Raw genomic sequence first — 70,129 nt, forward strand, 5'->3', positions numbered from 1 at the left:
GTGTCTTGATTTTTATTTATTTATTTATTTTTTTTCGCAGTTTCCATTAATTTATATGCGCTGAAATTGGTTTGAAAAAAGTAAAATAACATAATAATGTAAAAATAACGTGCAACTACTAATATTCACTCAGATGGATTTGAACTTTATCACTGGTCTGCATTCCTGTTTAACCGGAATACCGCTGATTCCCTATAGACACGGAATCACTGGATGTTACCAATGCAAAACTATAAATATACATGTATTTGATCAGAGAAATCTATCAAAATGTCAGAACTGGGAAAATATTAAAGCACACAAAGTAAACCACAGTGTTCGGTGAGCTTTGTGTTCAGTCGTGTGCATCTAAAGGATTAAAATGTGGGAATCAAAGCGCTTGATTGTCCTCATTGTCGGATCCTCGCCGGGGCTGAATTATGTCCCCCTGCCAATTGTTTAACTTTGTGTTGTTTTTTCCCCTCTGGAGAGAACAAAGCCATCGCAGCTGTCCACCGGGAGACCTTGAACTCCCCCAGTACAACAGCTCTAACAGCAGCAGACACCCGTGTCTCGGTATGAAAGTGGGGCGGAGGGGGACAGGGGTTGCGGTTCAGGGCAGTCCCTTGTCCGCCGCACTGCTGACTGGTGTGTTTCTCAAAGGCCGCTTAGCAGCAGCTTCCAGGAGCTTGCGAGTTACACGCTTGGCCGGCAAGTTCACACTTTTCTCCGCGCTCCACACCCAGACCGCAGAGGAAATGACCCTATTGTTTTCAGGGTCTTACTTCTTTCCTTTCGGTGTCAGGCCAGGCCTGTTTACTCACATTAGGTTGTTCATTTAAAGCAAACAGAGACAGTTTTCATCTGTCATTTTTTTCAAATCAGCAACAGATCATGTGCAGAATAGTTTGTTTTTCTGAACCCTAACACAGGATAAATATAAGAAAAACTTATTACAGAAGTATTATTGGCAAAAAAATATCCTTGACATGCAACGCACACAGTCTGAACTGCTTGTCCCATATGGGGTCGCAGGTAGCCGAAGCCTAACTCGGCAACACGGGGTGTAGGGCTGGAGGGGGAGGGGACACACCCAGGACGGGACGCCAGTCCATCGCAAGGCACCCCCAGTGGGACTCGAACCCCACACCCACCGGAGAGCAGGACCCGATCCAACCCACTGCACCACCACATGCATTTCATTATGACTAAAATTATATACATGTCTGCTATGTATATAATATAATAAAAAATAATGTCCTTGTTCACTCTAAACCTCTGTAACTTACAGGTCATCCAATGTTAATGAGTGCGACTATAAAGAAAAGAATAATGTCATTCTTATTTACTATTCATGTGTACATATTTTCTAGTCCTCTAAACATGTACCACTTAAAAAACAGCAAGCAATAATATTAACTCTAGTAACATTAGAGCTTCTCATAAAGACACAACTGTTTTTGTTTGTTGCCTATTAGTGGGGTGCTAGAAAAGGTTTGACTTGCCCATCACAAGAAAAACAACTGAATTATATGGTCCAAGAAAAACACATTTTTTCATTTGGCAGTAACATAATACATACTCTACTTCCATGCAGGGTTACTGGGAGGCGATTTGCATATTTACACGTTTTATTTTTAACTTTTATCTTGTACATCTAAAGGATCCAGAATCATGTGTACAGCATTTTGATAACACATCTATAAATACAGAGTTTTCATCAAACGTTTTAGAATTGATGATTCCTTTTTTAAACTGAACTGGAGAAAAAGCAGGGGCCAGCTAGACTGGTTTATCAGGTTATGAAGTAACTCATTAACCTGCTATTGCAGAGGGAGTTTAGAACCACCTACAACCTTTGTACACCCGCACCTTCACATGATGTAAAAGTCTGAAATACGCTACTTCAATGGAAACACAAACAGAAAACTGACCAATTTTTGGTTTTCATGATCGACAAAACTGGATTCAGGTATGAAACTTTTTTTGGCTTTTATTGTACTTATCAGCTTGGATTTAATTTCTGTTCATCTTCTCACGATTGGTTGCATAAACACGTTTTAGCTTGATCGCTTTAGCATGTTTTTTCGCATAATTTGAGTGTATTTATTTTTATTGTTGGAGGAGAAGTGTGGTGGTGCAGTGGTGCAGTGGGTTGGACCGGGTCCTGCTCTCTGGTGGGTCTGGGGTTCGAGTCCCCCTTGGGGTGCCTTGCGACGGACTAGCGTCCCGTCCTGGGGGTGTCCCCTCCCCCCCCCGGCCTTATGCCCTGTGTTGCCGGGTAGGCTCCGTGACCCCGTATAGGACAAGTGGTTCTGAAAATGTGTGTGTTGGAGGAGAAAGGCTATTTGTAGCTTCTACAGTGATTTTGGAATGGTTTGAACTCACTTGATGTGTAATACTTTTTAAATCAGTGAGCATTTTTTTAGTAAGCTATAAACATATTCAATACTGCAAAAAATTTAAATAGTATTATTTTCCTAAAGGAACAAAAGCTGTTCTTAGGCCCTCTGTCATTCATGATACTCCTTGCTTACCTTTAACAAGGTACTTTATTAGCACAGACATTGAAAAATACAAAACTATGTAGTTGTGCTTTAACACGGTAACAAAATGCACAGTATGTGGAATTTGAGCACCCCAGGATTCCGATGACTTCCTTTTTTAATCCACTGTAAGAAATTATACCACTTAATTATTACTGGTACACCATCCAGTAGTGTAATTCACTCCAATAACCTGTATATCATTAGTCATCGGGTGAAATATTTGCTTGTGTATAAAAGGGCATGATTAGGTGCAGAAGGCAAAATGAATCATTCATAACTCATTACATTTATTCATTTGGCAGACGCTTTTCTCCAAAGCGACATACATCTCATAGAAACATTTCATAAAATCTATTACAAACTCGTAAAATACTGTATGCACTTCCTTTCTGAGCATGTACAAAATTTTTTGCAACCGTTATTATTTTTGACCTAACCCTAGACAACTTTAGAGACAGCATCAGATGACTAGCACATTAGTCATAGAAAGATATTCAAACCTTTCACTTTGAAAGTTCTTTGGTGAGTTTTCATAGCTTTGGTATGTTTTCTCATACCACTGACTATTAAAAAGGAAACTGCATTTCCAAAAAAAATATTGATCTTTCCAAGTGCGACTTGCTTAATACCTGCTTTAGAAATATGCTTAAATTTTACAGTGTTTAATGGTTAATGGGGCTGATAATGGTCAATAAGGTGAGCATGTTATGGCAATAAAATCTTCCCTCTTGTCTAAGAAACTGGAAACAGTAAACAAACAACTGCAGGAGATGATGTCGGCAGTTTAGTCTAGTGCTGAAGGTCACTGGAGAGATCAGTGTGGAGTGTTTTACACGAGACTTCCACACCAACTCATTAACAGAGCGAAAGAGAGCATATCCCAGCTTTCTGGTACTTTGGCGTTAGCACCAGGGCCAAAAGCAAATCACGGAGCCTGCATTTTCTGCACAACGGCCAACTCCCCACTCACTCCCCACTCTGTTTTTGTACCCGGGCAGGAAGAGATAAAAAAGAGCTCCTCAAGCGTGTTCACAGCCAACAATGGACAATTCAGTAGCAGGCAAAGGAGAGAGGAAGAGGTCTAAGGGCAGAATGACCCTCTCTAAAAAATACTGCTGCATTGCCGAGATGGTGGCAAAAGTAAAGAAGTATCTAAGCGTAAACACTGCACTTTAAATATCTGATCATTAAATGGGCACTTGATTCTTTAAAATAACTAAGTGTTGTCTTTTTTCAGTTTACAGTTTGCAAAACACTTGCAACTTATACGCAGTATTGACGTAATATCACCGAAAGTATAACCTTCCTTGGATATACTTCACAGTGCTATTTAAATTTTTCAGTGCTGTAGGTGATGTCGTAGTGATGTAGAAACAATTTTGCATTCCATTGCAATATAAATAGTATTGCTATGACAGGGTGCTGCACCAATATGGAAATTAATAAGAGCGGATTTTTTAGGTAGAAACTAAGAACATCAATAAATAATGTGTGGGGGGTGGGGTGCGGTGGTGCAGCGGGCTTGGCTGGGGCCTGCTCTCTGGTGGGTCTGGGGTTCAAGTCCTGCTTGGGGTGCCCTGGTGTCCTGTCCTAAGTGTGTCCCCTCGCCCTGTGTTGCCAGGTTAGGCTCTGGTTTGCAGCAACCTCTCTTGGGACAAGCAGGTTCACTCAGTGTGTGTGAATAAGTAACGTTACCACTGTTTCTCTTCTTAGACAGCAAGGCTGATTCCAAAATATATTGCAGTGCAAGTTCCCAGGTTGGCCAAAGGCTCTATATTAAAACAAGATCTGCTGATAAGGTCGTAAATCAAGACATTTTCTACTCAGTTTATTGAAATTTTGTGTATTGACCATAGAGTAAATTCACACTTTTCATAACATGTTTGGAGAGAGGGAGGAAAGCCCCTCAACTCTCTTTGTCTCTTGAGACTGAAAAGTGTACTTCTTCTGTTCTGTGCTGCGCAGCAAACACTCCTGCTATGTATTGATTTTTGTACATCTGTTGCTTGAAGGGCCGGGTTAGACTCTGGCTCCCCGCGACCACGTATGAGATGAGCGGTTCAGACAATGTGTGTGTGTGTTACTTGATGAAACTTCATAGGTGGAATGATCAAATAGCCAAGGAATATTCGTTCTGAAAACTGTGCTGCTATCACTGCTAATAATTACAGAAATGTAAAACAATATTATGAAACATAAAAATGAATGTGGTCAACACATTTGCTCCTAACTTTTTTCTATGCTTTTCATGTATGAGTACAGTGCAAATGCATGAATTTACGGCAGAAAGAATACCTCGTTCTGACTTAAATTTTGATTGACTCTTATTGCATCGCATACAACATTTATGGGCTTTAACTACATTTACATTTATTCACTTAGCAGACACTTCTGTCCAAAGCAACTTACAATGGATACTATGTAGTGTTACTAGCCCACAGACCTTATTCACCAAGGTGATTTACACTGCTAGATACACTACTTACAATGGGTCATTCATCCATACATCAGTGAAACACACTCTTTATGTGTCATTCACACACTGTGGGGGAACTTGAACAGCATGTCTTTAGACTGTGGGAGGAAACCAGAGCACCCAGAGGAAACCCACACGGACACAGGGAGAACATGCAAACTCCACACAGACTGAGTGGGGAATCAAACCCACCTTCTCTCACACCACCCAGGCGCTGTAAAACAGCAGCACTACTCGCTGTCCCACCATGGGTTCAACTACAGAACTTGACTTAACTGAATTTCCAAAACTTTTACAGTATATTCTGTTAACTGTTTTACTCAGTTCAATAAACTGTATTTTATAATTTTATATTTCTTTTTAACATAAATTGTGAATGTGTTTTAGGGATTTTCAGCAAAAGTTTTTAATCCAGTTTGTCAGCCCATGGACCATATCTATTTGCATACTGAATTACACAGTACTCTCCCAGAGTGACACTTCAGTGCATTCCATAAAATTGTACTATTATTGTGGTTGATGATTTAGAGCCTATCTGACCTTTTTATTCAACATGACTTATATGCATTCACACAGCACAGCATTTATTGTAAGGGTCTTGCTCAACTGGACTATGGTAGTAGCAGGGACTGCAGCTTGACTCAGTTAACTCACTCACATACCCCTTCTCCCAACTGGGGTTGCGGCAAACCGGAGCCCGGTCCGGCAACACAGAGCATAAGGCTGGAGGGGGAGGGGACACTCCCAGAATGGGCTGCCAGTCTATCACAAGGCACCCCAAGCAGGACTTGAACCCCAGACCCAGCAGAGAGCGAGACCCGGTCAAACTCGCTGCACCACCACACCCCCCTACTCACTAAACTTCAAGTTCCAAATCCATAACTTTAATTTCTACACTACCTGGTGTCTCACGGTTCTGCAATTCATTGCTCGTTTGAATTTTATTTTGAAAACAAAATTATTACTTTTCCTTTACACGCTTGGACACCGTTAATATGTTTTGCGCCTGGTGTCTTAACAAATATATATTAGACCTATCTACCCTGACAGCAATACAATATATTAAATGTGTTTCATCATCACTGGCATCCTATTATTATTATCATTGGCATCATCATTACACTGCTGATGCCCAAATGCTAATGAAGCTGTAGGAATAAGTAAAGAATACATGTAGAGTGTATAGAGAGCTACACGTTAGAAAGTAAAACCACTGCATCCATAGAGTAAACAGACTATTGGATGTCTACTACAAGTGAGCAAACAATGGCCATGTTTTGACTAGCCTTTCTCTCGGGAATTGCTTGTTTCTGCAGAGCTCGGGGAACAATATGAAGTCCTGGGGCCACAGCCTCTGTATGGTTTGGTGTTTGTGGGAGGTGGTCATTGGCAGCACACTTCAAAATGTAGGACCGTGTGTGGTCAGCACCAAGGAGGTAGGTGAGCCACAGATGTTTAGAGTCGCCGGTGAATCTGAAATCTGAACAATTAATGACTACAACAGGCACATCCTGTTTGCTGGCATACTCTTCCTGTTTTTATTCCTGATACTTTAACAGTGTGAGTCAAGTTTACTCAGCAGTGGAAATAAACACTTCAACCGCATTTAAACTTTTTAAAACTACATTCAAATGACATTTTACTTTGCGTTTTTTCCTACTCGGTTTCATTTTAGTTATGTTTCAGTTTCCTACTGCAGAAATCATTTCAAAGCACAACTAATGAAATGTGTTTATATCAATTATTTATAGGCTTATACAGGAGGCAGTGAACATATAGCTGGAAAATGTCACTCAAGAAATGCTGAGAAAATGGTTAATACATGCATTTTCAAATAAGCACATAATAAGCGCATCATGTATTTGCTTTTAGATTTTTTTCAGTATTCCTAGGTTTCACTGACGGTAATCAAGTTTTCTGTATGAACTTTGAAGGTGTTGTTCAACTGCAGCCAGCAGATGCTGGCTGCCATTCCAGATCAGGTCTGGGACAATGTGACTGTGCTGGACATCTCTCAGAACCAGCTGAACCTTATTCACCCCAAAACCTTATGGGAGCTGCGGAGGTTCCGCCAGCTGGTTAAGCTGAATCTGTCAGGCAACTACCTCCCTCTTCTGGAGAAGGACACCCTGGGCATCCACCCACTCCTGCAGGTTTTGGACCTCAGCAGGTGCCAGCTGGCTGGAATAGAGGTGGGAGCACTGCAGGCCTTCCCCAAATTACAAGCGCTGTTTTTGGGAAACAACCAACTGCAAGACCCCCTGCCTGTTGCTCTTAAAGAGCCAAACACCTTAGCCTTTTTGGATCTTTTTGGAAACAGTCGTCTCAAAACCAATCCACCATACTGGCTTAAGATAAAGAGTGTCCTCTGGCCTGCAGAATCTGACGGCAGAGAATCAAGAGACATATCTCAAGGTATATGTTGAGTTCTCATCTGCCCTTTTTGGGTCTAGAAACTTATGTGAAAGTTCGCCTGGAGTGACACAAGGTAATGTGATGACTTACAGAAGCAGCAGAGCAAAACATCAGCAAGTTCATGCCGCTCAAAAGAAAATTACTGGCACGTGTGGAAGAAGAGTCAACCAGAGCAGGAAATAATGGTAAGATGTGTGTTTTAATTTTAGTTTCATCGAACAAAGTGTAACTTATTTGAAAGGTGTCAGTCCGGATAACTGATGTATAAATCATTATACGTATTGATAAATCTTTATCAGTCTCCAGAAAGGTCAAGTCATGCTCGACATTTCCATGTTTCACAGTTAATAATAGAGAACAAGGAAATACTACATTACAGATTACCAGGAAGTGATTTAAGATATGATTTTTTTTAAAAAAATTACCTTGCTCTGTCTACAGAGACAGATGTGAACAGAAACCAGTCCTCTAAGACGTGGCCGTACCTGGTGGCCGTCCTGGTGACAGCCATATTCACCTCCATCTCCATCGCTCTGGCAGCCAAGTGCAAGCTCCTCCATCGCTACCTGGCCAGCTACCGGCACACTCTACTCCGCGAGGGTGACACATGTAGCCAGGGAGTCCCTGCAGGCCACGAGATGAATCCCCCCAGCCTGGATGCAGCAAGGCAAGGGACCGATGCGACGGTCTGCGAGGAGCCTGATGATGACGGTTTTATTGAGGACAACTACATCCAGGCCAGTGAGAAGGAGAGGGCAGAGAGGGCCGCAGAAGAGCTGGATGATGAAGGAGAGGTCATTGATGTTCATTTTTCCATCGGTTAACAAGACAAGGACAAGAAGATGATGCAGTTATCAGACAGAGTATGGTTGGGTTTGTCTGGACATTTGGATGATTTCTGCTGAGATATTTATTTGTGTTTCATTTTTAATACAGTAATGAAAGATTTTCATTTCTGTGAACACAAAGCGACTGGACTTGTGCTGTAAAAATTTAAACTTGCCAAAATACAAATTGGAGCTATTATGATCGTGTTACTCACAAAAATAAAACAAAGTATGCATCGCTAAAAGGTGAATACTCAAGGATCATAAATATAATGAGTTTATCTCTTGATGGTTAAAGGTGTTCAGGGGACAGTGAAACTGTAAGCCTGCCATATTTTGACAATTATGTTTCAAATTCAGTGTAAAATATTTCAGCCCTACATATGTTTCACAAGCTCTTTTACTACGTGATGTTTTATTTCAGTTGATTTGTGTTATTAATGATGACCAGTAACACTTAATGTTTTATTGTGCTAGCTTCACCCCTGAATGGATGAAATGCAAACCTGGAATTTGTCATTGTGTGTATTTCTTCAGTTGGTAAGGATTAAATGAAAATGTAATGTGTGGGGGGGAAAAAAAAATTAATTTTGAGCTTGCTTTAAAACACTTCAATGCAGGCCAGAGGAGGGGCAGCTAGTAGCATGGTGGTTAGCGCTGCTGCCTTTGCAAAGGTTGCAGTTTGAATCCCACCTTTAGCCGTAGTACCTTCGAGCAACGCGTTCACCTTCATTTATGCACGTACATAACTGGAAGTAGCTTAACATTCTAATTTGGTTTGGAGAAAAGTTCAAGAAAGAGTGTAACTGTCTCAGAGACAGACAGGTTTCATATTGAGAGTTTTGGTTCATTTTTTTGTTAGAAATCTATTTTCATTCGAGTTTGCTCAGTTTTTCAAATTATTAAAATGTAATAAATACCGTGTGATATTAAGAATGTAACTCTTTTTAAAAAAAAAATGGGTTGTTAAATGCAGAGTTTAATGGGTCACGTGATCTGAGTTTAATTGAGAGATGGAAGGTTGAATTGTGGGTAAGAGGAAGGACAGGCAGTAGCCAAACATAACTTCTGAAACATTTTCTGCATAACGATAAGGTTCAAAGGGCGCACACGGTAACTGTCACTTTAATTCAGTCTATATTGTGTTATAATGTCTGTTGATTTGCTTATGTGAACAAGTGTGATTGTTTCTTGCGTATTTTATCGTGTTAATTGTATTAGTAACGTTGTTGTTGTAACGACGTATGCTGGTGGTGGTGTGTAACGGACGCTAATATCATGAGAGAATTTAAAGTATGTGAAAGGTGTACGCTTAAATTTTATGTCTTTTTTTTTTTTTTTGTAGTTTTCACGGTGTCTGAATAAATGGTAGAAGACATCAGTATGAGGCGTGGCTATCCTTCCATTGAACCAGCGCGGCTATAATATGTATAATAAAGAGGGGTAACTATCAAAATGTAAACGACGAGACGAAGCCCATTGTTCAGCGCACACCTCAACATGGCGGCAGGGTGTCGCTGCTGAGCCATTTTCTCCCGAACCCACTGCTGCGCCATGTTCCGCCTGTACCCCCCACGGCCACTGTGGGTCGCTGTTGCACCATTTCCGAAGCGCTGCCGGCACCCGCCCGCGCCCGGACCTTTACAACCATAGACGCAGTAATAGACGTAAACGTATAACCCACATTAAGACGCCACGGCTGCACACTAACGTGAAAGTACATGGAGCTGTGCTCGTCGCCACGTCGGGCGCCCGCACAGGAGAGCGGAGCACTATTATGTGAAACTGCGGGCGTGTGAAGGTGTTTTGCTGGGCCTTTTTCGGCACCTTTTGCGCTCGTGCGATGGAGGAGGACGCCGACGCGCAGCCACGCGCCGGGCTTCACGTGGAAGCTGGTGGTGAAAGTCGCTCGGCAGCTCTGTGACGCCCAGGGACCCGGAAGAGAGCGCGGGGGGTGATGCGAACGGGAGATCCGCACCGCGCCTCATTCATTAATTTATTATTTCCTTGAAGAAGACGAGGAGGAGGAAGAAACGACGTGGTATGCGACGATGTCGGCTTCTGCGCTATTTATTCTGGACGTGAAGGGCAAGGTGAGCGCAAACAAACTTAGTTTACTTGGGGGAAAAGAAAGGAGGCGCGTCCACCCCGCGTCAACAGGTAGTAGCGCTCGCTAAACACAGTAATTGGCGACAGTGACAGAATAGAGGCAAATTGGAGCGAGTCGAGTGTCGCTGTTGGGTTTTGACCGAAGTCGCCTTCGTCCGATCGCGCTGATGCAGCGTCGATATTTTGACGGAAATGTGATAACGCAGCTCGAAATTCTGCGATTGGGGGCGCCTTTTGAGAGGCTGTAAAAAAATGTAAATGTTGAAACTGGAAACGGGTATATAAAAGAGCCAAGCCAGCTGCTTTAAAATAAATAAATAAATAAATAAAACTGGTTCTGCGAGTTCATACGTACCTGTTCCACGAGCGTCAGGTGTCCGCGCTGCGCGGGGCGCAGTAACAGCGAACTGGTGACGCTGGAGCTCATCCGCGCGCCACGGATTAACAGTAACAATGTAAAACAATGTGAGACTAAAGCGGTGTGACACCTGACTGTTCGGCGGGGGACAGCGGGTAGTGTAGTGGTTACAGCTGCTGCTGCCTTTGGACCCAAAGTTTGCAGGTTCAATTCCCACCTCTGGTTGTAGTACCCTGTCCTGAGCAAGGTGCTTACCCTAAAATTACTCCAGTTAAAAAAAAAAATAACTGTATAAATGGGTCAATAATTTTAAGTACCCTAACATTGGAAGTTGCTTTGGAGAAAATCAGTGTAAAAGCTAAATAAGAAAATATAATAGAAAGTAATGGAGTGTGATGATGAATTAATCTGATGACTTACCTTGGTGTCACCTGAACACTGGTAAACGTCCTTGTCGGCGAACACGAAGGGGACCAACCGACAGCCACAGATGTGCAGCTCACACTTTGAGGAATTTAAGCAGCAGTCTGGCTTGTCAGCAACCTTCTTAATAAGGGAAAGGTGCTGTTTGGAGCAGTGCGGGAGGAGGAGGGAGAAGCTCTCTCTTCATATAATAATGCTCTTCATCCTTAGTACAAAGAGGTGTATTTTAGACTATCAGAACTACTGCTTCTTCTTCTGGAGAGATCATAGAGGAAAGGCCTGAAAAGGGTGAGCAGCTAATGGGTGTCAATCAGAAGCAGGGTTACACACATGGATGGAGTGTGTGTTCAGAGTGTGTCCAGCGTTTCCCCAGTGCGAATCGATTGGTCATCCTGGATACCAGACCATGGGTCATCCACAGTTTAAGGAAAAGGAAGAAGAAAAAAAAAAACACTGTCACTGGATGCCACCCCCCCCAAATTCTAAGAAGGTTGGGTGAAATTCTCACTGCTCATGTAAATATTGTCCTCTAAAAGTGCATGCTCTGGGAGTAATGCATCCTTAATTTCTTCTTTTTCCAGTCTTGCGCAGTGGCAAACAATGTCACTATTTCCTGTTACAACCTGGCTGTTGAATTCACGTTTGATGTGTTTTCACAAAAGTGGCTCTAGTTGAAAATTAATTCAGGGCTCCTGGTTCAGTGGCATCGCGTTTCAAGGTGTTTAATTATTAAATCCCTTTGTGGAAACTCAACTAAGTACTGTATATACTGATGTGTCTATGTTCAGACACTAACAAAACTATTGTATGTTTTATTTGCAAAATATTTCTTGGTGAGTGTTCTATAAAAGTATGTTTTTAAGAATTAAAGGTGTAGCTTTTGTGGCTTGATAGCACAAAAAGCCTGCCTTCACTTTCCTTACATTTTAGACCAGTCTTTGGATTGTCTTGCATAAAATACCTTCTTGATCTTTAGGAATTAAGTGAGAAAGTGGTGCTCATTGTGTCCTCATAATTATCTGTACTTATTTGGTAGCAGTTCTTTATTGTTGAAATGTGCACATTGCTTAAATCTTAGTAAAACCTACATAATTTTTTCGGTTAATTTCCAACCTATGTGAAGATCAAGTGTCTTGTGACAGTAGTGCTCTTGTGTAAATTTGTAGGAATCAGTGCCAAGTTCTCGTTCCGTAATTTTTGTTGCAATAGAAACACGTTGTTCCTCTCTGTATACAGTACATTTGATTTGATTCCGTTGTTCCCTTCACCTTGTTGGATTTACGTTATGGAAATGTCTAATACGGTGGCTTATACGTAAAACCAAGTTATTTAACATTTAAATGTTTTGATGGCTTGTGCAGCCTGTAGTGGCATAAAGCTAGTTGTTTGAATGGCAGCTTCAGTTCAGTTTCTTGCACAGTGATGTCAAAGCTTGAGTTGGTGCTGTTGGTCTGTGAAGTTTCTCACTGTCTGCTCTCTGTGTTCTCATGGGGATTCCCTACTATCAGGGATTTAACAGATTGCTGTAGTTTGCTGGTGTTGCACTCTTTAAAGCGTGCAGTCTTCCCTTGCCTCGTTCCAGGTACTCATATGCAGGAACTACATGGGAAATACTGACATGGGTGAAATTGACCACTTCATGCCCATTTTGAACAAGAGGGAGGAAGAGGCAGCTGTCTCCCCCTTGGTCACCCATGGAACGTCACATTTTCTGTGGATCAAGCACAGCAACCTCTACCGTATCCTTTGTCGCATTTTTCACATATTTCCCAGCAAGCAGTTTCATTCCTGTTTGATAAGTGTAACATCATCCACCGGAACTCTTAAAGCAGTTGGGTACTGGCCATCCCATTGTAGGGGATCATGTAACACTCCCCAGCCTGTTATAACTGCTTTTTTTAATGATGTGTGGAATAAGTGTCTGTGCACAGCAAGAGGCTTTTGTGGCTCTTTAACACCTTCTCTCCAGTGGTGGCCATGACCAAGAAGAATGCCAATGCTGCCCTTGTGTATGCTTTTCTCTACAAAATAGTGGAGGTGAACAAAGACCTGACTAGATGCGCTACTTTCTACTTTTCTAATCTGCATACTGACTTATGTTCAGAGTGCTGCCTACAGTTTCCCTCATTACCCCTTTGTGGTTTTGTTACCAGTACATTCACGATGTATCATACCATGACTGAGACACCCTGACTGTTCTTCCTTCCCCCCACATGGTTGTACAGGTGTTCAAAGAGTACTTCAAGGAGCTGGAGGAGGAGAGCATTCGGGACAATTTTGTGACCGTGTATGAACTGATGGACGAAGTTATGGACTTCGGCTTCCCGCAGACCACAGATAGCAAGATCCTTCAGGAGTGAGTGTCAGTATTTGGAGCTCAGACACGATTTTCTTTGCGGTATATGGTGTGTAATCTCACTATTAGATAAGCCTGTGAACTAGGATGTTGGTATTGTAAAGAAGTATTGATATGCATTCATTTTAAACATGGTTTAGCAGTCCACTGGCTTGATGGCAGTAATAATTTCTGGGTAATTTATTTTTAGTTTCGTATTCAGCTACCTCTGACAGTGCAGCAGTTCCACAGTATATGAACAGAATTGAGACCAGAGGACTGCCATTCCAAAGTCGCGCTTCCCTCTGAGTGAAAATGAGTAAAACCTTAATGATAGACCTCCGACAATTTTAATTTAGTTGCTGGTTTGGGTCTGTAAAATGTTGTAAAATGCAGTAATGGTAAACAAATATTTTGTACGACTTTAACATTTCATTAACTGTGGTCTTTGTTAAAATGACTGAAAATGGAAAGTACTCGTTGTTGGTTGTTCACTGCTCATCTCACAATCATGGGCAAGATTTTTCATCTTGTTACTGATCAGCAACATCAGATGTGAGCTATAGATAGTGTGGAATACAGCGATAGTGGGTGTGCTTTGCTTCCACCTGTCAGCTAAGCATTTTAAATGTCACATTCGTTCTTAGTTGGAAGTTCAATATTAGAGAAATACTTGCCTTTTTTTTTTTTTTTTTTTTTTTTGTGGAAAACAAAGTTAAAATGCTTCGAAGTTATAGCATGATAACCCATTGTGTTCGTATTTACATGGCCAGAATTTCAGAGTCCTTCACTAAGCGTTAATGCTGCTCATATGTTTCAGAGAGCAGGAATATCCTCATTTGCAGGTGCTTTGTACTGTCTCTCTGCATCACAAAGACACCAACAGCTGTTGGCACTTGAGATGCGCGTGAGACACTCCTCATCTGTGTCTCTTTTCTGCTCTCATGTCCACCTCTACTCCCATGATGGGTCCAGCAAATGGGTCCTCCTGGATTTATATTCTAATGCTATTCTGTTAGTCTTCCTCATTTGATTTTGCGTGTTTGTTCTCCGAGGCACAAGAGGAGCATGAATGTTGAAAGCATATATGTATTCACCTTGTGCAGTGCACAAGGTCATATAGAGGAGAAAAACAGTTGAGCCCTAAATAGAATATATCAGTACAGATTTATACTGCTCATCTGAGTCCAGCTCTGAAGAATAAGGCAGCACGCGCGCGCGCACACACAGTCTGAAACCCCTCATCCCAAGCGGGGTCGCGATGAGCCGGAGCCTAACCCGGCAACACAGGGCGCAAGGCTGGAGGGGGAGGGGCATACCCAGGACGGGACGCCGGTCTATCACAAGGCATCCCAAGCAAGACTCGAACCCAGGAGCGTAGCTTCGTGGTGGCCGTGGGTGGTCAGTGCCACCCCTGACTGAAGCTTGGCCAACCCTCTGGCCACCCCTGTTGTGCAAAGCACTCTGACCGCACTGACAGGTGACTTTTTTCCACCGCTCAAACTTGTATGACACACATAGTGCCGCACGGAACACTGTCAGGCTGAAGAGCTGCGAACCGCCCGCACGGCACAAACCTCTGTGTGTAGGAGGGAGTAGAGCGGTAAAATTCAATTTCGGTACCGTTACTCCAGCCAAGTCCAGCCCAAGTGAGCAACACAAGAGGATACGGCGATCAGGAGAGTAAAATCAGTGTTGTTTACCTACATTTCACTACCATTTTGTGAAAGTTTGTTAAAATTGAGGTACTGCAATGTTTCATCGTGAGAAACAAACGTTAGCTTGTCGTCATATCGCATAACTTAGCTAATGTTAGCTAAAGTTACTGCAACTGCTAGCTAGCTAATTTTTAAAAATACTGTTACCACATCGTACACTTACATGAGTCTGTCACTCTTTTTTGTAAGTGGCTATTCAGTTTAATAATAATAATAAAAGTGTTTCTTGATGGGTGCGTTTCTCTAAACTGTAGAGAGCAAAAGGAAAGCAGGGGAAGACAGGAAGATACTTTCCTTTCTTACAAACTGAGGACTAGTAGCAGTAAAACTGAAAATGGCAAAGAAGCAGGGAAATGAATGCTACAGAGAGGGAAGAAGAAGCAGGGGAAATGTGTGCTGCTAAGAGAGACAAGGAGGAAGCAGAGGTATCATACGGTCCGAGAGGGAGATTGTGGAGAAGCTCTACAGAGACAACACACATCAGACCAGAATCGGAGAGCAGTAGCCATTCATGTAGTCAGTCATTGCCCACCAGGTATGAAGGTTACATCAATTGTGTCTAAAAACATAAAAAATAATTTCCAATACCCAGTTGGCATCATTAGCATCTAAATATTCAAATAATGTATAAAGTAATGTTTTTACAGACCTTTCTAAGTACTGTGACTATAATTTCTTGTGTACATTTGTAATAAATTCTGTAGAATTTATAGAATTTCTGGCTGTAGATTTTGCTTTTGGTACAGCATATATCACAGTTGTGCTTTTTTTTTTTTTTTTTTTGGCCACCTCAATGAAATCACTGGGTCTTACCTAGCCATCCCTGAAAAAAAGTTCTGGCTATGCCCCTGCTCGAACCCCAGACCTGCCAGAGAGCAGGACCCGGTCAAACCTGCTGCGCCACCGCACCCCCACTCAGGCATCAGACAGTGTAAGAAATATGATCTCAACCCCACAGGTCAGAATATGAAGTTTTCATTTCCATTTCAGAAACACAGGTGTTAGAACAACGTATTTCCCCCTAGAGACCTCATACAACGTTATTTAACTACAGCTGATGAGTGGAAACAGGTGTGAGCTCCCTCCCAGTTGATATCCCCACACAACATGCACTGCAATTAAACTACGATGTGCAATTGATTTCACAGCACTGCTACTATAAAATGGTTTTCTAATTAATAGTTTTTTTTTGGGCCCTTACAAAACGATCAAAGTAAAACAGCTCTCAAATGACAAATTAGTGTAATTAAGACCAACACTCAGCAGCGTCTCATCACACGGTGAATGTGGCCCAGAGTGAACGAATGGGAATCGGCAGTTGCAGGTTGGCTGGATGTGATGGCAAGCATGGATCAGCCTTGTGATTATGTGCGAGACGCCTGCCGGGGGAATTGATTGACTCTCGCGGCTTGTCAGGAGTGATCTCACGTCTGAAAGCTGAGCGGGGGAGGAGAAGAGGAATACTGAATTTGTGGCAGTTACATGGTGGCTGGGATGAGGTGTGGAGCAGGTGGTGCCTCTATTTGATGTCAGCGACAAACAAACAAATGGAGCGCTTGTTCCTCAACTCTGCCACGGAGGGTAGACGTGCAGGGATATGAGATCAGGTGTTTATGCGCGCAGCTGCAGCGTTGCTGGTTAGTGTGTGCCGGTTGGGGCTCGCAAACGACACCCTGGGGAGATGGGCAGCCCTCCCTAATGTAGCAACAGGGAACTGTTTATCTCCAAAGTGCACCTTGGTTCACAGCAAAGATGTTGTGTGGAAAGTACAAATGCAATATAAATTACTGCAGTAGTATGAACAGCTTTATAAACGAGGGAAATGGTGTTCTGTAAATGGCTTTTTGGGGGGAGTCTTTCATTAAGTATAAAAGTGTAAGGAAATTAGTCAAGGTATTGTTACCTTTTGCTATCCATATCCTGAAAGTGACTTGTAACCTTCATAATGTTCCCCCCTCAGATACATCACGCAGAAAGGGCACAAGCTTGAGGTTGGTGCTCCCCGGCCGCCGGCCACAGTTACCAATGCTGTTTCCTGGAGGTCTGAGGGTATCAAGTACAGGAAGAATGAAGTCTTCATGGATGTCATTGAGTCAGTGAACCTGCTGGTAGGAGAACTTGTTCAAAGTCATCTTGACCAAAGTACAGCTGTGCTGCCTGTTCAGTATCTGGAGTAGGCCATGGTTTGATCAAGTCTCAGTGGTAACAAAGTGACTACATTTAAAACTGGTTATGAACATGAACATCAGTGTTATATATGTATATGGTGCATTTGTGAAGCTTTGGAACATCCTGTATTTGGTCATCGCAAAGATAAACTGTGGTAAAGGTACTTGTAGGATCGGTAGGACATGACTTGATTATCATGCCAGATGTATTTGCTTTTAGTTTATACCCAGTATAGACATGGGGAAAAAATGTATTTGTGTATTAAACATATATTTTGAACTCTACTATAAAATAGTACTTCCAGGACAGCTGGAGGTGTAGTGGTTAGAGCTGCTACGTTTGGACCTGAAGGTCATATGTTCCAGTCCCACCTCTGGCTTTTGTACCCTCGAGCATGGTACATACCATAAGTTGCTCCAGTAAAATTACCCAACCTGTATAAATTGGTAAATAATTGTAGGTGGCTTAACATTGTTAGTCACTTTGGAGAAAAGTGTCATTAGTTTGATTGATTGAACCCATGAAAATATCTTTTTCAAGCTGTGTTAATGTTTTACTCTTCTTGTTGTGGAAATTGTATAAGCTTGGGATGGGTTTGAAGTCTTTGTGCATTTTGTTTCAAAGGAACAGAGGCCTGCAAAACCTCTTATCCCACTTCCTTCAATTCACAATGTTTGGAAAATGTTTCCGATTTCCTCTCTTAGAGCAGTCCTCACCTTGTGTTTAAAAGGTCTCACCCACACCTAGTTAACATGTCCATGACTGAGGGGTTGAGATGATTGAAAATCCATTTCTTTTCTCATGCTGCTTTTTTTTTTTTTCCCCCCGGTTATATTGTTATGCTGTCCTTTCAGGATAAAATTGATCACATACTGTTGTCTTTCTGGCAAGACATAATTTGTCAAAATGTAGAGATATGATGGAAAGCTATCTGTGTATCACATATTTTATTCTCATTTAAGCAGTCCTAATACCCTTTGTATGTTTTAGGTGAGTGCCAGTGGCAATGTCCTGCGCAGTGAGATCGTGGGCAGCATCAAGCTCAAGGTGGTCCTCTCTGGGATGCCGGAGCTGAGACTGGGACTCAATGACAAAGTGCTTTTCGAGATCACAGGCAGTAAGTGGGTAATCTAACTAGGGTTCACTGCTGGTCTTAGCCCATCTGTTTCTCAGTTGTTTGAAAAAATTAAACTCTGAGCTGTGCTTGAACAATTAGAGCCTTTGAGCGTACATCTATACCTAACCCCAGACTGTACTTCCCAAGTTGAAGCTGTCCTCCTGACGACCAACACACGTACACACCTCCTGCGAGAATTACTCTAAGGTGCTGGAAGGATAGCCAAAAGGAAATTCATGGATAGATCTGCAAAGACCTGTGACATTTTGCCTTTTAAAGCAATAGAAGCATTGCCTTACATAATCCCATTACATTTAATTAGTTTCTATGTGTATTATTATGTATGATATAAAACTGTTCAGGGTGGTTTGTGGTATTTAGGGTCATTTGGAGCAGTCGTAGAACTGTAAAAACATCAAATAACATTTTACTGTTAAATTATACACTTATTTCATGTAGCTGACAGCGTAGTCTCATTACCAAATCATACTTTTTGTAGTTAAAATTTGGATGAAATGTTGTCACGGCTTACAGCCACAACTAAGAACACAAACAACGGACTCCCAGTCAGTTTCCTATATTGCTCTTGAGAGCAAGTCCATTTCACCTTCACTTCTGTAGGTTCGCTTCTTGCTGTTCCAGAAGTTTGAGGTTTCTTCTGACCTGGAAGAAAACTGATAAATATTTATTGAGGTTACATTAAAAATACTCACTCACAGTCAAGTCCCTCTCAGAACTGTCAATTTGCGTTTCTGTTCAGTGCCCTTGGGCTAGCAGTCTGCTACCCATCAGGCTTTACGTCAACTGTGAAATTTATACTCTACAGGGTTGGAATAGTCAGTAACTCAAACAAACCTGATAGCTGACCAAACGTAGCACCGTTTGCTCTGATTGAACTGCTCGTTGGCCATTCATGGTTTGAATTACATTCTGTTGACAGCTCAGTCCCAAGGCCAGGTGTCATTTGACTGTCTCATTAAAACAGGTAAGGTTATTAGAACCAGTATGGCAGTGGAGCTTGTGTGTGTGTCTGTTAAATCTTTGGCATACATATTGTTTTAGCTTCTGTTGACAAAGGGAATTGGTACTTTTTTCTGACACTGAAGACTTGTTTTAAGTGTGTTACATGGCTGAAGCAAAGGGTTGGGTAGGCCATACATTTTTGTATAAACGCCAACCTCCAGTCACCATGGTGGGGAAATATGTTAGATTCTTTTCACGCTGGAAAACTGCTCATGATAATGTACAACTAATTTGTGGCTTCAGCTCTATAATGTCATGCCCGATAAACACTTAGTTCCTAGTGCTGCTTTCTGAAGGAAACAGATAGGCAGTCCTGCGATGGCCACAATAGACACTGGCCTAGACCTGATATACTGTCCCCTAGAGGAAAAGACTTGAAGCAGCTAGACATGCTGCCATTTGAATTGGTTTCTGCCTACTGAAATCATTATAGTAAAACAGATGACTACTTTGGATCAGATTTTTTGCATATCTTTCATATTATTTTGGATATGTTGTACTTTTTCTGACAGATGTCATTAGAATCCTGTAGAGAGAGAATGTTGTTAAAGATTAATGTCTCAGATGAGGTCAAAACCTTTCTGTTGCATAAAACATTTTACAACATAGTTTGCATCTTTTATGCTAGGGATATATGTATTAAAAGTGGTGTGTTCTGCAGATGATCCGAGAAGATTGTTTGTTTCTGGGGTGGAGGGCAAGGATAAAAACTGCATTTTTAGAGACAAGAGAATGAAAGAATGGCATCTACGAGGAGGAAAATCATAAAATTGCAGCTTGATACCTTCTGTGCTTGGGGGAAGCTGTCAGGGTTATGACTCCTTTCGGCAGGGGTATAAACATTCATGGAGACCCCAGGACCTGGTAATGGGGTTGGGATGGTGCTGATGTCTCCACCCTAACCTTTCCAGACTGCATCTGATGTCATTATTTGGCCTTTTATTCTGGCAACGAAAAGGCATTTGGAAGAGCATACCTGCTGGGATTATAGCTGTTTGGCTGGTGTCTGATCTCCAAAGACCTGGCTCTGCGATTTGACCCTCCCTGACTTAACTTCAAGAGCGCTGTGCTCCTGTAATTTTCATTAAAATGCCACTGACACCTGGTCATGCATCGAAGCGCCCAGGGAGCAGTTCTGACCCGGAGCGGAATAGGCTTCCCTGCAACTGTAGGAGATCTCCAGGTAGAGGAGATGCACCATCGTAATCGTTATGCAGCTCCTCACAGCGGTCATCAGATGTCCAGCAGTTTTTTCCTGACAGAAAACTGATCTGTATAAATGTGTTTTTCTGCCAGGGGAAAAGAGCAAGGCGGTGGAGTTAGAAGACGTGAAATTTCACCAGTGTGTGCGCCTGTCTCGCTTCGAGAATGACCGCACCATCTCCTTCATACCCCCCGATGGGGAGTGTGAACTCATGTCTTATCGTCTGAACACAACGGTCAGTAGCATGCCCATTCAACCTTCCTGCTAAATGTGGCAGTGTGTGGATGAATGTATGGAATGTGTAAAATCATTCCAAGCTATATTTTGTAGTGCAAACGGAAGCTGATTTTTATTCTTTGTATTATATAATAATGTACTCTAATACATGTGGGGGTTTTCTACTTGCCTGGCATTGAGATTCACTCTTGACTAAATTTAGCTCTGTTGTGTATTGTCAAAGTCCATATTTCTGAATGTCCTCCTTTTTCCTGCTGCTCAGCACTCTATGCTCTCAGTACAGACAAACTGGCAGTACACAGTTCAGGCAACAAACCAGGGATCCTGACAAAGCGAAGCACCATCAGCTGGACTCCGTGCCCTAAATGTCCTTGAGCTGAGAGTGTGGGGAGCAGCTGGTCAGCCATTGCTTCTCAGCTCTGCTACAGAATGCTTTACGTTCTCTCCCACTCTCCTTCAGGTGAAGCCCCTCATTTGGATCGAGTCTGTGATAGAGAAGTACTCCCACAGTCGAGTAGAAATTAAGGTCAAGGTGAGGCACCTGCCATACCCCTTTTCCCGTCTCTTCTCGTGTGTGGATCCAAGTCTGGTGTGTGCGCGTTCTTTGCAGCTAATACTACAGCTCATCCTTCGCTCATCCCTGGAAAAAAATGTCTTATGCATGTATTTGCTGTAGCCTGTAAAAAGGTTTAGCAATTTGAACCTAAGATTGACAAAACACACTTTGCTCACTTTCCATTCTTTAGGGCACTGGCTAATACTGAGTCACACTGCAAATGATGAGCAGTGTATTTCCCTTTGCGTGCACCATATTGATTGGCCTTTTCTCGTGCTTCTGACCGGTAGGCCCGGAGCCAGTTCAAAAACAGGTCCACTGCTAACAACGTGTCCATCATGGTGCCGGTGCCCAGCGATGCTGACTCTCCGAAATTCAAGACCACCATGGGCAGCGCTAAGTGGGTTCCAGAGAAGAATGCAGTTCAGTGGAACATCAAGTCCTTCCCAGTGAGAACACTTTCCGTTCTGGCTGTACTTTCATACTAGTCCTCGAATATAGCGGAGCAAATCTAGTACTTCCTTACGGGATTAGTGTTTTTACTAAAATGAAAACCTCAGTATTGTACGCTGCTACTCCAAGGGCACTATAAATAGTTCACTAAGGAAATGCTGCTCTAGCTGTTGACGGCACAGTCACAATCCTCACGTAGACAAAATTGGAGGAAGAATATTGCTACTCCACTCATTGTGTAAAGCCAGTGATATGCTGACTTTAATATGGTCTTGCCAATGAAGCATAATTCTGAGGGAGACATTTGCGCTGCAAATGACGTGATTAAATGATCATTTTCATTTTTGCCATGTTGTGAAATTAGTGTGAAACAAAACACCACTCGCGTACGGGGCAGGTGGTCTAGGTGAATATTAGTCCAGGCTGTGGCTGCTGTTATAGTGTCCGTCTTGCTGACCACATGCTCACAAGGAGTGTTGTGTGCAGGGGGGGAAGGAATACATGCTGAGGGCTCACTTCGGGCTCCCCAGTGTGGAAGCAGATGAAACAGAGGGCAAGCCTCCCATCACTGTCAACTTTGAGATCCCCTACTTCACTGTGTCAGGGATCCAGGTGAGGCTTCACCCTGTTATTGCAGCACCATGTGGTCATTCACTTGCACATTCTGACGTGTTCTTGCTAAAGGCCCTCATCATTTCTCCCATTCTGATATGTAATATTTACTGAGACTTTTGTAGGATATCTGGAATACAACAGTTATGTTTTGATTTCACAATTCATGAAATTTCCTATTAAGCAATGTTTATGCATTCTGTATTCAGTGGCATTTGATACACCTGATTGGGTATGACTGTCATTAGAAAATTGCCTCTGAATGCCATTAACTATTTTGGGTAACTTTTTTTTTATCCAGCATCCCATGTAAATATCCATAAAGTGTTTTTCTTTTTAAAGAAATTCTTGTATTTGTGTATATATATCAATAGGTCCGCTACCTGAAGATCATCGAGAAAAGCGGCTACCAAGCATTGCCTTGGGTGCGATACATCACACAGAGTGGAGGTGAGTTTCTTTCTCCATCTTGCACATACCTGGTCTTTAGAAAATGCATTTTTAGATGAGTTAAAGCCCATATTTATTTTTGCTGTCACACCAAATTGTATTTGCCTTTCACTTGATATTTACTCATATCTCATTTACATGCTATGACATCATTTCCATTTATATTTGATTTCAGATAGAACTGTGTGGTCAGAACACTTTATTAAATGTAAATATCAGTATCAAATCAGAGCAACGTTTAAATTTCATTAAAACAAACTGGTGTCTGATTTTAGTTTTACTTTTTGAAAAAATGCATTTTTTAATTACATGCAGTCTGCAATATAAAATGGCAAAATATCCACGTGATGTTCAGCGTTTAAACATCTCCCTGTTATGAAGTCATTTTAGTCCCTTTCTTATTCCCAGGATCAAATTAAGTCAGATGTACAGTTCTGATCATTAACCTTGAGCTGTAGCTTTCAACCGTGCATCTTTTGCTTTAATTTCTTAAAAAGGGACTGTTGATACAATGCCCTAATGGTTTTCTGTATCATTATGTCTGGCAGATTATCAACTACGGACAAGTTAAGTGCAAAGGTCCAAGACAGATGAGTCTGTGCACTGCCACATTGCTGTCTTCACATGGAGAAGAGGAGAGGGCAAGGACTACAAACAATTATCACTACACATGCCTGTGGGACTCTGATACCCTTGTCACAATATCTGGCTTACGGCATTTTTTTTTTTTTTATATAAACAGCTATAAAGAACTTTGTCTTTCAGTATACATCTGTCATGTAGTGTTTTCTCATTTGAGACGTAAACATCTTTTTCATGGGCCAGTCAAACGGCAAAGCTCAAGTTTGGATAAGAGAGACAAGATGCAATCTTAAGAAACTGCTGTTTCACTGCAGGTCAAACACTGAAAGCCTTAGCCTGTGCTGTACTGATACAACTTGGATATTTGTACTGGGTGTGTCAGCTGATCTCCAAAGCCATTACTTCAGGACCTTTCCCCGTAACCTCATAAATTCCCTATTACGGAATCTGTTAACGGCACAAGAGTTTGACAAATGTAAATATCTTTTTGCTATGACTTCAGTTTTCACTGGGAATTATAACTAGTGATTTCAAGAAAAGGTTATATATTAATCCCACATAAGGAATATGATGCAAACGGTAGCTAGTTCCTGAAAAACACTGTATGGCTATACTTTTATATACTTTGTTTCACAATTTCAAAGACTTTCTATTAAATGGACACTTCTATGTCTAAATGTTCTTTTGCAAGTCACCTCTATAAAGTGCATTTACTACTTCATCCTTTTACAAGTAGAGACATTCCACATGGTTGCAAAAGGTCTGTTACTTCATTTCAAAAATGACAATTTTGATGTCAGCATTTGCATGTGATATCTTGACAGACAAGTTAGCTGTAGAACAGTCATTTTAAGAGAATAAATTACTTTGACAGTGTACATTTAAAAGTATTCCTTTACAATCAAACTTTAGATGAGGCAGAATCCTAAAATTTATTTTGCATAAAACAGTTCAGTCCAACTTCTGACAGTAAAACAACTATTCTATCCTAAATTCCAGCTAAGCCCAGTGCTATCTTTGCTCCGCACTACCCTTCTAAGCTCTTCATCAATGAGATTCTTCTCTTTGGTGTAGATCCGGTTGTTTCATAATCGGCAAGCCCAAATCTCGCACTTAGGAGAAGGTAGCCGGTCCAATAAGATGGATTCAGACAGACGGACTCTCCCCGATCTCTGGTCCTTATCAGGTCTGGAACGTAAGTGGGCTGCTCTCCAGTGACAACTAAGTGACAAAGTTGCCAGTGTCAGCAGGTGATGAACACTTAAATGCACACATTGGGCCAACAGCGGCCGGTGCGAGACTGCAGTACCCCAGCACTGTCAGTTTAGGCGACTGGAAGAGCCTCCTCGTGAATCGGCAGGATTACGGATCTTATGGAAGAAGTCATTTCGTGAGGGAGCACGTCCAAGGGTGCACACACTGAATGTGGAGGTTGATTCTTCTGGCAAGCTTTGTGTGGTTCTTTGTCCAGCCACATGATGTTGATGATATGTTAGATTTTCACATTAGTTCCTTCAGACAAATTCTGAGTAAACAGATGAAAGCAGTTTTATAAAAAATGCTGATTTTTTTTCCCCTACCACAAAAGACCAATTACTTGTGAATGATGTAAGCTCACTATAGTTTTTTTTTTGTTTAGTAACAGCTCTCCAGACAACTTATTCATTGCAACTTATTTAATGACTGCTGTATTTAAACTTGAGAAAAACAAGAAATCGCACATGGGCAATCCAGAGCTTCACACAGATGTACCACACAAAGAGCTTTTGATAGCTCTTATCATTGATTTCTTTACATGTATAGCGTTAAGTGTTTTACATAATTGTCAGCTAAAACCATACTAATGGAAGAAAATAAGGCTGTGATAAAGAACACTGGGTCTAATTGTTTTTTTTTCTCCCTGGGATTTTCATCTATTAACATTTGTTAGTGGAAAAAAAATATGTGGAAAATGTGTCATTTTAATAAACCCCAGGCTGTTTAAGGCCTCGTCAATGCAGGGATAGTTCAAACCTGCTGCGCGAATGAATAGAGAAGCTGCTTCTAGTCTTTGAAAAGCCACATACCTGAGAATAGCAGGCTCCACCTTCAGTCCTTTCCTTAGATGAGGTTAGCCATGCTGGAGGTAGTCTCTCTGCGGTTCTGATTCATATGGCTGGAGACCGTGAAGACCCTCACTACCTGGTTTCTCAGCCTTTGTCCAGGGCCAGTTCTGTCCCGTAGAAAGACCACAAGGGAGAACACTAAAACAGCTAGCACAGTGGTCCCGCCAGCTGCCAGCAGTGCCACGCCAGAGATAAACATGTCGTTGAGCGCAAGTCCAGGTCGGGGCAGCCCACTGGCCAATGCCAGGTCCAGCAGCACGGCGCCACACGCCAGCAGGGACAGTCCGGCAAGCATGAGGACCAGAACATCCGATAGGCCGCCGCTCTTCAGCACCTCGACACGCTGCCGGCTCCGCACGCAGTTCATATCCTGCACGGCGGAGCTCAGCAGCTGCTTGAGTAGCACAGCCAGTGCCAGCAGGCAGAGGGCCGTCCCTGCGCCCAGCCGCCACTCGCTGGACTGGCTGGTGGTTGTGGAGAGCAGGAGCACCCCACCTAGGCCACAGCCCAGTACCAGTCCCACTGAGGCGCAGTAGCACAGGAGTGATTTGCGAGGCTCCCGGAACCACCATAGCTCCACCTGCTCCTCCAGCACATCCCTCTGGATCCGTGCCGGGTCAGCCTGGCCTCTGGGCGGAGGGGGGAAGTCCTCCATCTCAGACATGTTGTAGAGCTGGCCCCTTAACGCTGGCTCAGTTCACCTGGATGCACTCACACAACTGGGGATGACAAACTGGATAGCCAGCTTCTCATGTCCAGCAACTAGCTATCCTGCAGCGTCCTTCGTCTTCGAGCTCGTTTGCAAAACGTCGCTTCGCAGCTCCTCTCTATCTAAGCAAAAAAGAATTCGGTTAGCGAACAATTAAGCCACTGTTACCATCACCAAAAATTTAACACGGATCACGGTTCTCAAATTGTCCCTTGTTTCCGCCGGTTAAAATAAATACGCAAATGTTAAAATTAAACCATCATAAGATCACTTGACATTCCACATTTAACCAACAAGTGTGATACTACACCTTTTATAATAAAAAAAAAAAAGCAACATCTGAAAGATTTAATTTTTCCTGTATTATCTTGCCTCTGTGTCTTTAAAGGTGGTGTTAATAATACAGTACCAAGATGGAAAATGTTCCTGTAGCCACAGGCTCATGTATTAATCCTTTTATCAATGGATTGTCCCTGAAGTCTGAGTGACCCTCAAGGTTGCTGCACAGACAGCTTGTCTTTACAATCCTGTCAGCACCTTCATCATCAAAGTCACCATGGTGCTCTATGACAGGAATTACAACTGTCCAAGCTGGCCATTTGCATACAGCAAGCCAGCAATTCCTGTATCTTTGGAGGAAACAAAACACACCATTATCAAGAAAATAGAGGCAATTCATGGCTTTATGAAAGAACCACATGCCAGCGAGTTTTTGATCTCAGTATTCTTATTTTTTAAGTTTAAAAAGACAGGTCTGAGATTTTCACCAAGTCACCATACTATAATTAAGCACTTTTGAACATATCCCTTAGGCACAAATGCCTGATCAATTCTGATTTTTTTTTTTCTTCCCTATGTAGATGCTAAGTTTAACTTTCCTATTCCTTTGAGAACAAGTTTTAATAAAAAATAAAAAAAAAAAAAGCTGATGCTAATGGTTCTGAATAAACTTAAGAATCTGCTGTTACTCCACATTCACATAATTAAATTACTGAAAAGTCGCAAAGGTCAGTTTCCTCTGTGCGGTACTGTTGCTTTAGTTCCTAAAGATATACTCCAGGGAGAGAGGCAGAGGTGTTCTTAATTTCCATCTTATCGTCTTCAAATTACCATTTTGGTTACTAGGAAGCCGAATTCTTTGTTTTTAAATTTGCCTTTCAAATGGATTTTCAACCCCTATGCTATTTTCCGAAGTTGGAATCCTCTGTGGGACGTTCGTGAAATAGGAAATCATTTAAAAACGCATTCATCACACATCTCGAAAAAAAATGTGTCCGCTACACACCGCAAATGTCCATAGTCCTAAAGTTGCTGTTTGGCTGCTTTAGCAGAAGGTGGCCCTGTTCATCTTGCCGTAGTTCAGTCTGACCCCTAGCCTTACACCATCTCTCTAATCAGCAGGAATAAGGACACCAGAGCCAGTGAGCATGGCAGTTGGATGAAAGCTGTCTTTTCAATAATTCATGGAGGCCTGTGAGGCCAAAAGAGGAGAAAGCCTTGAGCTGGAGTTTCTGTGGGTTTCAGCAGAGCAAGGCCTCCCCGTCCAATCCATCAGCACGCCCAAAGCCTGTCCCGTTGATGGGCAGGGAGATGAGGACGAGTAAAATAGAGCTCCAGCAGGCGTCCCAAAGTTTGTGACTCTGGGGCTTTCAAGAAGACCCACCCAACCCCCCCCCCCATCCATGATGCATGGTGAACTATGTCCCCCCCATCCTCCTTGCTGCCTGCTTAGCAGAAAGGATGCACGGAGCAGAAGCTGTCAGGACAGGCAGGCTTGACAGGGGTGTGAATCTGTGCCAAGTGTCGTGGGGGATGGCAGCTCACTGCTGGTTTTGTGGACGGGTTGGGGGGATTGCGTGTTCTCGAAGCTGAATGGGGGACATTCAGTTGCCGTTCCTGTCACAACTGGCCCAGACCCTCTGCCCCGGGTGTCCACTAGCAGGAAACAATGAGAGAAGTCACTGCCTCCTTCCACCCTGCAGACTAAACAGTCCTTGCCAGTCCTGTCTGTATGGAAACATATTGAATCTGTGCAAGAGGAGCTGGGGAAGATAACCCATCCTTTACATATTCACCCACATTTCCTTAAGTTATCGCTAAATATTCATGCAAAATTTAGGCAAATTCATACATTAATTATATTTGTTTAAAAATTGTCTTTTTAAGCTGTTTTTTTCCTGAAGCTGCCCTTAAAAATTATGATGCCGACAAGAGCAGGGCTGCCAACTCATGAATTGAGCTTCCAGCTCGCAGTGTCACACCAAGCCAAGCAAAATCTGACACTACTACACTCACGGTACGCTAACAGTCCTCAGATTTAGGATTTCGCCAAAGCTGTCGTGTGTTTGCTAACTGGGTACAGCCTGAGGACTCTGATTAAACCAATGTTGACAACACTTCAACATGCTTCCTGCGTATTGTAACGCAATGCAAAAAAATACTGGTAATCCATGGCTTACAACTGCATTCTCACAAATCTCTTTTCATCAGCACTCAAAATCTGAGTCCAACAAACAGATTCAGTTAAAATGCAGATGCGGGCAGTCAAAGACAATACTTGTTTTATAAGTAGAAGTACTGCTACTTCAAAAGACATTTTTAAAGAAAGAGCACAGCAGTATCACAAAAAATGACTTGAGTAAAACCAGAAATGTATCGGGTCAGAAACACTACTGACCCGATACATTTACGTAACGCTTTTGAAACGTCCTCAACCACCGGCAACGTTAACAGATTACATACAAAGCTTTATCTGTTGAGGAAAACAACTTTGATGTGAATTCGAATGTGGTCCTTTGTGGAGTCTGCAAGTTCTCCACATGTTGAAATGGGTTTCCCCTGCTCAAGTTTCTTCCCACAGTCCAGTGTCGTGCATTTTAGGTGAACTTATTACTCTAAATTGCCCGTATTGTTACGAACATCACATATTTTTATTCTCAGTCATTTTAAAGTAGACTTTTCTCCAATGCTCCTTCATGGTAATAAAATAATCTCGTATCCTTCCCATGGACTTTGTCTCCCACCTGATGTCCATGATAGAGGAACACAGACCTGCACTGTATCAGCAGTTGATGAAAGTAAGTAACAGTTTAATTCATTATACCTTTATCTCATGTTTGAGACAGATCTTCACCCATAATTAAACTGAGGGATTAAACTGTATTGTTAGACTTTTATAGGTTGTTCGTAACTCGGGTTCTAAGTTCAACCCATAAGTCACAAATTTTTGATCCCAATTGTGTTCGTAAGTTGAGGTACAAGTGAACATCATCATGCTAATATTAAAGAAGTCACAACCTTTAGGTCTGAAAGACAGGTCAGTTCATGGTCCTAACAGAGAAGGCTGATTTCTAAAAGCACAATAATTTCTTGCTCATTATGTCTGGCCTAAACCCAACCATAGTGATGCCACTGTCCCAGTTCTGGACACTTATAAGAATACACTAAGCTAGAAACCAATATTGTGACATTAAGAACTTACATTTCTTAGAGACGTTGTGATTCATTAAAAATGACAAAAAGTGTAAAATCATGAACTTCCTGTTGACTGGGAATCATTTTGATTTTCCTAATCCAGTTGTGCCTTATTAAATAATTTGTCAGTACACATAATAATCCGTCAATTACACAACCAACCTTCAGTTTTCCCTCAAGTAGTACGACATTTATTAACAACTTGTAGGATAATTTTTCTGTTGTTTTTAATGACTTAAAAAAAAAAAAAAAAAAAACTTGACATACTCCAGGCAAAGGCTCAGACTTAAAATTTAATCAGGGGAAATAACCTTGCAATCTAATAAAAACAGTGGTTTAATTACTTCATAATGTTGTACTGACATAACCTTTTCTGAAGGAAAAAGGGATTCAAAAATAGTCTATAATTTGTTGCCAATTTGTATCAAAGTGCTACCCAAATCAGTTCCTTCAAGTTATTATTGACAACCTGAGTGATCTCAGAAAACAGCAGTCATATGAAAAACTAAAAAGGAAGTTTTCATTAGTTAGGCCCGTAATGAATACATTAAATATATAATAAAAATTAAAAATACTTTTGCAGCTTGTAAAATGCTTACTGAATGAAGGATCTTCATGATTAATTTTGAACTGTTTCATCATTTCAACACAAAGGTTACTATTAAAAATCCCACCATAATTCTACATATTCCATTTCATATACCTTAACGTTACATTTACCATAAAAGCCAAACAGTCTTCCACTATGCAGGGTATACAAAAATCAAAATCCCAAATGAGCTGATGCAGGTAAAGTAAACGATGAGAGACCGATACAAACTAATATGAACACATATTCAAATAAATATTGCAACATTTACATATAAGCTCATGTAAGACATTGCTGGGTGCAACGCAAAACAGAACCATATACTTTACTGCGGGTCCAAAGAGCACAGTTATACAGCAAGTCCTTAAAAAAAAACTGTTTTTTTTTTCTTTCTACAGTATATATTAATCACATTGAAATTCCTGCAAAATACCTTGCTCTCTCACCTCACTGTTCCTGCAAGTGACTCACATTCTTAACAAATTAGGCAGACATAGAATAGGCCTTCTTACCGTCCTCCTCACTGTCACCCCCCTCTCCAGCGTCGCATTAGTCTTCGATGGCCAAATGAAATGACCTGTCTTATCAATGCCGTGACTCCACCCCACTTGTCACATAATGTCACACTTTTCCTTGTACGTGCGTCTGCTCCTATTGTACTGGACTTTGCTCGTGTGCACTCCTGGGGGGGGCGGGTGAGAGAGGGAGAGAGAACTGCAATCAGTACATTGCAGGATTTGCAGTTCACTTTGGGGGGGGGGAAAAAAAAAAGTTGGACTATCTTTGTATTAAACTTTCCTACATCACATCACTTCAGCTATTGCTTTTCTTTGTTTACCGTGCTCTTGTTTGCTCAAGTCTGCAAATTCCAGCAAGTCAGGGCTTTGATGTAAACCTCTCCCCTTTTCAGGCGCCCTTATCGAGCACAGCTGCGGTATTAGAAACCCTAATTAAATCGCCGGTTAACATGTGCATCCCTCAGTGCCACACTGCTGGCAAAAAGAAGTGCTTTCACCTTTTTACTCCTGTGAATTCAGCCCATCCGCCAGAATATTCAAATCTAGCTGCTGACTGAAAGAGGAGACCGGCCACAACCTGATACCAGTAGGGCACTCTTCCAGCTCCTCCTGAGCACCACAGGGCCGCCGCTCTGCTGCAGGCTCCATCTGTGTTACAGCCGGAGCTGTACACCTGGACTACTCCCTATTCCTTACACTGTTTTCACCTAGAAGCATCTGGAGATCCGAAACCTTCCGCCTGCTGCAGGCTCTAGTTGGAGATCCAACTTAACTATGACTGTTTGGCTGCGCCTTTTTTTTTTTTTTTTAACAGCAAAGTTACCTTGACGCATGACATTGAGCACACTTGCTAGAAAATAGTTTTCCTCCCCAATGAAGCATTCGATTAACAAGTTTAAGGAGGAAAGCAGCTGTCGTGTCTCGCCAGCTCTTCTGCAGCAGTTCTCAGAGATGCAAGACACTTGTGGGTTGCTTTGCTTTCACTCTCTTGTCCAGTTCAGCTCTGTTGCCCAGGTGTATTCAAACTTCTTTTAATTTAAATTTATGAATTTAGCTGATGCTTCTCTCCAAAGCAACTTACAGTCATTTACTTATACAGCTGGGCAATTTAGGGTACGTGCCTCGCTCGAGGGCACTACAGCTGGAGATGGGAATCAAACCTGCAACCTTTGGGTCCAAAGGCAGATGCTCTAACCACCAGCTGTCCCCTAGTTGTACTGGATATACACAGATGTTGCATCAAGCTAAAACACTGAAGTTACAATGGCAGTGGTTGAATGCATTTCAAACATGAGGCACTGATCCTGACTTACATATCACACCTAAATCAAACCTCTTATTTACAGTTACAAAGCTGCCTCTTTTCTCCTACGTTTCCTCCTTTTATTCAAAGCACTTCCTGAACCACCTATCAAAGTCCAAACTAGGAGAGAACTATAAGTTAACCCATCATCAGTACTGGATCATGTCTCAGTACGTTTTAAATTGATAACTACGTAGACAGTAAGAGAGTAATTGTAGTAATAGGTAGACAGTAATACTAGTAGCAGTCCAATGGTACCAGTCCATAGAAATCCATACAAGGGAACCTTCCAGGACTATTTTGGGGATTGATTATTCAGTATCCTATATCGTATAACTACTTAAATCTAATACTTAAGGATGTATTCGTTTGTCATAAGAAAACCCATTTAGCCTATGTGCTTTTGATTTTTTTACTGCCTTTCAAAACGCAAAATTGAAAAAGACATGTTAGAGAGAAATCACTAACTGTACGCATAGACTTTTACACTCATGAGTAGCTGGTCTTCGGTCTTTTCAGAAATGTAGTCCATCGAAATAATTTATTTTGTTTATTGCATTAATCCTGGCAAACGGTCTAGAGACTTTGGTTTTGTTTAGTTTGCATTTCAGTTTGCAAACAACCCCATGATCCCCTGCTGGAGGAGCGGCTCTTTCTGCAGAGCTCGATGTAGCGCCTTCTTTTCACTCTACTTACCAGTTCACCAGCCTTCCTCCTCTTACTACCCCAGCCTTCCTCCTTCTCTTACCCCAGCCTTCCTCCTCTTATATTACCCCAATCTTCCTCCTCTTACTACCCCAGCCTTCCTCCTCTTATTACCCCAATCTTCCTCCTCTTATTACCCCAGCCTTCCTCCTCTTACTACCCCAGCCTTCCTTCTCTTATTACCCCAATCTTCCTCCTCTTATTACCCCAGCCTTCCTCCTCTTACTACCCCAGCCTTCCTCCTTCTCTTACCCCAGCCTTCCTCCTCTTACTTCTCTTCCGCGGCGCGTTTCTACGCCGAACGGAACGGCGCAAACGCGAAGTGAACTTACCGGCGGCTCCAACTTCTCAAGAACGTCGTCGGCAACAAACCCCGGAATTTCTCAACAAGCGAAATTGATGTCGGAGTCAAGCAGGACTTCAGTCGATACGTGAGTACAAACAAACGTGTAAAACACACACAGATAGATAGATACACACTCGCAGGCTGGTCGCGTGCTGCGGAGGTCGTTCTCCTGCTCCCGCTCCCGCTCTGACCTGTTCAGCAGGTGAGGTGAGACCAGGCAGGCAGAGAGAGTCCGTCCCTCCTCACCAACCAAGACAAGTCCTCCCACTCGCCCCCGTCTCACTTCAGTGTCCTGGCTTCTCGTCGCACGCCGCGGCTGAGCTAATATGAAATCGATGTACGTCCTTGGCTTGTAGCGCTCGCTCTTCTCTTACATTCCTGGGCTAAAGCGTGGAGCCTGGTTCTCGCCGGTGGAACCGCCGCAGGTGAGCGCGGAGCGCGCGCTGCAGGTGTGGCCGCGTCTACGTAGACTACGCGTCGCGCGGAAGCAGTGGAGTTGGGGGTGGAATGGGGGCTCGGGGCTGGGGGGTGCATTGACTCCACGCGCTATGACCGCTCCTCTCCTCCAGGTCTCACATGCCGGACAGGTCAGTGCTCGTCGACACTGTCACCCGCTCACAGTAAGTGGGGAGGAAAGACCGCTCTGCGCGCGGTGTTGCGCAGCTCAGCGACGTTCAGTGCTTCCCAGCGGAACCGAACGTTCACTGGAGCAGCGCAGCGCAGCGCCGCGCTAACGGTAATGATTCGGCCGAACACAGTAATGCCGTTACTTACTATGGTTCTGCTAGTAACAGTAATGGTCCAGTGCGTGGGAGGCAAAGTTTCGCCGAAACACCTTCGCACGTAGCACTTTGCATTTCAGCAAAGAGAAAGCAGTGTTTCCAAGATACCCCACGGTGACGGTATCATAAATGAAACATGCCATAAGTCTCAATATAATGCACAATTTATTGTATTTCTCTGAGTACGTCGCGTTGGGAAAAGTGTTTGCGAAATGAATAAATGTAAATGTAGTAGTGCAGGTTCCTTCGGGATTAATAAAGTTATTCTCACCTATAATAATAATAATAATAATAATAATAATAATAAAAACTGGACCACTCGCGCTTTAGATTTTCTTTTTTTCCTTTTCACGCACTGGCTCTTTAGTATTCTTTATTCAGTACATTTACTCTGCCATCGGAACATGCCCTAGTAAGTTTCCAAGCTGCCCAGGTCCAGGATCATGAACTGCAGAATTTCAGCCATGCTGGAGCACATGGATGATGTGGAAAGGTCAGTTGCTGGTAAGCAGCTGGAGATAAGTCTGCCAAGGTGGGTGTGCATGATGTGGAGCTGGATGTTATCAGCCCGTCGATGCCCTGTCTGCATCCATCCTCCTTGAATCCGAGCTGGGACACCTTAGATACTTGCCTGGAGGAGAAGGTTTGGGGGGGGGGGTCAGTCAGGGGTTGGATTCACTAGACGTTAAAACACAGACAGAGAAACATGCCATTTTCACCACCTAGTTTTCTGCTCTTACTGTGTCTCTGCAGCTGTCAGAGGTGTAGCTTCAATTCAGTTCCATTCGATTCATTTTTATAGAGCTATAATAAAGGCTCTGCAGACATAGTAAAGCTCCAAGGAAGGGGACGCTGTGCTCAGACATGGGGGTCTCGTTAGATGCCTATGAGCACTTGTTTGGTTGAAACACGAGTGTCACCTACACTGTTAAAATCTATGGCCTTACTGCACCTAAAACACAACTTCCTAATAGAAATGTGTGCCACATTGTTATATACTGAGGTTTACATGATGTCAGCTTGTTTTGCTAAATAGGGACATCTGGTGGTTATGAATTACATGCCTTCAAAAGCCCATTTCAAGTTTCAGGTTTATTGTCATAGATACAAATGCTGTGTACAAGTATCGTGAAATTCTTCCTGAATGCTTTTGAATCACGTTGGAATGCAGGATTCGCTGAGAGGTGGATGTGACACTTTAAATGAGTATTATTATTGCTCTTAGACTGGCTGCTCTGCTACTTCTCGCTCAGATGCTGAGATGCTGACCTGAGTCTACAGCAGCTTCAGCTGCTCGGTTGAGTCGTGGGTCTGGGTTTGGGCAACATTTTCCTGCACTGTCAGTTCCGGGGCAAAATGACTCACGGGACACCCTGGGATTATTAACTTTGTACATATTTCTCCTTGTACTTTCGCAGTGTAAATAGATTGCCGATGTTCCCCGACTCTTCGTGAAGCTGGGAGGTTTCCATGGATGTGATTCTCCCCCACCTTCATTGCTTTGCCATTGTCTGTGTTGTGAAGTTTACAGTCCTTGGCTACCCTTGAACAAGGCATGGCTCCTTCTGAAAGCTACATTCCTTCTGAATTTTACATTTTCTTCCTCACTGTTAACCCGTGACACACACGCGAGTGTCTTACTATCCACAAACGCTGCCATCTCACTGAGACGGTAGAAATCCTGCCAGTCCTGGTGCTGCTTTGACGAGGTGTCTGTAGTACAACGCTCCAGTGGTGATCTTTCAAGATTCTCACCATGTCGGACTTCTGGTCAGAGCATTCATCCAGCTGGTGAGTATTCTCCTTCAGCTTCACTGTGTTTAGGATGCTGCCCACACATTATTAAAGGTCAGTGCTGTATAACTGCAGCGGAGCTTCTACAGGTTGCACCTCGAGAGAAAATTGAAAAAGTTACGAGACATTTTTTGTTGCCGTTTCTTTTTTTTTTTTTTTAGCTCACTCTCCAAAGCAACTATCAGTAGATCTTCTATGTTACAGGTAATTGCACAAACTGCAATCTTATGTTAATTTCAGTATCGTTGCCTGCAATGCCATCTGTCTAATGTGAATCTAATATATGTAATGCGTAAATGATATGTAACAGCTTAAAGGAATGTAAATCCCTGGCCTGCAGCCTCTGCTGACCCACACAAATCGTATGCACACTTTTGTGTTTGCAGCTCAACTTGAACTTTAATCATGTTAAGTCCAGCTCTGTCTGAATTGTCTGAACCATGATCATAGTAACTGTAGTTCAGACTGAAACCACGACTTGTTGTGGCTCACATATAGAGCTGTGTGATTAATTTCTGTGAAAATGTCCTGGAATCTGAATAAGAAATGGGTAGCATAATTGTTAAGGAGCTCACCATAATATTTCAAGGTCAAGTCAGAGTGTGCCGTGCATGGCCGCGGTGCCAGAGGAGGAGGAGGGAAAACAGATGATCAGAGCACATCTGTACACAGTCTTCATTTGTACTCATCTTTTTAAATTAAACTCATCTTCAGGAGGTAGGAGCTTTCTTGGCAGAACAGAAGACCTGAGTTCACATCCCCCTCATCTGATCACTCAGTCCTGAACATCCCCATACCAAATCCTTGCCCTGTTGTCTCCTCTCACCAGACCCAGGTTTTGTATATAGCATGAATAAAAACACAGCTTGTCAATTACCTTGAGCCTGTCCTCATTTATGCAGCCAGAACAAACCCAAAATGTCACGCCAAGTTTTTAAAAAATATGTTTTATCCATATTGTGCCCACCGTGCTGCTGTTGGACTGCTCACTCTAAAATACTTGTAAAGTTGAAGCTTGAGGTTTTTGCCACTTGGATATAGCCTTCAGCTCTTTGATGCCATGTTCTTGGGTCTCAGTCTGTCTCTTAAACTTCTTCATTTTACAGTCCAGTACAAACTAGAACTTCTTCAGCTCCCTATCCTTGTTCTTCAGGTTATAGGGGTGTTTCTCCTGTGCATGGAAAACAGACATAATGTATACTTTTCCTTCCGGGCTGTTCTTTCATTTATGAAGGATACCAGTATTCTAACCTCCATGTCTGTTTATAGGTACTGTTTATATTCCTAGGTCAGAAATGTTAATAAGGCCTTTATTAAAAATAAAAAATGCCCTGGGATTGGCTGAAGACTTATTGCAGCTGGGAGGCCATGTAGAAGTAATGAGGTTACGTACTTTTTCAAAGTATATACCGTTGTTTTAAATGTGTCTGACTTCTCATATTAAATATCTGTGACATTTGACACTGTTTTTTTTTTTTTAAAAAGAAAAAACCAAATCAGAAAGAAAACCATGAACATCTGCTAGTTAGCATTTAATAATTCTTAATTTTTTTTTTTATTTACATGTACATTTATTCATTTAATAGGCACTCTCCAAAATGACATACAACTCAAGGTAAGCAAAAATGCATCATACCAACAGACAGAGAGATATATATGGAGTCATGTAATTGTCAAAGTGCAGTCAGTTTGTCTGATGTCAGTTTAAAGCAGCATGCGTTACATGAGGTGCTGCATACAGAGTGGGTAAACAGTGCAAATCTTTTTTAGCATATGAAAATAGCAATAACATTACATGAATAGCAGCATGTAGAACTGCTAGGAAACACAAAGGTAATTGCGACAAGTAACGCAAAGTAAATTTATAGAATAGAATAGAGATCCGGTCAGAAGCGAGTCTGAAAAAAATGTGTTTTGTGGCCCTTCTTGAAAGCTGAAAAGTATTCAGCAACCTTCTTAAACCTTTAAAAAGGCATGAAATGTAAAACTCATAATTTTGTGCAATTGTTTATTGTTGCTCTCTGGATGATGATGAGAACCCGCCTCCAGTTTCTATTGGAGAGGAAATAATAGATGCATTATGTCAAGCATGAATAATTGTAATAAATGTGAAAGAGGAAGGTCTGTAATAGCAGAGTGCATGGCAGGGCAACCTTATTAGGATGGAATAAATCTGTATGTGCAAGAGGAAATGAAACAGGTGTCTAGGAGAGAGCCCACATGCTGATGCAGCTTGATTATTCATTACATCCAGACTCAAGGCGACTGCTGGGGGAAGGTTGCCAGGTCACCTTGCTTGATGTGATGCATGAGCTGTGCACTCAGCGTGTTCAACTTAGAGTCATTTCCAAGCAACGGCGCTGCTGTTGATCTGTAATTATGCTTGGCACGAAATTACGTTCTGCATATGTGTGCTCAAAAGACACTTTAATTGGTATCCTCAATAGTATCTCAGTCCGGCAGGTGATTCCTTAAGAAGAATGGCGAAACCTTTTTTGTTCCACCCCATCACACTTTTAGTGATGTTAAAATCGTTCTTCTTATCCATTGCGTAGTCTTTATCTGGTTGTAATGGGATGTATTTTCCTCTACTGTATTCTTAACTCCACAATGCACTTTGTGTTTTGTGAATGTTTCTTGAACCTTCTTGGCCTGAATGTTCTTCTTGATGGAGTTCATGTCACCCCACAACCTCTGATTCTCAGATTTTAATTACCCGTTCTCTCTCAGCAGGTTTTTGGCCTGCTGTGGCAGGATGTGGAGACGTAGGGGAAACAGCATAAAAAAAAATGACCGAGACTTTTTTTATGGGGAAATAATTAATAGTGGTTACCAATTTCAGTTTGACAGATCAAAAAATGAACTTGTGACCAAGAATGAATATAAGGAACTATATAGATAAATCAAATTTTAAAATATTGTGGAAACCTTTGCAAAAGATCTCTTGCTCCAGGTTTTGGAAGGGAAGGTCATGAATCCTTAGGCCAGTTAAAAGAAAACATCGGAGCCAACAGCCTCGGTATAACTGCACCACTCCAAGCCGTCATTTGAAGAGTGGGTTTATGTATGAAATCCCAGGTGAAAGACTCTACTCGACAGCATGGGGCAAACACACTTCTCGTTCAGTGGTGTTATGACCAAGTGGTAGATACTGACATTATGACTTGTTCTGAGAGGCATATTTCCCTTGAGGGGCGGAGAAGTACTCTCCAGCCTAGGTACCTTTTTCTTCATAACAATGGCCTCTAACTTCGGCTGCCAGTTACACTGCTTCTCATCTTTCAGCATTCTGTCACGCTTGATAAAGAACATTCTAGATCTCGTGGACCCCATCTTCCTCCACCTGCCTCCTGATCTCCTTATGCTCCTGCACCTGTTGCCATGATTTGTTGTGCCACCAGGAAAGAGCGGGGATATGACAGGGAAGTGAGTTTGGGGCCCTCATCAGCTCAAGCCAAGCTGCAGATGTAAAAGCACATTTGCCTAGGCCTCTGGGGCTTGGCCATGCAGTGCTCTGCTGTCACCCTTTTAACTCCAATGGGATTCGCTGTGCATTCCACCTGGAGTGAAATAATAAGGTGATTATGCAGGCCTCCTCGACATGCCTGCACCCGGGCAGCTCCTTGTTCAGTTCACCTTAATGGAACCTGACATGTCTTTCCTGAAAGATTTTGGCGGCGTCCTCTGAGGGGACCCCGTTTCTGTGCTTTTAATTTATCTGTTCATTTTCAATCAGGATCGCAGCAGGGCGACCCCTACGCTCTTCACACGTTTCGGTGTCTCTGCGCTTAGGCGCTCCACAGCCTTCAACGCCTGCCAAGGCCCATGCTGCTCAGGCTGCAGAGTTTCTCCTTCATTCTCATGGTGGTGAACAGTGAGCTGCTCGGGCACCTGTGTATTGCGCTGTTGCCGCAGCACCAGTCTTGTGCAAGTTCTGTAACTGCTAGAATTTGAACTGCAGTGATGTAGGTACCAGGAGGTACAACTACAAGTATTACTTCTGCTCAGGGATGGTCAGAATTACAAAATCTGAATTTCTGTGGTTAGTGAGATTTAATACATAAATTCTACTGCTTCCTGAGGAATTTCACTATCATGGGTTAACCCCTGCTTTGATTCTTCTGACATCATGATCAGCAAGAGGAAACATTCAAACATGGAGTAAAAAAAACAGTAACTCTAATAGTGTCTACGGAAATAGAAATACATGGATCGGTTTGCCAACGCTGTTCATTGATCTGTTAGGTCCTTCTGGTAATTTACATTCGGTTCATCTGGTGGTTGATTTTGCAGGATTCCAGTTGCTGGAAGAATAGTCAGTCAGCTCTTTGATTTTCTTGTTGTGCTTCATGTCCTTCACCCAGTGCTGCTCTCTGTTCTACACTTTCAGCTCTTTTCAGCACTTCAGTAACCTTGGCTCGATCATCATTTTACTCTGCCGAATTTGTTACAAGGCAAAAAAGATAAAACCTATAACTGCAGGTCCGTCAGCATTAGCAGATCTCTTCTTTTTGCCAAAATTGCCCTTCCTTGTTAATGATTGGCCAGTTAATCAGACAGCGGTTCCCCATAACATTTACGTTTATTCATTTAGCAGGTGCTTTTCTCCAAAGAGACTTCCAATGAACGCTATGTAACAGTATCAGCCCACACCGTTTCAGCAAAGGTTACTTACAGCATCAGATATACTGCTTGCAGTGAGTCACTCATCTACACTCCAGTGAAACACACACACACACTATGGGCAATTTTAGTCACCATTTCACTCAAAAGCATGTCTTTGAACTATGGGAGGATACCAGAGGAAACCCATGCAGACATGGGGAGAACATGGAAGCTCCTCATAGACTGAGCAGGGATCAAACCCAAGTTCCCTTGCACCACCAAGGAGATGCGAGAAAGCAGCTCCATTTGCTGCACCACCGTGTACTGGTAGTGGAACATAAAGACCACCAAGTGCATGGTCATGAAAACATAACACAGACCTGACACACCCAAGTTAGTTATCAGTCTCAATGTATGATAAGCTGGGAATAAAATCTGATTGAAATTTTAATGACAGAATCTTCCTATGTAATTTAATACGAAAGCTGTGAATCAGAAATAAAGAACTGTGAAAATGTGCCCTTCATTCAAAAACAACAGGATACTAAAAAAGCAGCTGGAAGCTTATTTTTTAAAAACAAATTGATGTCTGTGTGACAATTATAGGGGGTATGGTGGCACAGTGGGTTTGGCCTGTGCCTGCTCTCTGGTGGGTCTGGGGTTTGAGTACTTCTTGGGGTGCACTGTGATGGACTGGTGTCCCATCCTAGGTGTGTCCCCTCCTCCTCCAGCCCTGCGCCCTGTGTTGCCAGGTTAGGCTCTGGCTTACTGTGACCCTGCTTGGGACAAGTGGTCTCAGACAGTGTGTGTGTGTGTGTGACAATTGTACTTTCTGGATAGGAAAAGGTTCACTTATTGCCCCAATGGACTTGAATGTGCTGGTATTGAAGCACTATGACTAAAGGAGCACAGGGCAAATGGTGATGTGGGCCACATTTTCAGACATAGTAAAGGCATGGAATTGTAATCCGAGGGTCGCTATTTCAATCCCCTCTTCCTAAGCAAGTGTTGTATCATGGACTGTTGCAATAATAATTAGCCAGTTGTATAAAGGAGTCAAATATTTCAAATTATTTTGGACAAAAGCCTCAAAGCCAGAAAAAATTAAAAACATGAAGAATGAAATAGTCAGATGGGTCAGACACCGTGACTTTTTTCGTGGAGTGTGGAACATGTGCTGAATAACATCCATTATCATGTTCAAGGTTCTGAAAATGAAAATGATAAAGAAAATCACTCCCAGAGAAAGTCTTACTCCATTGCCAAGAGGAATGAAAATACACTAAAGCACAGCCCTGACACTCATTCATCATTTAGAACTTTTTGAAACCTCAGCGTAGAGATGTTTCTAAGCATCAGTAGTCGAGGACAGAGTGAAAACACAAAGTTATGTTTTTGATTTTTTTTTTTTTTAATTTTTTGTTTTTGTTTTGATCTACTGCTTCAAATATTATGGATGACTAATTTTATTTTTTCTTACTAAACCAAAAAGGCAGTATTATAATACACACACATACACATTTTCAGAACCGCTCGTCCCATACGGGGTCACGGGGAACCGGAGCCAACCCGGTAACACAGGGCGTAAGGCCGGAGGGGGAGGGGACACACCCAGGACGGGACGCCAGTCCATCGCAAGGCACCCCAAGCGGGACTCGAACCCCAGACCCACCGGAGAGCAGGACTGTGGTCCAACCCACTGCACCACCGCACCCCCAGTATTATAATAACTCAGTTAAAATAAAAAAGCCACGACTCTGGCTTATTTATAGGAAAACATCATCAGTGAGCGAACCTAAAGTAAAAGAACGAAAGGAGCTAAGGTCAAAATTGTACTTGCACTGCAAAAATAAATAGCACTCATACACAGACCACCTTTACCATAGTACTACCTCGGGATTCTTACATTCTCTTGAAGTCCCATTCATGTGTCCAGGGAGCAGCTGGCAGTAATTGGATGATTACAGTGGGACGGCAGACAGAGAAAATGTAATACATGTGACAGGAACTAAAAGCGTACTTTCTCCTTCTGAAAAGAAAATGGCAACAGAAACCCACTAGATCTGAATTATTTTATGGTTTGTCATCAAGCTTAAAACTGCAGCTCTAGAGAAAGAAACAGGTTTCATTTTTACCTTGCTGGTCTGCTCAAAGGACAGGCTATGATGAACAGCTAGTCCAGGTCATAAGTGTCTCCTGAGCGGGGCAGAAGTACAGGGACACCTCCTCATGCCTGGAATCATTACTATAGTAAAGTGGAGAAACTGTGGGGACAAACACACATACACACCGTTAAATACCTTTTATTACATTGCAAAATTTAATGATGGTCCTACAGTATATTGCAGTCATCTGGAGCAGAGGACACGGGGAAGGCAGGACCCAAGTGCAGGATCGTTCATTCAGGGCCACGGGGATTGACTTGTTCTCGTTGTCGGGGGCGGGCAAATGGTCGGTCGATCGGCGGTAAGGGTGGAAGCGAAAATTCATAGACGAAGTCGGAAAACGAGGCGGCTGGTCCAGAGCCAGGGACCGAAGAACAGGAGTCGACGAAGGGGACCAGGACATGGACCGTGGTGAGCGTGGTTAGTCCAGAGGGGAGAGTTGTCTCAGGTGAGATTCCACAACTGGGAAGTGGTTGAGTAGTGATTGTTATAGGCAGGTATTCCAACTGAAGTTAAGTACTTAGCTGGAGCCAGGTGCTGCTGGTTGAGGTGCGGGCGTGGTTGTGACAACTGCGTTCAAAAAAATGGATGGATGACAATTGAACAGTGAACGAACAGGATGTCATAATCTGATGTCCGTGGATTCGCTGTGACCGTCTTCCATCCATCACCCATCGTTACAAACGGCCGCACTGTTGTTGGCTGCGCTGAGCAGGGGAACCCTGTAGAATAAGCAGTCGAGGAGAATTTGCTCCTACCGGATTTGACTTCTGATCTAATCCGATAAACGTAAAGCACTAAGAAATCAATGATCTATTCCGTGCTTACACAGCAAACAGGACAGCAGATGGTAAAAGGGCAAAAGAGCAGCAGTGTGGCCAAATGGTTACCCACTAAAATCCCAATAGGCATACTGCTGACGTACACTTGAGCAAAGGTGGCGAATAAATAATAATGTAATGTTAACCAGAACACAGATGGTGAATCTTGTTCTGTGTGATAACCGTGGTGAGACACCTTTTCCCTGCCTATGTCAGGCTTGGAAGCCCCGGCGGACTTGTCCATTCCGCCAGCAGCCTGCGCAGCTCCGTGCCGGCATTCAACCTCTTTTGAAATCCAGCAATGGCACAGGAGGCTGTGCAACTCTTGCTTCAGAGAGTCAGCGCGTTTCGGCGAATCCTCCGCACGGAACGGCACAAGCACCCGGTTCCCACTCACACAGGCTTGAATATTTTGGCGATGGCTGAAGCTAACCTATGAAATTTCAGTTCGGTTCAGTTTATTTTTATAGAGCGCTCTTCTCGGCGTGGAGTAAAAGATAAAGGCGGTAAAGCGATCAAGCAGCGAGAAGGTACAGCAGCTTCGTAAGTAAACCAGCTGGCAGTTGAGGAGAGGAAAAAAAAAAAAAGTTAAAAACTTCACAAAGAAGGGGAGAAAAATGGACCTCAGCAGTTCCAGTGGCAGCCCACCTCTCCTCGGCATTCTAACGTGGGTATAGAAAACCCGTGTTGATATATCCGTAGCTAAAAGACCAGTATGGAGATGGAAGTCATGGTACATGGTTTCATACTACTGAATACACACACACACACACACACACATTTTCAGAACCGCTTGTCCCTTACGGGGTCACGGGGAACCGGAGCCTACCCGGCAACACAGGGCGTAAGGCCGGAGGGGGAGGGGACACACCCAGGACGGGACGCCAGTCCGCCGCAAGGCACCCCAAGCGGGATTCGAACCCCAGACCCACTGGAGAGTAGGACTGCGGTCCAACCCACTGTGCCACCGCACCCCCCTTTCTACTACTGAATATTTTCTGTAAATTCACATTTGCATTATCGTGCCTTTGTTGACAGCTCTGAGACAGAATACACAAAAATCTATCTTGTACACACCTATAGCATGCACATATAGAAATCTGAGGTTAGAGAGCATTTTATAAATGACGCGATGGACAAGGACAGCTCCCACGGGGGTCTTAACTGTGCCCATAAACGTCTGCTTCTTTACATTAAGTAACAGTCCGGTTTGGTCTCCTTGACCGGTTGATGAAGTACTTTTAGTCACGGAAAAGGCCGAGCTGATAAACTCCCGAAGGTTTTGTCACACTCAGCACCTTTTTATTTTTCCTGGTGCAGAGTGTACACAGTGAAGTCTTTTCTCCTCCATCCGATCCTGCCAAACGACAGCAGTCTGGGCTGCTGCTTGCATCCAGTGACTTCTCTCTCTGCCTAAGAGTGCATCTGACACAAACGTCACACACATTTATACAAATAATTACAATGCGTTGATTGCATGAGAGGGGGGTGCGGTGGCGCAGTGGGTTGGACCGCAGTCCTGCTCTCCGGTGGGTCTGGGGTTCGATTCCCGCTTGGGGTACCTTGCGACGGACTGGCGTCCCGTCCTGGGTGTGTCCCCTGCCCCTCTGGCCTTACGCCCTGTGTTACCGGGTTAGGCTCCGGTTCCCCCGTGACCCCGTATGGGATGAGCGGTTCTGAAAATGTGTGTGTGTGTGTGTGTGATTGCATGAGCAAACTTACACCCCTGAAAGATGTAGATCTCATTTTTTAAATTCCGTTTTCTTTCAAGCATCTTAAAAGTATCTATTTCGAATCTCTGCTATTGTAAATGGAAGTCTCAAAGACTTCTCATTAAAAGAATAGAGCTGTTGGACAAACTTGTCTGCTCTGTTCAGACCTCACCTGGCTCCTCGACACAAGAGTTGAATGCACGCCAGTCCTTAAAGACACTGCATGCAGACAAATGACAGGTTGCCCTTTAAAATATACAGAGGACCTGTGAAACAACATAAGACATACTGGCAATGGGCAAAAATTACAAATATATGTACACAACTCATCCTAGTAAGTCGACCATGAGTACTGTGAAGGGAATTGGGGTCACCACATGCGTATTAAACATTCACCTTTATTAGATTCCATAAATTATTAAAAAACACAAAGGAACGCTCTAAAAGCAAACCACCGTCAATAAAAAATGAAATAATATCAAATAGTTTTTCAAAAACAATCAAATTTGAAACACATAAAATAAAATCACTCTTGTCACAGAGACAGAATCCATATGCCCTTGAAAAAACTCTTAAAAAAAGAACATTGAAAAAGAGAAATAAAACTTTCAAGTTTCTTTGCTATTGTGATTAAATGAGAAGCATCAAAATAATATTCATAATATTCATATCCATATATATATTGGGTTAAAATAACGTATTACATCAATCTCCATTCTTGCAGTGTACATGTACTAATTAATGACCTTTAACAGCGTTAATTCAGCCCCCCATTTCTCAAGAACGCATCTAGAATTCTAATAGGCATGGAATAGACTAAGAATTGATGTCTTACTGATATAACTTATGTAATCATAACAAATATCTCTTCAAATAGTTCTTAAATGTTCATATGTGGTCTAAATTACAAAAAAAAAAAAGCATAATTTAGATGTGTTTTTTTTATTTTATTTTAAATGTCATTTCCTTATAATAAACCATGAATTATCCATCGATCGCGTTAGTAACATGGTGCCTAGGAACTCTTGTTACATAGTGTGCTCGGGGACCCGGAGTTATTTTTTGCACGGAACGAGTGTCACTTCCTCTCTGTGCCCATGTGAGGATAGTCTGATCGTGGAAAAAAAGTCTGTCGCCACGCTTGCTGTTGTGTGATATAGGTATTATAAAGAATTAGAAAATGAGCACTGGAGATTTTGAAAAAGACTTGCAGTTGGGTATGGAGTCCGAAGACGACGACAGCGAATTATCAGATGACGAGGTATTTTGCTTAATACTGCAAGTGTTAATTATGGGATGGGGACAAGACAAGTAAACACATTCATTGCTTTTGATTTTGAAAGTAGATAGCGTTATTTGACTTAATGTCCCTTAAATATCCATTGGATTCTTTTGTTGATTAAATCAGTTTATTCAGACTAAATTTCTTCAAGTTCTTGTGATCAATTCTAACAAACTTCTCCTTGTACGAGTTTGTCTTATAATCTATTTTTATGCATTTTTTCCAAGCTTCAAGAAGCTTTTGACAAAGGACTGCTGAAACCAGGGTTAAATGTTGTTCAAGACGAACCTAAGAAAGCTGTGAACAATGTGGTAAAGTGAACTTCGTAACACTCTTCCCATTGGTCTTCTGAAAGGTGGTAATACAGTTAACATGGTCTTGTGCTGTATAAAAGTATGTTTTTGTTTGCATACACAACTTTTTTTTTTCCCCCCCCCGATGATGCCTCACTTATCCATGTACATTTACAGGAGGGACTTAAGCAATGCTTGGCCGACTTTCGAAAAAGTCTTCCTTGGGCGGAAAGGTTGGATTTGACCAATAAACCTGCAGCTGACATTGTAGCACAGGCAGAAGGCAAGATGACCCCACAAGATAGTGGGGAGATAAATGCAGAGGATGACTTCCAGAGGGAGATGCACTTGTGAGTATGGCATCATAGCATTTAAACACTAAAAAGTTCTTAATCTTTGTTTCCCTGTATATGAAAATGTTTTTTTTTTTTTTTTTTTTTTTCTTTGTTAAATTCCTTTAGGGATTGTGTTGCTGAAAATATGTTTGGTCACAAAGAGATTGCTGTATTTCCTACAATAAATTGTCTCTAATATCTTTAAAGCTACCGCCAGGCACAAGCGAGTGTCCATGACGCGTTGCCGCGGTTACACAAGTTGAAGATACCTACCAAACGGCCAGACGATTACTTCGCTGAAATGGCCAAAACAGATCAACACATGCAGAAGGTTTTTTTTTTGCAATACTCTCGCTCTTCCTTTTGTTTTTTTTGGTTCCGCTATTTCTAAAATTTCTGTCTAACGTGCGGTTGTTTGTTGTACAGATTAGACAAAAGCTTATAATGAAGCAGGCAGCTATGGAGAAGTCAGAGAAGGCCAAGAAACTGAGAGAACAGAGGAAGTTTGGCAAGAAGGTGTGTAACTTTTTTATTTTTTTTTTTTTTAATTTAAATTACAAAGTCAACTTAATTTCACATTTGTGTGTGCCTCAAAACATACAGTATATTAACAATTTAAGAATCACACATCTGCATCTATGTCTCTGTTCCTGCTAATGTAATGCACACATTGTATTTTCTATGAGATGTACGTCGCTTTAGAGAAAAGCATCAGCTAAATTAATACATGTAAATGTATATAAAATCAATTAATGTTTTTAGGTTCAAACTGAAGTTATACAGAAGAGACAGAAGGAGAAGAAAGCAATGATGTCTGCTGTTAAAAAATACCAAAAAGGTAAGGCAGAAAGTGGTTTCAGGAGTTTTTCATTAGTCTGCGATTATTTTCATTATTTCTCCTGTTTTCACTTGTTTCGTTTGACAGTTCACAGTAGGAAAGTGCAGGTAGTTTGGGTCTGCATTTTATTTGTGCTGCAAAGATGAACTTTTCTTTTTAAGCACGTAATAAGGTTCCCAAATGAGAATTTCCATAGGTTGTAGTTTTAGTTTACTCCTATAATGTAATGTAAATGTCTATATATACATGCACACGTATATAAAAATTACTAGGAAGGAATAGTCAATATTTGGATAATGTTTCATGCAGCTATTTGTGTGATGCACATTCTTTCATATGGTTGAAAGAAACAAAGCAATTGCACTTAAGAATCACGCATCTGCATCTAAGTCTCTTTCTGCTAATGTAATGCACATTGTATTTTCCGAGATGTACGTCGTTTTGCAGAAAAGCGTCTGCTAAATACGTGGAAATGTTTCGATTTTTGAAAACAGTAGACTGAGGGAATAAAGCTGCAGAATTACCATGAATGTGTTTTTCTTTGCAGGAATGACAGACAAGCTTGACTTTCTGGATGGAGATCAAGAAAAAGGAAAGAGAGGAGTGAACAAGGCAGCAATGAATAAAAAAGTGTAAGATTGTCTTACATTAATGTCTTATTTCAAACTGAGGGATGGCTTCAAAATGTTCAAAACTCAGTTATAGGGACTTCCTGTTATGTTCTGTTGTGACCAAAGGCCAATGTTAAGAAAAATCTCCATTTGGAACATCTTCCTTTGTTGGGTGAGAGAGAAACATTTTTGAAAATCCATCAGATGTAGCAACATGTTTTGTGCTTGTTTGCTTTTAATCTGTGAAAAGGAAATTTTTGTTCTGCTCCTCTAAAAGGCAATGTGCTAATTTACAGCCCCGGTGCTAAGAGGAAATACAAGGATCAGAAGTTTGGCTTTGGTGGAAAGAAACGTGGCTCCAAATGGAATACCAAAGAGAGTCACGATGATGTGTCAGGATTCCGAGCCAAAGTGGCTCATGGAAAAGGAGGGAAGCAAAAACCCAATGTAAGTGCTTTTTTTTTTTGTTTTTTTAAATTTAAACTTGTGTGTAAATATATTATAAATTGTGCAGTCAGGAAAATTGTTTTCTAATATGATTAATACATCTAGTGATGGTCTTTTGTGATTTTTCTCTCATTAACTACAGGCACTATATTTGTAAGTTTTTTTTTTTTTTTTTTTTAATTCAGTTTTCAGTGTTAATTTTTGGCTTTCTGTTTTTCATTTTCCTAGAAGAGACCAGGCAAAAATGCCCGAAGAAAAATGAAGAACCGTTCTTGACAAGTATGAATGTAGACTATAGTTTTTTAGCATTGCTGATTCCAGCAACATCCATACCCATTGTCTGGCATGTAAGGCTGTTCTTAAAACTGAAATGACTGCATTTCCCCCTTCATATGATCACTCTACATACCAGCATATCTTGGGTTTCCTTTTGCAGTTTCTGCCGACATTTTCAGTGATTCTTTTAAGAATTGGAATGTCAGGGTGTTTCCTGGTGTTGTATTAGTTTTTTGCATTTGTTCAAGAGGTGAAGTAATGTGTCATTTTCTGGAGACACATTGATACATGTGTTTTGCTAACGTTTCCTGAATAAGCAGCAAAGGAGAGAAGTGTGTTAATTACTGTACATACTGTAATTTACTGCTGTTAGCAGGCCTGTAGATTTATCAGAACTGCTTTCTGCAATGTTTTTTGTAAACCAAATCACAATCAAAAATGTTTCTGAACAAGTTTTAAGCATGCGCATTATTGTATAATGGCTCTCTGATGCCATTAAATTTTATTACATGAGCAAGTTGTTTAAAGGGTATGGCAGAAGCTTAATGTTCCTAATCCGTGCAGTGCTTGGCAACTAACAGCTCTAAGTCTTTCAGTCAGTATTCAGTGGCTGCTAGTGTACGGTATAAAGGTCTTTTGTATTTACATTGTTATGAAGATGTACACAAAAGATTCATGGATAGAGAAGATTCAACATTTAAATTAGATGACATTTAAGGGTTTCACAAAGATTTTCATCAGTGTAGGGACATTTACCACGTTCTCGTACACCAGAAGAATTTTGGAAAGTTTTTGTGCCTTTCCATCTCTCTCACTCTAATGCTTGAAATGAGCGAATGTAAATCTCAGTATCCACAGAGGTAACGTCATTCAAAAGTACATCTTCGTGTTCATTTACATTCTGAGCTCTTGTCCGGTCCTGAGTGACGCTTATAACTGAGGCCTTCGCACAGTGAAACGGAGGAAACGCTTAGCGAAGGTTTTCTGTCTGCTCTTTCAGACGCCACGCTGCTTCCATGAACTTGGTGATTTCACACTGCTGGCGAGGGAAGTTCAGTCTTCGGTCGCTGCGATCCGGAATAACCTGTCAATGCTGGCCTTGTTACTGGACTGTAGTCCTTATCAGCTTTGCATGTTCTGCAGCTGTGGTACGATACCCCGACTGCTCTTACAGAGGGCAACGGGCAGCCTTTGAAAACACTGAAATGTCACTGAAGTGTTTTAGAGGCTTTATTCGTGTGCGACATTTTTAGGCCGATGGCTGCCTTACCAGAGGAGTGGATATCCAGCCAATCTCCTGGTTCTCGGTCTGCGGGTGTGTGTACTTCTTCGTAGGCTCCTTCCGAGCGCCGTTGATGATTTTCAGGAAAGCAGCTGGCAGACACATGATCAGTTTATCACAGCCTCCGTTTACAACAGTTGAGAAATATCGTCGTTAAAAAAAAAAAAATCACATCAAATGTCTGGTTAAAACATTTAAAGATAAGTGTGTATGATGTATTATTACAGTCAGCAGGCTTACTAACATTCAAGAAACTTATCACCATTTTGTTGTAGGGTTTGTTTAGTTGTTTTTAAATAGAGGTAGGACAGTTGTTTAAATCACGTCACAGGAGCAAAGAGCCGATGAACAAACTAGATGATCCCACGGCTTGTTATCGACCCGTTTTCAGCGCCTCCGTTGTCAAACCTTCAGCTCCCTCTTGATGCGCAGAGTAAATGTCCGAGTTGAGTGACCCAGAGTAAGTAATGTATCTAGCAGTGTAAGTCATCTTGGCGAATAAGGTGTGTGTGCTCCTAACACTACAGAGAGTTCATTGGAAGTCGCTTTGGAGAAAAGTGCCTGCTAAATAAATGTAAATGCAGTTCTTTAATTTTTCATAATTATGAGTTTATTTCTTATTGTTATGCTTGCACTGAGCGTTGAGTTTCGTGGAATGTGTCAGGTAGAAAGGATCCTGGGGCCACAATGAGCGCTCGGGTCACGACTCTACTGCGCTCTAAAGGGACTCCGGGCACCGAGGGGCTGCGGAACCCGTGCCCCTGTCCTCTCCTCTCCTGTCCCTGTCTTGTCCTGTCCAAAACACCCTCTATTTTCAGTGCCCCTGCTGAAGTGTCCGAGTTGTTCAGATACTATACTTAACCATTTAGCTGCTGCTTTTCAGCCCAGTAAATGAAAGGGCATTTCATTGACGGCAAGTTATAGACGCACCCTGGACTCGAAGTACAGCCACTTAGCCTAATAAATCACTTACTCTTTAGCAGTGCACATCACACGAGTAACTGCATATAGAACTGAAGATGACGACTCCCAACCATTGAACTTATGAACCAACCACCATTCCTAGGGGACTGACTGTATATTACATTTATTCATTTAGCTGATGCTTTTCTCTACAGCGACTAATAATGTTAAGCTATTTACAATTATTTATCCATGTACACTCACTGGCCACTTTATTAGGTACACATGTTCAACCACTTAATGCCAATATCTAATCAGTCAATCACATGGCAGCATTTAGGCATGTAGACATGGTCAAGATGATCTTCTGAAGTTCAAACTGAGCATCAGAAGGGGGAAGAAAGGTGATTTAAGTGACTTTGAACATGGCATGGTTGTTGGTGCCAGACGGGCTGGTCCGAGTATTTCAGAAACTACTGATCTACTGGGATTTTCACGCACAACCATCTCTAGGGTTTACAGAGAATGGTCAGGAAAAAGAGAAAATATCCAGTGAGCGGTAGTTCTGTGGATGAAAATGCCTTGTTGATGCCAGAGGTCAGAGGAGAATGGCCAGACTGGTTTGAGCCGATAGAAAGGCAACAGTAACTCAAATAACCACTCGTTACAACTGAGGTATGCAGAAGAGCATCTCTGAATGCACAACACGTCAAACCTTGAAACAGATGGGCTACAGCAGCAGAGGACCACACTGGGTGCCACTCCTGTCAGCTAAAAACAGGAAACTGAGGCTACACTTCGTATGGGCTCACCAAAATTGAATAGAGGATTGCAAAAACGTTGCCTGGTCTGATGAGTCTCGATTTCTGCTGCGACATTCAGATGGTAGGGTCGGAATTTGGCGTAAACAATATGAAAGCATGGATCCATCCTGCCTTGTATCAATGGTTCAGGCTGGTGGTGGTGTAATGGTGTGGGGGAAATTTTCTTGGCACACTTTGGGCCCCTTAGTACCAATTGAGCATCGTTTAAACGCCACAGCCTACCAGTATTGTTGCTTTATGACCATAGAGTACCTATCTTCTGATAGCTACTTCCAGCAGGATAACGCGCCATGTCACAAAGCTCAAATCGTCTCAATTGGTTTCTTGAACATGACAATGAGTTCACTATACTCAAATGGCCTCCACAGTCACCAGATCTCAATTCAATAGAGCACCTTTGGGATGTGGTGGAACGGGAGATTTGCATCATGGATGTGCAGCCGACAAATCTGCAGCAACTGCGTGCTACTATCATGTCAATATGGACCAAAATCTCTGAGGAATGTTTCCAGCACCTTGTTGAATCTACACCACGAAGAATCAAAGCAGTTCTGAAGGCAAAAGGGGGCCCAACCCGCTACTAGCAAGGTATACCTAATAAAGTGGCCGGTGAGTGTATACAGCTGGGTAATTTTTACTGGAGAAGTACAGGGTAAGTACCTTGCTCAAAGGTACTACAGTCGGAAGTGGGGATCAAACCTACAATTTTTCCAAAGGCAGTAAGCTCCACCACTATACTACCAGCTGTCCCTGCATATCATGCAACAGAAACAGCATTATCTACTAAGAAACCCCACAAAAAGAAAAAGTCGTTTGTTCTCTTGTTCGTCCGTACAATGCACAAGCTACTCGGCTGGTCTGGAAAAATAAAAAGAACATCAAGTAATAAAAACAAAGTAGGTAAAAACCACTTACGGTCTCCCTCCTCCTTCGCCTGGGCGTTCCTTCCCATGGGCTTGTCGGTCAAAATATGAACTAGGACAGAAGTAAAAAGTAAACACACAATAAAATGATGAAAACATCACAGTAGTTTGTATTGCATGCAAATGAAGCCGATCGTACGTGGTTTGAAGGGATTGATCCTGAATTCTGTGTACAGCTTCAAGTTGTGCATTTCTTTTTTCACGGTCTCAACGTGAATTGCATTCTGGTGAACATAGTCCACTATCTTTTCTTTAGCCTGAGCACCTGCCATTTTTATCCGTGCTCTAAGATTGACTATATGAGTACAACAGCATTGCTGTGCAAAGTACCAGTGTACAGATAACAATAGCAAGTACTCGAGCGGAAGCCTAATTTATAACGGTCTGTTGCTTAGCAACGGTAAACAAATCATTAAAGTTGCATCCCCATTAATTTCCACCAGAGGGCGCAGTATCCTTTTTCAATCGCTTCAGCGGACTGTGCGCTTTCGGACGGAAAACGCCGCCTAACGGTGTGCTTGTGTGATGCAGCGGGGCAGCGAACGCGTGGCAGCTCCCGTGGAGAAACACGTGCCAAACAGGTGAAAGGCTTCCACACAAGAAAACACACAAAACGGATGACTGGCAAGTGCAGAAGAATACACGCGCAACAGGTGAGTGACTGGTGTGGATAAGCACACACAGGTGACCGACCCTGAGTCCACAGCAGTTTCATCTTGCAATGAATGATCTTAAATCACTGCAAACCCAGTGGAGTATTACAGGTCCAGCTTGTTTCACACTTCTTACCACTTTACTAAATACTCCACCTTCTTTCAACAGTGTATGATGGTATTTGCGTCGCATGTAGTATATTATTACACACATCTTGTGATGCACCTGGACACATGATGAGTGATGTAACCTCGGGACACTGGGTGTTTGGGTCTTTCACACACCCTCTCGCAGGCAGCCCAAACACAGCTGATCAGATCCCAGCTTGTGCCCAAGTAGCACTACCTTGAACCCAGGGCTCACGTCTCCTGATCCACAGCTATCTGGATACCCTCTTCGCAGGCTCAGTAACAGATTTAATAGCCTTTGCCGGAATACTTGTGATACCCAACACGCTGTAAACTCTACACAGTTACCTTACTACACAAAGCCTCTGCAACCTATTTCAATGGGCGCAGGGATTAGGCCTAAAACCTTATAATCTAAAATGTCCTTGTTTAAATCCTTGCTGTAGTACCCTTGATCAAGGTTCTTACCCTGAAGAGATACAGTAAGAATACCCTCTGTACAAAGTGGAACCAGAGCACATCATAATTTTCTCCATTTAAGTGAGAGTGCCCATTTAATGAGGATTTTGTGGTTGTCGGTGTAGTTTTAATGAGCACCAGATATTTCCATTCAGAAAGTAAATATTTTATATGTTTTTAAGTAGTGTCTCAGTAATAATGCTGTGATTACTGCACCGATTTACATATATACATGAATATATATATATAAGAACAGATATGAGTTGTGTCGATATAAAACGGATATATGTATATACACATATACTGTATACACACTTGTGTGTGTGTGTGTATATATATATATATATGTATGTACACATATATTTAAATATACAAGTATGTGTGTTTGTGTGTCATTTATCTTTGATAATGGTTTCCAGAGTCTAGAAATCAATCCATGCTGATGAAAATATTTAACTTCTCTGTCACAGTTATAGAAATATTTTTAATTGTAGTACATTTATCATCATTACATTTCCTTGGAAACTCATGATTCTTCTGTCACAACAAAACCACCTCATTATCCAACCAAGTTTCACAAACATTTATTTTCTGTGTCGCTGGTAATTCACTTGATCTTTTGGAGTCAGTCAGAAGGCACAAGCCATCAATTTCGTAGCAAGGTTTATCAATTCTGTTTATGGAATGCAAAAAGTCAAAAATGTCTGAAGTTCTATAATCCTCATCTTGCCATAATGACTTAAATTTGATGGCCACTCGAATGGAAAAGAAAAGAAACTCAGAACAGTTCTTTATCTGATGGCAGTTGCTTTGTACGAAAACTCAAAATGATATAGTTGTTTTTTTAGCGACAGATTTTTTGTCTCCAACTGACTGTAAGGAACAAAGAGAAATTATTCATACTCTTTTTCATAGCATTTTATTGAACGCAATTTTCCCCTGGTTTTGTCAGTGCCAAGTCCATCCTGCTCTCTTCCAGCTCCGCCGTCTTAGTCACTAAAGTGAATTCTTTGGGTCTTTAAAGCATAGATTCCACGTTCACTCAGAATACTTAAACAGATTCCACAACTGTTCTCAGTTTATGTTTGGTGCTTGGTTACAGCTTTTTGGCTCTTGCATAATTTTTGCAGCTATAAAGCACTAGTAACATTAAGAAGAGAGAATTATTTTAAAAAGCAAGGTGCACTGTGTGCTTTGGTAATCACTCTTGTCTCACAATATGCTTTTAAATTATAGTACAAATCCAGTGATTAAAAAGATTGCATTAGGAGAAAAATCACTTTTCCCTCTTTGTTACTGTTGCGAGAAAATAGGAAAAGAGCCGAAAAAACACTGAATCCTTCATAATAGACTCTTTGTTCAATTGGTTTTACTTTTCACAGGAACGAATTCTGCTCATGAGACTTGTAAAATCATGAGAAACTCAGACGTAAGGCTCAAATTCTATGACAACCAGTCATCCATAACCACAACCGTACACAAAGTATAAATAAATCCTATGTCTCAGTTCATTGTCTCCATAGAGGTTCAGATAATGAGAAAGATAATCTAATGCAGATCACTTTGTGTTACAGGACTCAGAGGTGGGTGGGGGTGAAATACCAGTTGTGTGGGTTTAGATAAATTCTACCGTTATCACGCCCTGTCTCCACTTCTCTGCTGTATTATGGAGACCGGACTGCCAGACTCCTGTGTGTGGGTGAGGAGACCTTATTCCCCTAAACACTGGGAATGAGGGAGAGACAAGAAAATCGTAATCTTGGAGATAACCCCTCCTCACATCTCGCTGCTACGATTGTCTTACCCGGCCTTCCATTCATCACGGCTCCAAGATGGATATTTGTTTGTGGGAAATCTCTGCCTGTTCCATCTTACCTGAACACCAGATTATGTGTCACCCCTCAGTCCCTCTAATCTCTCTGTTTTGTCTTTGGGGTCAAACTGAACATCTCACGTTCGTACTTGGCCGTCTTGATGTTTAAAACACCCTGTAGCCCTCTCTGACTTGAAGACAGCAATGACAGATCCAGGTACCTCTCTTTCAAACCCAGTTTAGGGGGCAGCATTGCACATTGACTATAGACATGAATCATGAAAAGCTTGCTCATGTTCTCGTTTATGTAAAGTATAATCTCAGCAGTCTTTACAGAGTTACTTAGCTGTTTCAGAGTCTCTTCTTCAACTGCTGGTCAGTTTCCAGTCATCTGAATATAAAAGCAATGATCTCATAAGGAGCATATGTCCAAAAAATGTACACACACACTGTCTGAAACCGCTTGTCCCAGGCGGGGTCGCGGTGAACCAGAGCCTAACCTGGCAACAGAGGGCACAAGGCTGGAGGGAGAGGGGACACACCCAGGGCGGGACGCCAGTCCATCGCAAGGCACCCCAAGCAGGACTTGAACCCCAGACCCACTAGAGAGTGGGACCCGGCCAAACCCGCCGCACCACCACACCTCCCCCAAACAATATAATGTTTGCTAAATATTGCAGCTGAATAAATAGATTCTGAAATGTTCGGGGTTTAGTCATTTTATTGGATACAGCGTACTCTGCAACAAACCAAATCTTCAGTTATGCCTTTAAAACAGAAGCAGTTTATACGATGACAAAATATGTAGAATTGAACATAGTGCCTTCAGCTTGTTTTTAGAAGCAACATTTCTGCAAAAATATACACCTTAAACTGTTCTTTTGGTGTCACTCTCTAGTCTTAAGCCACTGTTAAACTATGTCTCAGCAGTCACCTTTTTGCATCTCTACCTCGTTGCCCTTTGTGAAATGCACTTTTGTTGACATCACTTTGGAGCAAGACACATCCTAATTTACTCAAAGTAAATGTAATTATTTTATGTGTATCATGTAACAGGATAGAGTTTGAATAGAGTTCCCTCAGCTCAGCATCACCATTGTCTGTTGAAGACAGCAGTCTTAAAGTCTCTGTCGAAGGTTTTCTTAGCAGTGACATTTGTCAGGTGAATGGAATCCCTTTCCATTACAGGCCACAAGAGTAATCACAATAGCCCTTTGATTCCTGTTTCTATAATAGCAATTTTTCTTTACTGGCTGCGTGTGTAATGAACATAGTTGAATGTGCTGACAAACACTCGTGGTTTACTGGTGAGTTAGAGTAATGCATTGAAATACAACTATACTTCATGGATCTCACCTGTCTTCTTACCCCCATATGATGGCTGTCATCTGGGTGTTAGGAGCTACTACACCTTATTTTAAATTGTGTTCCCACAAATTGCTCATGTCTACAAAAGCACCTTAAGCAATAGAAGCAAGCACTAGTTTTATGTGATATATGTCTCCTGTCTTCCTGAGTTTGACCTGATGTTCTTGTTTTAGAAACCCAAAAAACTAAACTCTGGCTTTTAGATAGCTTGAAAGAGAAGTTGGATCCACATTTACTAATATAAGCTTTAATGCAAAGAAAAAGTGCCAATGCCTCTTACTAAAGTGCCAATAAAGAGTTTAAAAGAGTTGAAAATAATAAGTGTACTAATCTGACACTTAATGTGACTCCCTTAAAAAATCTGCGCATAACAATTTATTCAAGTGTTTATTCAATAACTCAATCCTAATTTAGAAAATATTTTACCATCACCCAAATTTAGTAAATCGCAATGAAATTGCACAAAATTCAGAGAAATGTTCTTGCTTTCCTGGTAATTAATACATACATTTTCTCATCTTTTAAAATAAACATGGACAATGTTGAAAAATACAGCATATATTCCATGTTGTAAATGGTTGCTGAACCTTTCCCAGTTCGTAAAATCTTTTAACATATACATATTTTGAGTTTTAAAGTAAAATAGTTTCCTACAAGCTGAGGCCACTCAGCTCAATGCAAAAAATATTAACAGTAAAGTTTAAAACTACAGACTGACTATCTGAGGTGTGAGGTTGCACCAGCTCCCAGATGAAGCCTTGCAAACATCACCTTGCTTCTCCACCTGAAACCCAACACTGCTTTTGTCCCACAGCAAAGTGGTAGCTGTGAACAGATCTGATATTTCACCAGCTTGTCATGGGAAGGGGGGCACCACAGTCTAATTTCTTCAGCGTCTGCAAGAAAAGGGCCTGTTTTATACAGGCAGGACTCAGTCATCTCCAGGCATGCTTTTTACAGCTTTACGTGTAGTCTTTTCACTGACACTTATCTCCAAAGCAACTTGTTAGGGTTTGTTCAGGTGGGTAATTTTACTGGAGAAGTTTAGGTTAAAGCCCTTACTTAAGGGTACTATAGCTAGAGGGGGGATTTGAACCTGCAACCTTTGGGTCTAACCACTAAACTACCAGCTGCCTCAATTGCGTCCCCTTTAACAACTGGCTGTCACTAAAAAACCAGCGAAGAGGAGTACACAGAATGCTATATTTGCATGGCTGAAAGAAACATTTTAGATTTATGTAAAACTATACATTTTATGTGTAAAATAAGCATTGATAATCAAAACATGACTTTCTATAGCACAAGTAAGACTCAGCCAAAAAAGTGACTTGGATCCACTAACAAAAGCAAGATATGCGCTGTAATTCTACATCATTATGTCGTGTTAAATCGGGTAACTTCAGTAAAAGAAATCATGTTTTCCTCCAGGTCACTCAGCATAAGGAAAATCAAGACTGAGAAGGAGAGGAACTGCTCAGTGAGGATTACATGGCACCAACAGTGAGAGTTTGTAAATGAATCCACCCCTCTTTTCACTTTCAACAACTCGCTTTCTTTGCAGTTTGCTCACTTGTCAAAAAATACCCCCATCCAGACAGCATTCTGGGGTGTGTACAGAAGAGATCCCTTTACCAAACAAAGCCCACTTTAAGCAAGAATGTGACATGAGCATTGAACCCGTTATTGCCACAAAGAGCCTCGTCTCAAATGATATTGGCATGGAAGACATGATGATGACATTTGGCCATTACTAGAGTGGAAAAATGCAAGTTTTTCACTGTGTTGTGAAATATGTTTGTACTATGTGAAGTGTCTCGGCTGTGTAATACCAAGCTATCGTCAGCCGCAGTACACAGAATTGTTCGAAACTTTACTCTAAATCCCAACTATGTCCCAGCAAAAGAACACCATCATTTAAGGTTAACAGCAATTTTCCGAAAAGCTTTTAATTCCATCCTGCCCGCAAGCAATTTTCCAAATGGGAAATCCTCTTAGAGATAGCAGAACTTATACATCGTATGTGTTGTTCTCTGGAATTTACTAAAATTGCTATGGAAAGACTTTTTAAAAAAACACGATTCCTCACGCTCCTTTTTCTCATTCACGACAAAGAAATTGTGTCTTACTCTGTGTTTCAGGTAACTAACACCACCACTGGCGGTGGCAAGGGCAAATATCCTGAAAGTAGCAGTAACACTGCGTTTCACAATATATTACTATAGCAGGAGAGTTATTTATCTAATGATCTCGTAGTAACCTTGCCAGCTATAAAAATCTGTAGGCTGATTTAATTTGCAGTAGTAGGGAACTCACCAAAATCCCCATTTAGAAAGACGGGAGAGGGAACGCTGATCATTAAACAGTGTTTGTAATGACGGGGAAGCTGCTGAGAAATAATTTTGTCTTTTTTTTTTGCCTGCAACTCTCTCCAGTTTGAGTCTCCAGCTGCGCTCTCGCGAAAATGTAAAAACATCTGCTGTGTCGGTCGATCCGCTCTGGTTAGCATGAAGCTTCCGACTGCCTCTCAAGGCCTCCGCGCTCAGCTTCAGCGTCTGCAAAGGAAAACGAAACGTTGGGTCAAAGCACTTGTTCTCAAAGAGCTGCTCAGAGCTGCCAATGTACATAACAGGTTTAATCTTTAATGCTGCGATTAGATGTTTGCGAGTACGGCCGTGAATACGTTATTTTGGCAACATTCGGACCCAGACGAACACCGCTGCTATTTTAAACATGTGAAAGCAGTTAGTGGCTAACAGACTCGTAGACGGTGGGTTAACGTTTAAAATGTTGGGCAGTCCTGTGCACCAAACAGCTGTGGTTCGCCGTCTCATTTCGTAGGCAAAGAGATGAATGCATACTGTGCCAATGCTGCGAAGAAGTTACACGAAGTGCGATTAGATGTATTTAGGGATGTTCGTACGTTCTTGAGGACAACGAAGTGGTCCTACTGCAGACCGAGCAATGAGCGCAAAGCGCTGGTAGCATGGACAAAGTGTTTCTGCAGGTTCGAAGGAGTAACAGCCATCATCAGTGGAGCGACCCGGTGATGGTGGAGGTTACGAGAAATGGAAAGTTTTCCAGATTGTCTTTCATCACGGTTCCGGCAGCCACGGTACCTGATTTCAATACTTCCTTTACGATGCGGAGCGTTTTTTTTTTTTTTTTTCCTTTTTTATGACAAGGCCTGGCCCATTGTGGGGCTGCCTTTTTTGCTGCACAAGAAAACCTTCCTGTGGAGACTCTGAAGCCATAAAAACTCACGTTCCCATAACCACTGAGAAGGAACAGCGGAAACTGAACTTCTCTCATATTTGTATGTTATCTTCTAATTAACACCAATGTGGCTGGCAAGGACATCTTTATCCCTGACTTGTTAGTTACTTTTGTGCTTCCTCCAAATGACTCGCCCTCACTCTCATCGTGAAACCCATCCTTACACCTAATGGAGAGTTAGATAATTCAGGCACCGTGGAAGCCACTGCTCAAATCGTACACCTATCCCTCTTCCTCGCGACACTGGCTCCTTCTGTGAGTAAACTCCATACAGACTGAGCCAGATTCAAACCCATCTGTTTGCACACCCCAAGTGCTCTATGGCACTTTCCCTACCTGCTGAGCCACTGTGTTGCCTTGTTTACCTCTTTAACTAAAGGGTGATGTGTTTGCAATGGTGTCAGTGTGGGGTGGTGCAGCAGGTTTGGCTGGGTCCTGCGCTCTGGCAGGTCTGCGGTTCGAGTCCTGCTTGAGGTACCTTATGATGCACTGGCATCCCGTCCTGGGTGTGTCCCCACCCCCTCCGTCCTTACGCCCTGGGTTGCCGGGTTAGGCTCCGGCTTGTCGTGACCCCACCTGGGGCAAGCGGTTTCAGACAATGTGTATGTGTGTTTGCAGTGGTGTAAGTTTTATATCACACACACACACACACACACACACACACACACACACACACACACACACACACACACACACACACTTTCAGAACCGCTTGTCCCATACGGGGTCGCAGGGAACCGGAGCCTACCCGGCAACACAGGGCGTAGGGCTGGAGGGGGAGGGGACACACCCAGGACAGGATGCCAGTCCGTCGCAAGGTACCCCAAGCGGGACTCGAACCCCAGACCCACCGGACAGCAGGACTGTGGTCCAACCCACTGCGCCACCGCACCCCCCGTTACATATAATGAAAGTAAATCCTCGGAAAATTTGCAACTTCGGCGCATTATTATTATTCCGGATATTATTCACGAAATGAGAGATCAATATTACAATTCATATGAATGTACTAAACGTCTGAGTTTTCTTCGTGCTGTTTATTTCTGAAGAAGCAATAAATAATAGTTTATTAGAATCACGAACGCATATGCAACAAATGTGGTGATGAACGGTTTATTGAAATTGATAAGAATCAAGCAAACGGCTACTCGGTTTAAGGAGACTCTGAACCTCTCAGTGGATCCCGAACAAGCTCCGTGAAGGCAAGCCTGTTGTGCAGCATGGAAAAGCCCATGTAACCGGTGTTGTCTAGTTACTTGGCAGCAGCTTTCCCATGCTAATGCTCCACTGCTGAGATGGCTTAGTGGGCTGAGAGCCAGCTGGAGGACAGACTCCCCACACGATCCTCACACACTCCACACACACCCACCCTATGGGCTCCATGCCTTGCTAACTCAGTTGAGTCCCCAAGCGCTGAAAACTCTCCTGAGAGAGGAGACTTTGCTGGAAGTGAATGGAAAGCAAAAAAGAGAAAATCCCCCGGGACGTGAGCCGCGATGAAGTCTACGATTGGACCGACTTTAGAAAGCTGCTCGGCCTTGGAGGGAGCTGCCGGTCTCTGGAGTGCCGTCAGCTTCCCAAACAGCTGTAGGTCTTGTGCAAAGACAAACACTGCTAATTTGTTTCATATTAATTGCGGGGGGCCCTGAATTACCTGATACTGTTTGACAGTTGCATTGACACTAATGGCTGTTTGTTAAACAGAAAGCCCGCTTGCGTTTCTCTTAAAGACCTGATTTTTCCACCAAACTCACCATATATACGTACGTATTTTCTTCTGGAATGGATTTACACATGCAATCACACTCCAGTACCGTATTAAAGTACATTGTATGTAAACTTCACTTGCTGTGGTGTACGCTCACGTTAGTAGGCAGCGTAAATGATATGCTACATGATATCGGATTCAAGAGCATTTGAATGCTTAAGAAAAAAAAGGCAACTTCTGTAATGGATCTCATATTATTACTTCATTTAGCTCACATGTTTATTGACAAGGACCACAAATTCTCTCACTTATTTGCACAGCTGCATTTGTACATGAAATGACGTGTAAAGGTATTTAGGCACCATCGGTCTAATATTTGGCCTGTTGGGCTCATCAGCTTTCTCATCCTAATCGAGACCCGTGCAATATTGCTTCTACTATGATAATACTGCATATGCAGCTCAAAATTACATTCGTCGTTTCACTAAACTTTACATTTGAAATTCTCCCCTCTTCAAAGTCTCTGTGGACCATTTTCAAATAAAGGAGTAATGCTGGTTCATGTCTTTTCTTCCTTTGGAGACAGTTCCATTGTGGCTCACGCTTACCTGGCGATAGCATCAGGCTGAAACAGAGGGTTTGTGGTTGTGGAAATCCAAACAAGGCAGTGGGGCGAGATCGTCGAGGTACCTTGCAGGGCACAGACAGGGCTAAGATAGCGGGAAGAGAGCGAGAGGCGTCAGGGCTGACACGCACACTGACAATCGGCAGCAGATCAGCACAAGTGTCTCCCCGGTCATGCACCGTGGCACCTGGCCCCATTTCAGAGCGATACACTCCCAGACCGAAGGATACATAGGGTTCCTCTCCGACCTGCCAACACTCACATTGCTTTAATAAATAGCCACCCGTATAAAGAGGCATGTAAAATAATGAGGTATGCAAGTTGCTCTGGATCTAACTGGGTGCATCTATGGATGTACCCCTCATTTAATGAAGGTTGCTCCTGTGGAGAAGCAACACACATCTCACTAAAAGAAGGTGTGACATGAGCCGTTAGCCATATGTTTTTATGGTGTCTGTTCCAATGATTGCGCCCCCCGGGGAGCGGAGACTAAGAGTCCAATTGTAGAGGAAAAGTGATGACGGCACCGTGGACGTAGCGCGCTTTCTCCAGTATCGCGCTCGTGAACCACCTGTTGGAAACCTTCAGTGTCTGTATTGTTGACCGAAAGCATTTAAAGCTGTATAAGTGCTGTCGAGAGCATATGCACTCCCAACACAAATAAAAAAGCGAATGCGAAAAACCTAGATATCCAGATATACATGGGTCTTTCACAGTTCAGTTTGCCATACACAAGTACTGAAAAAGTATTTTCGCCTACTTGAAAAGAGGCAAACATTTGAGTTTAACGGCATTTTTGTGTTCATGGAGGAGAACTCCCCGTATAGTTCCGAAGCATACCGAAGCCCGGTAATCTCAGAAGGATGACTAACTCTCTCCGTACACAGGCGTTAAATGGGGCCGCGGAGATTAAAGAGGTCCAGCTCGACGTAACTGGAAACCCGAAACGAGCGAGAGGCCGTGTTTCGCACCCGCACAATGCCCGGCCCAAAGCAAACACGGAGGCGATGGACGGACGCGGCACACAACCTGCTTCAGGAAGCTGGAGCAATTACCGAGACCCCTCGGATAACAACGATACTCTTTTCCAGCTGCCCGTTGCTGGCTTTTCGGCTGCCCCTCAGAAAGGGCCTCTTGGACGAACGTTGGAAAACAAACCGTTGAAAAAACCCTCGCTGCTGATCAGACGTCTGCTTAGCAGCGCAGCCTGAAATTTCAAACAGCACATCTGCGGTAACTCCCCAAGCTCCGTCTTTCCTGTGAGACTTTGACAGATTTTCGGCTTGTTTTGCGGCTTTTTGCTTTTCGTTCACGGTTGGGCATACTCGGCTTTTGTGGCACAACTTGGGCTACTGTAAATTCCTAATTATTTACCACAGTCCGACACAAGACTCTAAAGGTAAAAGAAAGCATGCCGAGAACTTTACAAGCACGCTAAATCTCTACGGCAGCGGCAGACGGTTGGATATTAATGAGGCGGAAAGTTTCGCAAACTTGGGAAGAGGCTGCTGAATACTTGACTCATTTTCAAATGCAAATTTGTTTGCGTACTATTCTCCTTTTGTAGTTTTGTGATATGTTATAAAAGGTGTATTGAAAGCTGATATGTTTTTTCTTTTTTTTTTTTCCCCCCCAAAATCATCGGACCTCTCGAATTTAATTTTATCCATTTGTACAACACCAGCATGTCACAATTTATTGGACTGGTAAGAAGATACATTATATATGACTTTGCATTAAGGCGTAGAAAAAAAATGCAAAGTTCACAGTACAACACAGTACTGTTCTCAGCGAAACGAAACTTTATCTGCGTTTTCGTCCAAATACAAACCATTACTGTACTTACAATTTTTTTCTGTATTTATATATGGTATAAATGGTTTTCTTCAGATTTCTTTAGATGTCTGTGGCTTTTCTTCTTTTTTTCTAGTTCCATGATTTTATAAGAACCCTGGCAAGATGTTTTCCTTTTGGTAACAGCAGAGCGAGTGAGCTGGGTCTTTATTACCTTAGGACAGAACCCACAGCCCTTCCATGCCTTAGTATGTAACGCCCTTACATAACGTTGCCTGCTGTGGCTTTCCATATGGTTCACAGTCCTTATAGAGAAAAATGTGAAAATACATATTTAGGCCCCTCCATGTTCTGAGTACCTCTAGTAAGTACCTGATGGTGCCTCTAGTACTATCATCCCCCAATGACCATCGACGGGTCTGCCGTAGAGAGAGTCAGCATTTATTGCAGTAGTATATGTTGTCACCAATGTCACACTGTAGTCCAAGAAAACGTTATTTCACTCCGATGTATGTTCCAAAGCTAGTGTAGAAATGGCAATAATAATAATGACTTTGACTTAAGTGTGCTGTGTTTCTGGGGCTAAATTGTCCATTATAGATGTTTGAGAGTTATGAGTCTGTGCCTACTCTGTGGTAGCATTCAAATGGATCCTGAGCATTTTCCAGAGAGTACAAAAATAATTTGCTCATACTCTGATCACCAGACTTATTTTTGTCCAATTGACTAATCTGAAGTAATTCTCTTTTCAGTTGTGATTTCTGGAGAGATTTTTCCTACTACTGAAATACGTTATTGGCGAGATACCACTAATTTCACAAGAAAAGAAAGTAAATCCAGGCATTTATGTTAAAGAAATCTCGGAGCTAGAATTGAGCCAGAACTCATGTGGCAGGTAGAAAAGTACAAACTAAGTAAAAGGAGTTTTTTACCTCCACATGCCGAACTGGCCCAAGAAGCAAACTTCTCTCTGCAGCTGGTCTCACCCCTCTTGAGTTTCCCCCACTTGGTGGGCTCTGAGTGGGTGTAGAGATGTTCACTACCCCATGGCTTGATGCTGCACAGCTGAAGTTGGTCCCAGTGGGTGAGAGAGTGGCTTTGATGTTGCTTAAAATCACACCAGGGAAAACTTGAAAAAGTCCTCTTTTATATGTGCTTATGAGCTAAACAGATGAGCAGATATAGGGATGGTAGATGTTGTGCTATACCAGGTGCAAGCTATGGACTCTATAGTCCTGCTGGAATATTTTAATATGTAGGTGGGAAACAACAGAGGAACCTGGAGCAGTGTAAATAGGAAGAATGGCTATACCTGATCTAAACTCAAACAATTAACTGTTATTGGACTTTGGTCCTAGTAACAGAATGGCCAAGCATCATGATCAAGAACAGGGTAGATAACCAGTCTACTTGTGTCTGAGTACCTTAAGCCATAGATCAGTCACTGACTTTGCAGTTTCCATCTGACCTTAGGTAATGTCTTCTGGACGTGGTGAAGAGGCAAGTTGAGGGTATCAACCAGTCAGGCTGGATCATGCAGCTGGGGAGACCACCAGACCAACAGAGGGACCACGGAGGACCAAGAAAGTTATAAGGGTGTCGTAGAAATGCCTAGCAGAGGGTTAGAATCACAAAAAGGTGAAATCACACCTCTACAAGAGATTTGACTGTATTAAGAGGGATTTTATTGCAGTTTATTGTCTACAAAACCTTCTCAGGATTTGTTGGAAGGTTAGGCCCTCCCAAAGGTGTACGTTTTCTCTTCTTCTAGTTGTGGTATTCATAGGCAGCATATCAAGGTGAAGCCACTGTTTGATGAATATCTCGGTTGGGGATACAAAGGTTTCATCATTACTGTTTGCAGATTGATATCCTTTTAGTGCCATAGGAATGTGATCTTCAGCATGCACTGTAGCACACTGAATGCGAAACAGTTGGGATGAAGTTCAACAAGTCCAAATCTAAGGTGATGATTCGTACCAGGGATAAGGCGGGTGGTTCTCTCCAGCTGGGTCGGTTGCTACCCCAGGCGGACGTCTTTAAATACCCTTTCATTAGTGATGGCAGAGGGAATCACAAGATGTAACAACAGTCTGGTGCAACAGCTGTAGTGTTAAAACACTTCACAGAACTGTGGTGGTGAAGTGGTGGCTGAGTCCTTGGAAAAAGCTTTCAATTTACCACTGAGTGTACGTTGTACAGTCTACAGTCTACATCCTGACCTCTAGTCACAAGCTTTGGATATTGGGCAAAATATTAGATCATGGGTACTAGCAACAGAAATGAGATTTTTCCTCAGGATGGTGGGGCTCACAGTCTGTGACAGGGTGTAGAATCGGCGACCAGGGAGTTCCTCGCAGTACTGTCATTGCTCCTGCAGATCATGAGGAGAAAAAATTTTGGAGGAAAACATGAGCTAATTAAATAAATGTAAATTTAGTTAGAATGCCCCCTGGACATTTAGCATGAGAAGCTTCCTGGGCATGCCATCAGAACCTGGTGGTTTAAAAATTAATGACTTTCATGGACTAAACATTACATCAGAATAAATTTTGTTGAAGAAGCTCTGAATTTTCAGCATGTCACCTGTGATTGAAGTGACTTTTTTTTGTAAAGGTTTTTAATAGAAAGACTAATATTTTATGTTCTCCAAAAAATATTGAGCCTTTTAACTGAGTACTCAAATAAAGCACTACCTGTGAGGAATAAAACATGCACATGTATTAATTTTAACTTTTTTATTTCCCCAGTAGGATTTAGGACTTTTACAAATAGCTAATGTTTTATCAGGCAAATATCATGTGTTTTTCCTTTGCTCAAAATTACACTCGGGGTCATTTATAACACTGTGGTAATTCTGAATGGTTATTAGTCTGACACACCGAGGGTTCCTTGTGCTCTGGTGAATAAGTGTGATTAGCATGATTTATGGTTTCATTTGAAGTGAAAACACAGGACAGATTGGTTTGTATTACAGACTTAATGTCTTTTGGAAAAAGCCGTAATTGTGAAGTCAAAACAAATGGAATTAAGTCTGTGTCCTGCTCTAATTCTGTACAGAACATCGACATGGGTTTGGTGTTAAGGACTGCAAGAAAACTGAGGGGGAGGGGTGATGGTTGGGGGAAAGAATAATATTGACACAAAGGGGCTCCACTCTAAAGAAGTACTGTTTCGACCCTGTAGTGTCATTATTACCCGTAGCTTTGGCAGTTCTCAGTGGCTTCTGTGCTGGACAGCGCATAAGGATCATTTTTCCTATTGCTCTCTATGTTGGACTGAGAATGGGAATTACCCATTTAATTTGCTTGGTGAAGTGATATTCACAGCAGTAGTGGAGGAGAGGGGATGAGTGGAGTGTTTCCCCCCTTCTCTTTTACAATCTGCAGTCAGTAGGAGTCTCCTGGCTAGAATACACACACACAGGCTGGAACCGCTTGTCCCAAGTGGGATCACGGTGAACCGGAGCCTAATCTGGCAACGCAGGGTGTAAGGCTGGAGGGGGGAGGGGACATACCCAGGACGGGACGCCAGTCCGTCACAAGGCACCCCAAGCAGGACTCGAACCCCAGACCCACCAGAGAGCAGGACTTGGCCAAGTTGCTGCACCACCATGCCCCCCCCCCCCAGGCTAGAATAGTATAACTCAATATTTGATCATATCTTGATATAATGCATTTTATTACATTTAGTGATAAAGAGCGTTCTTAAAATCTTTAATATCGATCAGCAAAAAGTAGGATAGTGCAGACTAGCAAAGAACTCTACAATCTGTAAACAACACAACGAGCAACAAAATCAGAGAGCGCAAGTGCAGCAAAGCTCGGTTGTGTCACAAAATATTTCCTTACTGTAGCATTGTTATTAGAGTGGGTCCCCAACTTATGAACTTTCGAATGACATCCTTTTTGCTGTTGCAACTATTTAGTATTTACTTTTTCAGAAAACGTATTGTTTTTTTTAAATTTCATAGAATTTTGTTTCTACAATTTCTTATGACTTTCCTGTTACTGAATTTTGTGTAATTTATTGGGTAAAACAGTGATTTTGGAGCTGCAGGTGGGCACAAACACCCTGGTCTAGGTCTGTGCATGGTTTTATTAAATTGTGCTTTCTGATTTACAACATGGGGGGTGTGGTGGTGCAGCGGGTTTGACCGGGTCCTGCTCTCCGGTGGTTCTGAGGTTCGAGTCCCGCTTGGGGTGCCTTGCGACGGACTGGCATCCCATCCTGGATGTGTCCCCTCCCCCTCCGATCTTGCGCCCTGTGTTACCGGCTTTGGCTCCGGCTCCCTGTGACCCTGCATGGGACAAGCGGTTTCAGAAACTCCGTGTGTGTGTGATTTACAACATGTCATAAATCTCTCTACCTAGGCACATGTATGAGCTGATCCCCGCTCACCAGAGAGGGGCAGGGAGAGAGACCCGATCTGCTGCACTGCTCTGTTTCTGTCCGGAAAGCCGTGCTGTTGCCTCCCACCCTACGGAGCGGTCTGTGCCGCCAACATTTACATTGCATTTATTCATTTATAAGCCACTTCTCTCCAAAGTGAAGTATAATTCAGAATAAACACCAACAGAGAGGTACAAATGCAGGCATGATCCTTGCAGTACAGCTGCTTAGACGGGTACCTCCATTTTTGCCAAGTCAAGTCAAGTTTAGAAGATGCTGTATGTGTCGCTCAAGCATTCGCATTTAGAACTACACATATGTTCTGCTGCCAGTGTATCAGCAGAGAGACTGAGAGCTTTGTGTGCAACAATTTAGCCCAGCAAGAAATGACAGGGGTGTGAGATATTTTTCTTAAAGAATTCTCAGCTGCAAAATAAAATGCCACATACACTTCTCCAAAACTGAACAGAAGGAAGAAAATTGCATTCCATTTTCCATTAATGTGACATAACAAAAGAACTAAATGCAAACTTTTTTTTTTCCTCATTGTTATAAACGGACTTCCACAAAGCAAGTTTGTGAACAAAATACGTGACAATTTGAACACAACGTGTTCTGCAAGCTGATGGAACGAAGTCCGTCACAGCGCGTTCAGAGGCAGACCTGCTCTTGAATGGGTCT

General features: G+C 42.4%; 5 protein-coding genes across 11 annotated transcripts; 3 read left to right on the forward strand and 2 right to left on the reverse strand.

The window, feature by feature from the left end:
- The first annotated feature begins 1,837 nt into the window (after window positions 1–1,837).
- Window positions 1,838–9,031, forward strand: c9h1orf210 (chromosome 9 C1orf210 homolog). Its single transcript, XM_018754251.2, has 5 exons — window positions 1,838–1,951; window positions 6,321–6,440; window positions 6,939–7,419; window positions 7,512–7,604; window positions 7,861–9,031. The coding sequence occupies exons 2-5, from the start codon at window positions 6,336–6,338 to the stop codon at window positions 8,241–8,243; spliced, it is 1,062 nt and encodes a 353-aa protein (XP_018609767.2). The 5' UTR covers window positions 1,838–1,951; window positions 6,321–6,335; the 3' UTR covers window positions 8,244–9,031.
- Window positions 9,032–9,281: 250 nt separating this feature from the next.
- Window positions 9,282–24,201, forward strand: ap1m3 (adaptor related protein complex 1 subunit mu 3). 2 transcript variants are annotated; one of them, XM_018754248.2, is made up of 13 exons: window positions 9,282–9,359; window positions 9,592–10,339; window positions 12,719–12,875; window positions 13,106–13,173; window positions 13,362–13,492; window positions 17,150–17,297; window positions 18,349–18,475; window positions 20,795–20,937; window positions 21,400–21,471; window positions 21,786–21,944; window positions 22,435–22,560; window positions 22,935–23,010; window positions 23,559–24,200. In XM_018754248.2, the coding sequence occupies exons 2-13, from the start codon at window positions 10,298–10,300 to the stop codon at window positions 23,579–23,581; spliced, it is 1,272 nt and encodes a 423-aa protein (XP_018609764.1). In that variant the 5' UTR covers window positions 9,282–9,359; window positions 9,592–10,297; the 3' UTR covers window positions 23,582–24,200. The 2 variants fall into 2 exon arrangements, with proteins under 2 accessions (XP_018609764.1, XP_018609766.1); XM_018754250.2 differs by lacking the exon at window positions 9,592–10,339 and having other exon boundaries at window positions 9,285–9,359; window positions 23,559–24,201.
- A 390-nt stretch (window positions 24,202–24,591) lies between these two features.
- tmem125a (transmembrane protein 125a) lies at window positions 24,592–34,086 on the reverse strand. 5 transcript variants are annotated; one of them, XM_018754254.2, is made up of 4 exons: window positions 33,328–34,086; window positions 30,982–31,151; window positions 25,659–26,528; window positions 24,592–25,117 (listed from the first exon to the last, which is right to left on the reverse strand). In XM_018754254.2, the coding sequence occupies exon 3, from the start codon at window positions 26,359–26,361 to the stop codon at window positions 25,693–25,695; it is 669 nt and encodes a 222-aa protein (XP_018609770.2). In that variant the 5' UTR covers window positions 26,362–26,528; window positions 30,982–31,151; window positions 33,328–34,086; the 3' UTR covers window positions 24,592–25,117; window positions 25,659–25,692. The 5 variants fall into 5 exon arrangements, with proteins under 5 accessions (XP_018609770.2, XP_018609771.2, XP_018609772.2 ...); XM_018754255.2 differs by having other exon boundaries at window positions 24,597–25,117; window positions 25,659–26,524; window positions 33,533–34,086; XM_018754256.2 differs by having other exon boundaries at window positions 24,597–25,117; window positions 25,659–26,524; window positions 33,476–34,086.
- Window positions 34,087–46,293: 12,207 nt separating this feature from the next.
- Window positions 46,294–49,781, forward strand: ebna1bp2 (EBNA1 binding protein 2). The gene is made up of 9 exons (XM_018753873.1): window positions 46,294–46,481; window positions 46,730–46,813; window positions 46,973–47,145; window positions 47,338–47,461; window positions 47,557–47,646; window positions 47,893–47,968; window positions 48,516–48,600; window positions 48,876–49,026; window positions 49,255–49,781. The coding sequence occupies exons 1-9, from the start codon at window positions 46,401–46,403 to the stop codon at window positions 49,300–49,302; spliced, it is 912 nt and encodes a 303-aa protein (XP_018609389.1). The 5' UTR covers window positions 46,294–46,400; the 3' UTR covers window positions 49,303–49,781.
- A 153-nt stretch (window positions 49,782–49,934) lies between these two features.
- cfap144 (cilia and flagella associated protein 144) lies at window positions 49,935–53,561 on the reverse strand. Of its 2 annotated transcripts, none has more exons than XM_018753875.1 (4): window positions 53,374–53,561; window positions 53,227–53,286; window positions 50,573–50,676; window positions 49,935–50,369 (listed from the first exon to the last, which is right to left on the reverse strand). In XM_018753875.1, exons 1-4 carry the CDS (start codon window positions 53,504–53,506, stop codon window positions 50,334–50,336), a joined length of 333 nt encoding a protein of 110 aa, XP_018609391.1. In that variant the 5' UTR covers window positions 53,507–53,561; the 3' UTR covers window positions 49,935–50,333. The 2 variants fall into 2 exon arrangements, with proteins under 2 accessions (XP_018609391.1, XP_018609390.1); XM_018753874.1 differs by having other exon boundaries at window positions 49,935–50,386.
- Between the last annotated feature and the right edge of the window lie 16,568 nt (window positions 53,562–70,129).

Source organism: Scleropages formosus, chromosome 9, assembly GCF_900964775.1.
Source record: "Scleropages formosus chromosome 9, fSclFor1.1, whole genome shotgun sequence".
NCBI classification, from domain to species: domain Eukaryota; kingdom Metazoa; phylum Chordata; class Actinopteri; order Osteoglossiformes; family Osteoglossidae; genus Scleropages; species Scleropages formosus.

What these genes read in the sequence shown, in the direction of transcription:
- c9h1orf210 (XM_018754251.2), top strand. Translation starts at nt 6,336, where the DNA reads ATGAAGTCCTGGGGCCACAGCCTCTGTATGGTTTGGTGTTTGTGGGAG. An exon ending in ATCAAGAGACATATCTCAAG is followed by an intron (nt 7,420 to 7,511) that starts GTATATGTTGAG and finishes GATGACTTACAG; the next exon opens with AAGCAGCAGAGCAAAACATC. An exon ending in AACCAGAGCAGGAAATAATG is followed by an intron (nt 7,605 to 7,860) that starts GTAAGATGTGTG and finishes CTCTGTCTACAG; the next exon opens with AGACAGATGTGAACAGAAAC.
- ap1m3 (XM_018754248.2), top strand. Translation starts at nt 10,298, where the DNA reads ATGTCGGCTTCTGCGCTATTTATTCTGGACGTGAAGGGCAAG. An exon ending in TTCTGGACGTGAAGGGCAAG is followed by an intron (nt 10,340 to 12,718) that starts GTGAGCGCAAAC and finishes GCCTCGTTCCAG; the next exon opens with GTACTCATATGCAGGAACTA. An exon ending in GCTTTTCGAGATCACAGGCA is followed by an intron (nt 18,476 to 20,794) that starts GTAAGTGGGTAA and finishes TTTTTCTGCCAG; the next exon opens with GGGAAAAGAGCAAGGCGGTG.
- tmem125a (XM_018754254.2), bottom strand. Translation starts at nt 26,361, where the DNA reads ATGTCTGAGATGGAGGACTTCCCCCCTCCGCCCAGAGGCCAGGCTGAC.
- ebna1bp2 (XM_018753873.1), top strand. Translation starts at nt 46,401, where the DNA reads ATGAGCACTGGAGATTTTGAAAAAGACTTGCAGTTGGGTATGGAGTCC. An exon ending in AGAAAGCTGTGAACAATGTG is followed by an intron (nt 46,814 to 46,972) that starts GTAAAGTGAACT and finishes GTACATTTACAG; the next exon opens with GAGGGACTTAAGCAATGCTT. An exon ending in TGTTAAAAAATACCAAAAAG is followed by an intron (nt 47,969 to 48,515) that starts GTAAGGCAGAAA and finishes TTTTCTTTGCAG; the next exon opens with GAATGACAGACAAGCTTGAC.
- cfap144 (XM_018753874.1), bottom strand. Translation starts at nt 53,506, where the DNA reads ATGGCAGGTGCTCAGGCTAAAGAAAAGATAGTGGACTATGTTCACCAG. An exon ending in GGCGAAGGAGGAGGGAGACC is followed by an intron (nt 50,677 to 53,226) that starts GTAAGTGGTTTT and finishes TGTGTCTGCCAG; the next exon opens with CTGCTTTCCTGAAAATCATC. An exon ending in GCTGGATATCCACTCCTCTG is followed by an intron (nt 50,387 to 50,572) that starts GTAAGGCAGCCA and finishes CAGCATTGACAG; the next exon opens with GTTATTCCGGATCGCAGCGA.